The 72,089-nt window shown below is 37.4% G+C and overlaps 4 protein-coding genes across 5 annotated transcripts; 2 read left to right on the forward strand and 2 right to left on the reverse strand.

Annotated features, from left to right (window-relative positions):
• Positions 1 to 13,254: 13,254 nt before the first annotated feature.
• LOC104235338 (uncharacterized) lies at positions 13,255 to 17,433 on the forward strand. Its single transcript, XM_009789074.2, has 6 exons — positions 13,255 to 13,380; positions 13,645 to 13,819; positions 14,517 to 15,167; positions 16,145 to 16,577; positions 16,661 to 16,742; positions 17,028 to 17,433. The coding sequence occupies exons 1-6, from the start codon at positions 13,351 to 13,353 to the stop codon at positions 17,229 to 17,231; spliced, it is 1,575 nt and encodes a 524-aa protein (XP_009787376.1). The 5' UTR covers positions 13,255 to 13,350; the 3' UTR covers positions 17,232 to 17,433.
• A 1,976-nt stretch (positions 17,434 to 19,409) lies between these two features.
• LOC104235337 (uncharacterized) lies at positions 19,410 to 23,909 on the reverse strand. Of its 2 annotated transcripts, none has more exons than XM_009789073.2 (4): positions 23,575 to 23,909; positions 21,168 to 21,280; positions 19,911 to 19,999; positions 19,410 to 19,736 (listed from the first exon to the last, which is right to left on the reverse strand). In XM_009789073.2, the coding sequence occupies exons 1-3, from the start codon at positions 23,741 to 23,743 to the stop codon at positions 19,919 to 19,921; spliced, it is 363 nt and encodes a 120-aa protein (XP_009787375.1). In that variant the 5' UTR covers positions 23,744 to 23,909; the 3' UTR covers positions 19,410 to 19,736; positions 19,911 to 19,918. The 2 variants fall into 2 exon arrangements, with proteins under 2 accessions (XP_009787375.1, XP_009787372.1); XM_009789070.2 differs by having other exon boundaries at positions 23,569 to 23,864.
• A 10,533-nt stretch (positions 23,910 to 34,442) lies between these two features.
• LOC138882815 (uncharacterized) lies at positions 34,443 to 35,300 on the forward strand. The gene has a single exon (XM_070163449.1). The coding sequence runs from the start codon at positions 34,443 to 34,445 to the stop codon at positions 35,298 to 35,300; it is 858 nt and encodes a 285-aa protein (XP_070019550.1).
• A 26,401-nt stretch (positions 35,301 to 61,701) lies between these two features.
• LOC104249744 (endoplasmic reticulum oxidoreductin-1-like) lies at positions 61,702 to 68,250 on the reverse strand. Its single transcript, XM_009806224.2, has 9 exons — positions 67,894 to 68,250; positions 66,991 to 67,122; positions 65,568 to 65,823; positions 65,099 to 65,209; positions 64,107 to 64,225; positions 63,353 to 63,457; positions 63,064 to 63,266; positions 62,580 to 62,703; positions 61,702 to 62,243 (listed from the first exon to the last, which is right to left on the reverse strand). Exons 1-9 carry the CDS (start codon positions 68,056 to 68,058, stop codon positions 62,064 to 62,066), a joined length of 1,395 nt encoding a protein of 464 aa, XP_009804526.1. The 5' UTR covers positions 68,059 to 68,250; the 3' UTR covers positions 61,702 to 62,063.
• Positions 68,251 to 72,089: the final 3,839 nt, after the last annotated feature.

Here is a 72,089-nt window from a genome sequence, read left to right on the forward strand (position 1 = left end):
GTTTGGACATAAAAATTGTAAAATTCCAAAAAAAAGTGAAATTTTTTCAAGTGAAAATGGTATTTGAAAATTAGAGTTGTGTTTGGACATGAATATAATTTTGGATTGTTTTTGAAGTTTTGTGAGTAATCTGAGTGAAAATTTTGAAAAATAGCTTTTTAGATTTTTTTTAAAAATTTCAAAAAATTCCAAAATGCATCTTTAAGTGAAAATTGGAAGTTTTATGAACAAATGTTGATGTCGACAAAAAAGTGAAAATTTTTCGAAAAAAGGGAATTTTTTTTATGTTCAAACGGGCTCTTAGTGGGTGTTTGGACATAAGAATTGTAAAATCCCAAAATAAGGGGAAAAAAGTTTCAAGTGAAAATTGTATTTGAAATTTAGAATTGTGTTTGGACATTAATATAGTTTTGGGTTGTTTTTTGGAGTTTTTCAAATTTTCGTAAATTTTTAAATGCATCTTCAAGTGAAATTGAAAATTTTATAAATAAATGCTGATTTCGGAAAAAAGAAAAAAATTCTTATGTCCAAAGGGGTAAGTTAACATATTAGTCTTTTAGAGATTATGGTAAAAGAGTAGAGTAGTGTAATTAAGACTAATTAAAGTTGGAGTGTCTTATACGGTCCTGAAATCTGAATAAAATGTAAGTACATAAATGCAAGTTTAGATGATCCCAACAACTATATATTTCCAACTGAAGAGAATCCAATTATTTGAACTTTTCTGATACTCAACTACCCTCTCACTATTATCTGCTTCCATTACTTTTCAATTAGACTCTCATGTTTGCAAAACAAAACTCACATGTTTTCAATTCTTCGTTACATAGAATCGGAGATTAGATTTGTACATTCACCATTATCTTAGAATTTAAATTTAATAAATCCAACTTTAATATTTTCAGCGTTAAGCTTATTATACTACTAAAAGTCTAAAACTATGAGTTTGAAATTTTTATAACTTCGTATCGAAAATTATGAGTTTAGTTGAATCCGTAGCGGAAAGAATATATCTGCTCTTGCCGTTATTATTTTTAGTCGGATTTACACATGTTTTAGTCTAAATATTTTTTAAATCATCTAGTGGCTCATCTAAATCAGTGTACTGCAAAAGTCCACTATAAGAGATTTTAGCGTTATTTACCAAATAAGACTTCATTCTCAAAACTCAAAATCGAAATATGTAGTTAATTGAGTAAATTTTGCTCTACGTTACGGTATTTAAAACATGACTTGTCCCATATATCAAGTTTAATCCTCATGGACTAATTAAATCATGGTCAACATTTGCTTACAAACATACATGAAAGAAAAATGAAAAAAAAAGGAAAACAATTATTTTCAAGAACTTCTTTATTTTCTCTATTAAATTAAATACTTTAAAGGAGATGACAAGTGCAAAAACAATTGGAAAAAAAAAACAGATAAACCAGGCTGGCTAAGTAGGGACCTTCATGGTCAAAGATTAAGGTCATTAACTCATATAAAAGGCTAAAAGCTTATAGTTAGTGATCATTGTCAAGAGGATAAATAAAGAAAGGACTTACAAATTGAATTGATTGGACTTATTAATTGCCTGTCATACACTTAACCTAGTGAAAAGTTATCTTCCTTGATTGATTGATCATTGACCAGCTTTTCCCTTCAAGTAATTTTTGGAGTAACTATATATCCACTCGGTAGGAAATGTCATTGTCATTCAATTTGCATCCTTGTTGTACTATTTGATTGAACATCTAGCTTCGCTTGTATCTAGTTAAGTACATCCTGTATTCAATTTTCACAATGTAGGGAGATAAATTTGAACTACCCACTTGTATTTAATTTCACAATATAGGGATATAAATGTAAAGTCTAAATATAAAAAGAGCATCTCGATGCATAAAGTATCTCGTATTCATTCGGGGTCCGAAAAAAGGTCACACCCTAAGAGGTGTAACGTAGACCCTAATATGCAAGCATTAGTGACTGCTTCCAGAGCTCGAACCCGTGATATATAGGTCATACAGAGATAACTTTACCATTGCTTCAAGGTTTCCCATCAAACAATATGTGAAGTCTAAACACTATAAGAAGCATATACAGGACCAAGATTTAATATTTATGAGTTTTGAATGTGCATCGAATTTATAACTTATTAATTATTGGGTTTGCAATTAAGTAAACTATTGAGTTCATTAAGACATTCTAGCTCCGCCCCTCACGAGAGATGCATATTAAAAATCTTTAAAATTTAGAGTAACACATTTGTAGTTTTACACTTAAAAAATAAAAAATGAAATAAGAGATTCCATTAGAGAAGAGGTAACTGGAGAAAAGTTAAGGTAGCAGTAATGATTAATTCTAATTAAAAAGCAATCTATGTCTAGCTTATTTTTTGACTTTCAAGTTTCATGCAATCTATGGTATATGCCTTGTATGGTGATTGTAGCAATAACATGGCTGAAGCAAAAGCAATGTTGCAGTGCATTATTCTATGCAAGGACAAGTTCAGATCAAATTGTTGAAGTGTGTCGGCAAAGAAATTGTACAGTATCTCATATTTTCAGAGAAGGGAATATATAGTGTGGTTGACCTATTAGCGAATAGAATGAAGGACAACCGAGATGTAACCTCATTGCCCAACATTACTAGACCTGCTGTTGTTATGATTCCGAGTTTCAGATTCAAACCAAAAAAGAATCAGTTTGTTGTTGATGATTGATATCCTGTTAGTGACATCAAATACAACAATCTCATCTCTCATACAGAAGGCAAAGGATAGTAACATAGGAAGTAGTTTATGTTATGATGCCCAAATGTACTTAAGAATGAAGTATTCCAGTCTGCATTTTGTATTGGAGGCAATGGTTTACCTCCTCCTCCATGTACTACTGCTTTTTGGTAATACACAGGTTGGGGTATAGCCTAACCCCCCACCATCATGGTGGATGTTTCAATTAAAAAATAAAATAAGAAAAGTTTCAAGTGACGAATTATTCGTCATCATTGGCAATAACAGGACATAATTCAGAAAGAGTCCAAAAAGTTTCCCATATTATACGTTTTGAAATGGCCAGGAGGCATTGCTCTTCTTCCTTTTTTGGATTATAATAAATCTCCCTTTTTATCGATAAGAGGGCACACAAAGAAACTTCTTTCTAGCCAGTTAGTTCGTTCATGATCAAAAGGAAATTTCTATTAAAAAAAAAAGGTATACATGGAAATTTGGTTAATTCATCTTTAGGTCAATATAAAGTAGTATTATATATGGCTATGAATTATGGGTTAACATTCATTTCTTTCCTTTTGTTTTCATGGATCATTGTCGTGAATTTTTACTATGAGTTTTAAAGTATTTTACTCCGATGTTTGAAGTTTTCTTAAATTTTTATCTAACTTAAGCTTGGTTAAATAATAAAATTTTAAATTAAAAAAGAAAGATACATGCAATGCTTAAAACCGGATAAGATAAGTTTTTCAAGAATTTCAGCTCATAATTATCTCACTCATTATTTAGCATCTTAGGCTGCTTTTGATTTGTTTACCTCCTAAAGATATGTGATTTAGTTCAATACTAATTAATAATCAAAAAATCTAACGTATAAATGGAAGAAGTAAGTAAAATCAAACCAGTGTGCAAGTCAGTCTCGACCTCGAGCTAAGGTGGCCTCGAGGTAGGCCAAGAACAATAAAGTAATAATAATAAAGTTAAAGGACAATTCTGATGAGCAATGAACAAGAAAGTAAGAGAGTATATTCTTTTGCCAATGATTGATGATGGTTATAAAGGAGTCCCCTTTATATAGCAGGGGAACCCTAAATAAGGTACATTTCTATTTACAGTAAGAAATCTTATTAGGACAACTCTCTAATCGCCTAGTACGAATCTATTCCGAAATTTATGCCATGATCTTGGGGACGTGGCTGAAATCTTGCTCTTTTTGTTACGAACCTATAACGGTATCATCTCGAGGTTGGTCATACTCGACTTCGGTGCTCATCGCGTACTTCGATCCTCGAGTCTTGTACTCCGTCATCGGGCTCGAGTTTGGTCCATTGGGCTCGAACTCGATTCATCCTGAACTCGATCCATCCTGAACTTCGGGCTTGAAGTGACTCCTTGAGCCCGTGAAATCGGGCATACCTGATTTCGACCGTATACAGATAGTCCCCGCGTTTCTTAGAGTAAGATGATAAGACACGATTTGATCCCCGATTCTCTGATGCCTCGATCATGATGTCAATCTCGTGACGTCAGCGACTGAAGTGATTGAAAAGTTGCTTCTGCATAGTTCCCAAGGCCATTAATTGAAGGCGGTTGATGGTCGGCCGTTGGCCTCCCCAAATCTTTAAAGCGGTCTCTATAAATAGACCAATTTCACAATTTTTACAATCCTTACTTTCCAAATCATTCTCAAAATCTCACTAGCTTCTTCATCTTCTCTGAGTTCACCCTTTTCTCAATTTTCTCTTGCTACATCATCAACTCCTTCTTTTCCTTTGAATTTCACAACAACAATGGCTAAAACATCTAAAACCGTTCCTCAGAAAGAAAAAGCTTCTTCATCATCATGGTCGGTCGGTGGTAGACTGGTGGTGCCACCTCGTATCGAGGAGTGCATTACCTGGCTATGCGAGCTATCTTCTGATTTTAAAATCGATAAGCCTACATCGGTTCTAGGCCGATGTGAGCCCATGTCTCGATACATCTTCTTGATAACTGAAGATGAACTTGAGCAGGTGAAAAAGGATTGTAATTGGGAGGATAAGGATGTTGTGATCCCTTCCCCGAAGAAGACATCACCACCCATGTGGTAGGGTACTTAAGCGTGTATACTTACCCTTTCACATTAGGTCCCGTAGATCCGGCAGTGGGTCCCGTAGACCCATTTATTCTTGATTTCGGTCACCAATATCGGGTGTCGCTTGGCCAGATCTACCCTTCATTTTGGCGTATCGTCAATTTAATTAGGTATTTCTCGGGCAAGGTCAAAGGGATGCTTTTTACCCCCGATCACCTAATTAGACTGTATAGCCCCCACCTTTATCTAGGCGGTCTGATAAAGCTCCAACGTCGATCCTCGAAGTCACTATTTTCTAGCATCGATAAGGACAAAGACTGAGGGTGGATGAGCCGATTTGTCCGAATTAGAACTTTCAATTTGATTCCTGCTGAAAGGATGCCATTCCCCGAGGAGTGGAACATGAAATGTAAGTACAAAGTTATCTATGATGATTAATATTTTTCTCTCCCTATTCTTCCTAGGTTTAATTCTCTTTTGATGATGCATCTGCCCCTTGGTTCCCTGGTGCGGTCCTGGACCTCGCAGGTTGGGGTCAGACAACTGGCCTCCACTTCTTCATACACAGAACACAGTTAGCGTGATTTGGCCAAGGGTCGGTGGGAAGATAAAAACCATGGTGAGTTCCCCTGTTCATACATCGATGTTTCTCAACAAAATACTAACTTTACTCTTACGCAGGCCTCAGAGACGTCGTTGCTATGCGGCCGCCCCTGCCCGATGAAGAGTAAATCCTAAAGCCAACCAAAGAGAAGAAAAGGAAAAGGGCTTCGCCTTCAAGTTCCCCGAAGCCAAAGAAAAGTAGGGCTCCAAATTCTAGGGCCGATCCCACAGCCATATCTGCAGAAGCAGTCCAACACATCAGGGATGATGACGAAGAGGGAGAAGATGCCGACTGCCTGTTGGTAAGTCAGAAGAGAGAGAGCTCTGAAGCTTCGAAGATCGCCTACCTAGAGGTGGCCGATATGGTTCAATCTCGAACCGAAGAGATCTCATAGGAGAGCTCGAGCAGAGTCCCCCAGCCATCAGGTGGCAAAAGCGCTCCTCGTCCAGGAGGACATCCAACCGTTGAACCCAAAGAGCCTAACTCTGAGGCCCTTTGGAGAGAAGAGAATATCCCAAGTGAATCACTTGGGATAATTAACATAAATGAATCCCTACTAGGCCCTGCATTTTCTGAAGGGCAGTTCTGAGATGCTCGGGCGATGAAGACTCCCTACGTGGGAACATCTCACAAAGGGAATGATATTTTTCGGGAATGCTTACGGGGGTCAAAAATGGCCTCGACCCAGATGCTTCATTGCTTCGTTCATTTTTTATGAGGCCCAACAGCTTTTTAAACAAGTAAGTTTCTGCCTTAAAATTACGCCTGTGTTTTTTTCTGCTGTTCTCAGTCTAACTTTTTCTTTTAGTGTGAAGGCCGTGATGATCCATCAAGAAGAATTTTCCAAGTCTCGAGCCAAGCTTGCTCGATGTGAGGACGAACTCAAGAAGCTCGCTGAAGAGATGGACAGCCTTAAGATCCTCTATGTCAAAAAAGAGGGGGAGATCAATGATCTTCGAGCTAAACTGGCGAGGGCTCATCAGGAACAAACCAAGCTCATTGAGAAGGTAATGCGACTTTTTGGGAGTTAGTCACATGTTCATTTGATTTAGTGATTAACGCTAACTTTGCAGGCCCAGCAAAAGGGCGAGCTGGTGGAGCAGCTTCAAGAGGAGGTTAAGCTAAAAGAGGCCGACACCCTAGGGTGGAAGCAGCAAATGGACCATCTTGCCTCGGAGAAAGAGATGCTTTGGGCCCAGTTGGCTTCGGTTGAATGCCATCTTCAAAATGCAAAGGGGGAAAGCTTGGCACGGAGCCGAAAGATTGAGGAGCTCGAAGCTAAATCGACCGCCGAGCTTGCGAAGGCCAAATCTGGGGCAGAGGCATTTGTGGCCTCTTATCGAGCTGACGCCGAAGCTGCCAACATTCGGGCATAGGAGATATCCATTACTGCTAAAGTCAAATTATCATCTGCTCTCGATCACGCTACGCGAAAATCCCGGAGAGAAACTCTCGAGGAGGTGCACGCTCGTGGCTTTGACCTCTCAACTGATATTGAAAATGCAAAAGCTCTAGAGGACGAGGCTGCTGCTTTACTCTCCGATAATAAGGAATCTGCTAGTGGTTCCGAGAGCGAAGGAGATGAGGATGAAGTCCCCGAGGAGGAGGTTCCCGAAGATGCGGCTCTCAAAGATTTGGCTCCCGAAGATGCGGCTCCCGAGGATGTGGCTCCCAAAGTAGATTAAGCTCTTTTTTTGGTGTAAGGCCCCATGTGGGCACTGTAAATGCCCTTTATGAATATAAGAAATTCCTTTTCGCTCCATCTTCGATTTGTTTTGAATTCTGCTTTGTCTTTGTTTTGTGAAAATTTTTGATGTCATAACTTCGATGACCAAGTGATCACTGGCTCGGATTCATAATAGAATAAACCGTTAGTTTTTTTAGCGATCAATGGGCGATCTTTGAACTTATAATAGAATGCCTCTTAAGGTTTTTTGATAACCCTCGAGCTGTGCTTAAGTCGACTTGATGCAAGCTCGGGATGATGAGACTCTTGGGTCCGAGTTGAGTGAGAGAAAGGTCTCGAACTCTATATGTTTCGGCTCTTCGGCTCTTTTATATTGGCCCTTAGGCTCTTTTAGGTCAGCCCATAGGCTCTTTAAGATGGGTCAATCCAGCCTCTAAAACGGCTATAATTTTTCCCTATTTTCGTCTAAAAGACTAAGCGAAAATTTCTTTATGCCTTAGCATGTGTTTTTTGTAACCGTTGGGTTTTTCGAGGGTTCAATCGATCAGAACCCGTTTGTGTTAATATCTCTTGAGGCTTTTTCGAAGGCTGATATTATCCAAGCCTTCAAATTATTCGGGGGCTGATTTTATCGAAACCCTTTTTTTATTTGCTTTGCCGAGGGTAGCCTTATTTAACTAGTTTTTCAAAGTATTTGAAGGCCTTTAAATTATAGAGGAAGTCGGACGTCTCCGAGCCGCATTATTTCGGTCGTATCCTTTTTTATATGACCGTAGTCTTTAATATGGTCGTAGCCTTCAGGTGTGTCTCTTAGACTTGTTTCCCGATAACCTTTCGAACTTGTCCGAAAGGTTAGTCCCCGAGTATGATGGCCTTGGCCTTTGAGTCGAGTATGTGTTGGTTGTCGATGACAGTCCCCGAGTATTAGAGGTGTATTTGCATTTTGTCCCTTGAGTCGTTTCTTACAGAATCACAAGTATAGCAAATTTCTTTGAGACACAAAGTGTTTTGATATAGAATGAATGCTTCTTTGAATAATTGATACATGCGTACATGATTTGCCATCGGGGCTCGACTATTCTATATGGACACAATTCATCTGACTGTTTGGACCAATACAAAGTTTTCCTATCGAGGCTCTCTTTGGCGTGAAGTATTTTCCTCGAAAATATAACCTCCAAGGGTGATCGCCCTAGTATTCGAGTTTGATTGAAAAGAAGCCTTGGATACTGTTGAATTCTCCTTAGGTAGAACATAGTTGTTGCCTCGTTAAAAACCTCATCGAAAAAACTCATTTGGGATAAAACCTGATCTAAGGGGAAAAGAGTACAACACGTGCTTTAAAACCTAAGGTCTTCGTGTAGAAAGGTGCCCTCGATGTCTTTGATCGAACACCTGCAATGAGTAAGTTTTGAATTCAAATGGAAAAAAAAGGAGAAAGACATACCTTAGCAGTAGTATAGTTTGAGTAGCGATACATTCCAATTGTTTGGCAATTGCTCCCCTTCCATCGTGGCAAGTTTTTAAGATCCTTTACCGATAACTCCAACGACTCGGTATGGTCCTTTCCAATTCAGGCCTAGTTTCCCTTCATTCGGGTCTCGAGTATTGAGGGTGACTTTCCGTAGAACTAAGTCCCCGATTCTGAAGTGTCTTAGGTTGGTCATTCTATTGTAATATCTCTCGATTCTTTATTTCTGCGCGGCCATCCGAACAAGTGTAGCTTCTCGTTTTTTATCTAATATCTCGAGGCTAGTATTCATAGCCTCGTGATTTGATTCCTCTAATGCATGTCAAAATCTGGGGCTAGGTTCCCCGACCTCGACTGGAATCAAGGCCTCGGAGCCGTATGCTAAAGAGAACGGGGTTGCCCCAGTGCTGGACTTTGATGTCATTCGATATGCCCAAAGAACCTCAGGTAGAACTTCTCTCCATTTTCATTTTGCGTCGTTCAACCTTTTCTTTAAGTTTTGAATGATAGTTTTGTTTGTTGATTCGGCTTGTCCGTTCCCGCTCGTGTGGTATGGTGTCGATAAGATCCTCTTTATTTTGTGTGCTTCAAGGAACTCTATGACCTTGTTGCCGACGAATTGCTTCCCGTTGTCGCATACAATTTCGACAGGTATCCCGAATCGACACAAGATGTGGTCCAAGATGAAGTCGATACCTTCTTTTTCTCTGACCTTCTCGAAGGCCTATGCTTCCATCCATTTAGAAAAGTAGTCAGTCATAAACAAAATAAATTTAGCTTTACCTGGGGCCGTTGGTAGAGGGACGACGATGTTCATTCCCTATTTCATGAAAAGCCATAAGGACAGGAATGAGTAAAGTTGCTCTCCGAGCTGATGAATCATCTGTGCAAACCTTTGACATTTATCACACTTTTTAACAAACTCCTTAGTGTCTTTTTCCATGTTATCTCAGTAATACCCTGCTCTAATAATTTTGCAAATCAAAGACTCGGCACCAGAGTGATTCTCACAAGTGCCTTCATGGAATTCTCGTAGAACATGGTCGGTATCCCCCAACCCTAAACATACTGCCAGTGGTCCATCGAACGTCCTCCTGTACAATATTCCATCCTCATCCAATGTGAACCTAGCAGCCTTGGTTAGTAGAGCCCTTGACTCTTTATGATCCGATGGGAGCTTTCCATTTTTCAAATATTCGATATACTTATTCCTTCAATCCCAAGTCAAACTTGTAGAATTAATCTCGGCATGACCCTGTTCGACCACAGACCTCGATAAGTGGACGACAGTCCCCGAGATAATATCATCTTCTTTATCCGATGACCCCAAGTTGGCAAGTGCATCGGCCTCACTGTTTGGTTCTCGAGGCACATGATCTAGAGTACACTCCTTGAAGCGGCGCAAGGTTACTTGTAACTTGTCCTAATATCTTTGCATCCTATCCTCTCGAATTTCGAAGCTTTTATTTACTTGGTTTACCACCAACAAAGAATCACACTTTGCTTCAATGACTTCTCCCCTCAAGCTTTTAGATAGTTCGAGGCCTACAATAATGGCCTCATACTCGGCCTCATTATTAGTCAACCTAGAAATTTTAATAGATTGTCTAATAGTGTTACCTGTAGGTGGCTTCAAAACGATGCCAAGCAGGGAACCTTTCACATTCGAGGCACCGTCCGTGAAGAGGATCCATACCCCAGACGATGTACCCGATTTTATCAGAAGTTCTTTTTCCACTTCGGGCACGAGGGTTGGTGTAAAATTGGCCACAAAGTCAGCCAAGATTTGAGACTTGATAGCCGTTCGGGGTTGATATTCGATATCGTACCCGCCAAGTTTGACTGCCCATTTGGCCAATCGGCCTGATAGCTCGGACTTATGTAAAACATTTCGGAGAGTATAAGTGGTTAACACACATATTGGGTGACACTAGAAATATGGCTTTAGCTTTCTAGATACGCTTATTAATGCAAACACTAATTTTTCTAAGTGTGGGTATCTAATTTCGGCATCTCCTAAAGTCCAACTTACATAATAAACAAGGAATTGCGTACCTTGATCTTCTCGAACTAGTACCCCACTTACCGCTATCTCAGACACTGCCAAATATTAGTAAAGTTTTTCATCTACCTTCGTAGTGTGAAGCAGAGGTGGGCTTGATAAATATCGATTCAATTACTCCAATGCTTGCTGGCATTCAGGGGTCCACGCAAAATTCTTTTTCTTTTTGAGCAAGGAAAAGAACCTGTGACTTCGATTCGACGACCTCGAAATAGATCGTCCCAAGGAGGCTATCCGTCATGTTAACCTTTGTAGAACTTTCACACTATTTACGATAGTGATATATTTGATGGCCTTGGTCTTGTCGAGGTTGGTTTCGATCCCTCGATTTGATACCATGAAGCTGAGGAACTTGCCCAAACCAACCCCGAAGGCACATTTTTCTAGGTTAAGCTTCATGTTATACTTCCTCAAGATTTTGAATATTTCCTGCAAATGAGTTAAATGGTCCTCTATGCGCAGGGACTTAACCAACATATCGTCAATGTAAACTTACATTGATTTACCTATCTGTTTTTCGAACATTCTGTTAACCAATTTTTCGGGAATGCTTACGGGGGTCAAAAATGGCCTCGACCCAGATGCTTCATTGCTTTGTTCATTTTTTATGAGGCCCAGCGGCTTTTTAAACAAGTAAGTTTCTGCCTTAAAATTACGCCTGTGTTTTTTTCTGTTGTTCTCAGTCCAATTTTTTCTTTTAGTGTGAAGCCCGTGACGATCCATCGAGAAGAATTTTCCAAGTCTCGAGCCAAGCTTGCTCGATGTGAGGACGACTCAAGAAGCTCGCTGAAGAGATGGACAACCTTAAGATCCTCTATGTCAAAAAGGAGGGGGAGATCAACGATCTTCAAGCTGAACTGGCGAGGGCTCATCAGGAACAAACCAAACTCATTGAGAAGGTAATGCGACCTTTTGGGAGTTAGTCACATGTTCATTTGATTTAGTGATTAACGCTCTCGACTTTGCAGGCCCAGCAAAAGGGCGAGCTGGTGGAGCAGCTTCAAGAGGAGGTTAAGCTGAAAGAGGCCTACGTTATTGTTTTTCCCATGAAATCCAAGACCATCATCTCTGTGCACAGGTGCATTTTGCGAGTTTGACATGTTTTAATCTGAGAACAAAAATTCTTGACAAGAACACGTATGAAAATAACATGTGTTATCAGAATCAGTACTGAAATAACCACTATTATCTTTAGCCCTACGGTGGGCGCCAAACTGTTTACCTCGAAAATATGAGTAACAATTAAATTTGTTTATAGTTTTAAAGATATGTGATTTAGTTCAATACTAATTAATAACCAAGAAATCTAATGTATAAATCGAAGAAGTAAGTAAAATCAAACCAGTGTGCAAGCCAGTCTCAACCTCGAGCTAAGGTGGCCTCGAGGTAGGTCAAGAACAATAAAGTTAAAGGACAATTCTGACGAGCAATGAACAAGAAAGTAAGAGAGGATATTCTTTTGTCAATGATTGATGATGATTACAAATGATTGAAGTCCCTTTTATATAGCAGGAGAACCGTAAATAAGGTATATTTCTATTTACAGTAAGGAATCTTATTGGGACAGCTATCTAACCGCCTAGTACGAATTCGTATTAACTCGTACGAATCTATTCCGGAATTTACGCCATGATCTTGGGGACGTGGCTAGAATCTTGCTCTTTTTGTTACGAACCTATAACGGCATCATCTCGAGGTTGGTCGTACTCGACTTTGATGCTCATTGCGTACTTCGATCCTCGAGTCTTGTACTCTATCATCGGGCTCGAGTTTGGTCAATCGATCGGGCTTGAACTCGAACTCGATCCATCCTGAACTTCAAGTTTGATGTGACTCCTCGAGCCCGCAAAATCGGGCGACCGTATACATGATTTTCTGTTTCTAGTTCGATTTGGAAAATGTTGAAATGTTTCTAAAAAGTAATTGAAAAAATTAAGATATTGGTGAAATGAGTTTAGTTACGTGCCCTTACAGTGTAAAAAATATTTGCAGAATACATAAATGATACCTGCAATTTAATCGAGTTTTAGCACATAGGAAAGGTACAAAGAACTCTAATAAAAAACTGAGCTGAGCTAGGAAAATAAAAAAGGAAGTCACGAACCACTTGGCTTCCTGACGATGATTCAATGTTGAAGTTGTTATTATATGATCAGGGTGTTACGAGTTTGAGCAGGAAAAATAGTCTTTTATAAAAATACAAAGTAAAATATATACAATAAATTTTTATGGCACGACCCTTTTACGAAAATCGCACATAACAAAAACTTAGTGCCACCAAATTTAACTTTTTTTTTAAAGTTCACTATGATAAGCTAGACGAATAGCTAGTAGTTATGACTTATGAGCAACAATTACCACTACACATATTGAATGACCAAAATTGTTTATATTATTACTACTTTTTCTTTAATAAGCAAATCATTTAGTGGTATGTGTCTTTAGCAATTTCTTAAGGCAAGTGTGAAATGCAAACTTATTTTAAATGCATTTCTTTTTAAAAAAAGGTACAGTAAAAGGGGAAAACTAATCGGCCGAGACAAACAACATCACAGCCAGTCAAAGGTCAAAGAATCGGCAAATAATCGCCGACCTCAAGATTTAATTTTACAACTCCCATCACCCTCTACAAAACAAAAACACACACTCTGCAGTCAGCAATTCCACAGCAGAAAAGAAGAGAAACTCTCTCTCTCTCTCACACACACACAGTAGCTTAGACGATACAGAGAGACAATCTAAATGGAGTACGAGAGGATTCACAAAGTGCAGGTACTAACTCCATTTCTTAATGTACTTTGTTTGTCTTTATTTGTGCTTTTAAAAATGATATGTTGATCTGGGGTTTAAAGCGGCTGTCAAGAATTATGTTTCTAACTCAATGTGAAAGTTTTTCAATTAGCTTTTTTTAAAGATTTGGTTATAAAGTTTTAATCTTTTTGAAAAATTCTAAGGTGGGTGTTTTTTAAAATTGCTTTATGTGATGTAAAATTGCTTGGTTTTTAATATTTTTTTTGTTTTGTTTGTTACTTGCAGAATGGTATATTATCTCCAAGTAAGTTAAGGATGAAACTAATTGGAGCTCACAATCAGAAGAAGAAAGAAGGATCAAATAGTAATTCTTCAAGAACTTCTCCTGCTAGGCTTGAGGATTCTGAGTTTGTCAAAAACAGTTTGTTGGCTACCCAAAGTGGAGATTTTGAGGATGAATGTATGTTAATTTCTTCATTCAAATTTACTGATGTTGAAATAAATTTTTTGTTAGCTATAAAATCTAGTGGAAGTTTGACAAACAACAACATACCCAGTGTAACGTAGTGGGATCTGGGGAGTGTAGTGTGTACGCGCAGGCCTTTGCTCTTACCTTGTGGAAATAGCCTCTTGATATAGCAATCCCTCGACTCTGGTGGAAGTTTGAATATTTTAGTGAATTGTTGCATCCCACCTTTTCCCCCAGTTTCTGTCAAATCTAACCACCATAGTTTGTTAAATATTTGATGGAGACTAAAGTGCTGCAAATTTAAAGGACCAAAACTGTTTAGTGTATATTTAAGGGGTTATTTTACACCTACCATAAACATAAGGGACCACTTTTGTCAATTTCTACTTTTTGCAGCATGAGAAACTTGTAGCTTGGATATGTGCCTCTGGGATAGTACTATATGTTATCTTGGAAGGGTCTAATTATTAAGATTTATGTTATATACACTAATAGTTTAAAATCTTATTTTTCAGTTGCCAATCCACATTTGCTATATGCATTACCTGTAATTAGCTTTTAATAACATGATAGTGTAAAATTATTTTCCACTGTAACTCATGTTGAATTTGTGTTGAGTTGCTAGGAGAAGAAATATGTTTTAGAAACACTTTAACTTACCTGGGAAACCGCTTTTTTTATTGTGCAGATTCCAATATAGAAGTTACTGCAAATAAATTGCCAGGAAATTCATTGCTAAATTCTAGTCAAGGTGATGAGACTTCAAATTCATGCCTGCCAAAGGAAACTTCGGAAGCTGCTCGTGCAAAAAGGCAGCAATTTTCTAAAATAGATGGCGGAAATTCTAGTTCGGTTCATCCAGTTAAAGGATGTGAAGATGAGAATATCGATTATGATAGTACATCCAGCTTCGAGTTTCATAAAGGGGAGAGATCAATGCACCACCATTCCATGACAACAAGGTCGTTTTCACGGCCCATGTCTTCCAAGTGGAATGATGCAGAGAAGTGGATAATGAATAGGCAAAATGTGCAAGCTAATTATTCGAAAAAGGTTCATTTACAGAACCAAGCACACCGGGGGCCTGCCGCAAGCATGGTTAGAGTAGCTCCGGAATCTAGTGGTTATGAAAGTAAGTTAGCAGTTAAGAAGGTTGATTTTTGTCAACCTGCAAATCAGATAGTGCCCGAGAAGTTTGCTTTTGATCAACCTGGTTCTCATAGTCAAGGAAATGGTGCGAATGCCGTGTCACTTGATCTTTGCCCTGAAAGTAAGGATTTGACAGAGGTGGTCAATAGGGATTCTTCTTGTACAAAGAGTTTAACAGAAGATAGAACAGGTACATTATGGCTTCTTTTGTTCCTAAATGTTGATTTTAGATTCCTTAACTTAATGTTAATATTCTAAAAAAGTTTTATACCATCACCAGGAGAGGAGGGGAGAGGAAAAGCAGTAGGAGAGAGGGTGAGTTGTTGGGGTTTTCGGATGAACTATTGTCTGTCCTACTAACATTAACGGTTGGAGTGTAATGGGCATTGTGTGCCTCAAGTAGAACTTTGATGCATTCTTAGAGGCATGCAGAATTGTCAGATCATTTTCTGTAGGCATCTAGCGACAAGCTTATGCGATGCAAGGTGTATTTTAGATCGATTCGTAGGATTTTCAGATGGAGCACTGCCAATCCTACGAACTCAGGTGGTTGCAAGGAATGACGGCTATCATAGTGCCTCAAGTAGAATTGATACATTAGGAAAAGATTGTTGCCTGGTATGTGCCAAAGGACACACGTGTATTTGTCGTTCCATTCACGCTAAGACGGTTTGACCAGTTGTCGACCTTTAACCAATACAATGACCAGCTTTTTCTTGGGCAGTCTGTTGGTATGATTACTTAAGTGACTACGCTTCTGTTTAATGATACATAAAAACTTGTTAAAGATCTGCTAAAAATCAACAAAGGTTATGGGTGGGATAGAGCTTAAAATTATGCCATTTGAACTGTGATGAAGTTCCTATAGACCAGGGGTTAGGATTTCAACGTTCTGGGTTCTAGATTTTAGAAAGACGACTTCAAGTGCTAACAACTGGGTTCTGTATTTATTACTTGTTGACATTTAATGAATTTCTTTTAGTACAAATACCATGTTTGAGCAAAAGCTATTGGATTCGGTTGAGCCCGTATTTGGGCTTCTTGCTCTGCCCCTGCTAAAGACTACATTCAGATTGAATAGTTGACTAAGTTGATGATTTCCCTCTTATATAGGTCATTGATTTAATACCGTGCTGATTTAAACTGTTTGATTGAACGTTAATGCAGTTCTCCCCGCAATAAGATCAGTCTCGATGAGAGACATGGGAACAGAAATGACTCCTATTCCAAGTCAGGAGCCTTCAAGAACAGCTACACCTGTTGACGCAACGACCCCAATCCGCAGCCCTACTTCTTCAATCCCATCTACACCTCGTAGAGGAGAGCCAGCGCCAACGCCTACAGAGAATTGCATCGGCAATGCTTCTCAAAATTCAACAGAAAACAATAAAAAAGAATTGTCGGAGGAAGAATTAAAGATGAAGACAAGAAAAGAGATTGTAGCCCTTGGTGTCCAACTCGGTAAAATGAATATAGCTGCTTGGGCGAGCAAGGATGAGAAGGATAAGAGCGAGGCTGAAGCAGCTGAGGTTGCACGGATGGAATATGCTAAAAGGGCAGCTGCTTGGGAGGAAGCTGAAAAGTCAAAGCACTCTGCAAGGTTTGCGCCAATATCAAACACATTTTTAAATCTATGTTCTACTGTTAAATTATAAATTAACAGAAAGATCGTTGATATTCCAGTTATAAGCGTGAAGAGATAAAAATCCAAGCTTGGGAAAGCCAGCAGAAAGCAAAGCTAGAAGCAGAGATGAGGAAAATAGAGGTGCATCTTATTATCCATTTAGTAAATTATGTTATACCATGATTAAGTAGCCTTGTTCTTGAAATTTCTTGAACGTGTTTAAATGATCTGAACTTGATTATGGATGGTTGGTTGTATATTGAACTTTGCTACTGAGACACCTAGGAATTTAACCAACCCGAGTTATGTGCTCATACTGAGGCCATTTAACATCATATTGAACTGTTACCACTTGAGGTAATGATTCAGGAGTCAACTTATTACAAAATTCATATGTTATTTTGCATCATTGTATGTATTATTCAGGCACAAGTCGAACAAATGAGAGCACAAGCTCAAGCAAAGATGGTGAAGAAGATCGCAATGGCAAGACAAAGATCAGAAGAAAAGCGAGCTGCAGCTGAAGCTAGAAGAAATCAGCAAGCTGAAAAAACTACAGAGCAAGTTGAATACATACGTCAAACAGGTCGACTTCCATCTTCTTCCTTCTCGTGTTGTGGCTGGTTATGATAAGATTAAGCAGCAGCAGGTGCAGCGCAGATCATAATCGAGTTCACAAGGCACCTTACAAGTTAGGCTCTCTTATACTGTCAGGTTTTGTAATAACAGAAAGTATAGTATCATGCCGAACGTTGTCCACCCTTGTATCTATTCTTTTTGCAATCTGCAAATGTAAGTTTTTACATGGAATGAAGTTTGGTTTGGTCATTGATTTTTAGCTTCAAACATGTATTAAAAACTGCTGTTAGTTTATAGCAGGAATTTTCAAGAAAAAAGAAAGCAAAGCAATTGTCATAAGCTTGTCTTGCTTTGAAAATATGGACTATAGCAGAATAAGGGCCTTTTCTGAAATAGTATTATGAAACAAGTGAAAGAAGATAGTTGTATCTTTTTTGGAGAGAGTTTCGGCTATTAAAAAATTGCTGTTAGTTTTGTTGCATATATTTTTTTAATGGAAAAAACACAAGTTGTCTAATGCTTTTCCACAACTAGTCTGTGTATAATGCGTCAATCAATAAAAATAGTGATTGACCTTAAAATAACATTTGTCTAAATGATGAAAATAAATATTGTTACATTAATGCAGCAGCTAAATTCAATATCTTTTGAAATTGCTGATGAATTTAGTTAAAATAGGTGTATAGAGATAATGGCATATAATTAATAGATAACTTTAAGCTTTATTCTAATTTATGAAGAAATTGTTTCCATCTTTCCTAGAGAATGAAAATTAAAACCATATCTTGAATTTGTCAAAATTTAAAAATAAATATGTAAACTTATTCGATATATTCCAACAATAAAATGTTATTTTAATTGTTGAATCCCAAATCTAATCTACTTTTTCCTTTTTTATCCAACGATAATATTGTTGCATCAATTGTCGAATTTGATTCTTATACGTTTTTTTTATTCGCGGCAATATTACATTACTACTGAAAGCTAACCTTAAAGTGAAATTTTTAAGTTAAAAGTGGTCGAAAGTTTCACCTAAAAGATTATGAATACTTGATTGGTTAAAATTTAATAACAAACAAAAAAAAGCTCCTAAAACCTAAAGGAAGTTCAAAGTGCTCAATGGTTCCTCACGTGATTTGCTATGTTACTACTTTCAATTTATAAATTTGGTATATTACATACTTCTAACAAGGAAAAATATAATAATTCACATTTTAGTTAATTTTAAAGTCCTAATACTAAAAAATAATGAAATGACTATTGTGTTCAATGTGAACTCTATTTTTAAAGGATAAAAAAAGCGAATGACATTTCACCAAAATTCTTTCTAAAATGAAATAGAATCTTTCATTTTCATTGTATAAGGTTAAAAATTGTAGGTAGCTCAAAGTGACAAATAGATAGTAGACATAAAAAATCCTAAATATTAGTTAATTAAATTGTTAATTAGTTTTATGATTTATATAGTGATTATTATTACTATTTTATATTGAACATGTTTGAAGCTTTGGTTTAAGTAGTCTTCGAAGTTTATATGCCTTTAGTCCTTTATTTAGCACCGTATACAAAATATTCCTTTTTGCAATTCAAACTTCAAGGTGATAAATATTAGGTAACATAACTTAGAATCAATGTTTTAAAAGGCGGGGGCGTGAGGCGAGGCGTTTTACCGCTGACGAGGCGAGATGTAACCCCTGAGACATGGGGCGTAAGTCCCATGGATCTTCAAATTTTACTAATTTCAAGACTTTTAAGATAGTATAAAATAAAAAATAGTTATAAAAATTACATTAAAATCACAAAATTACTTATAAATTATAATTCGATTATGAATAATACGAAAAGTATGACATATACCATAATATGAAAGTTATCTGCAACGTCGTTACAACTTAAACATCAAAAGTAATGTATTCGATACGAAATCTTACATGCATCTCTTAATGAGATTTCGATATTATAATTTTGATTTTTTTTAAATACTCCTTTTATTTAATATACTTTTAATTTGAATGAGAATTTATACAAAAATATAATTCACAATTTAAATATGATTCTCTAGCATCATTTATTTAGAAGATATGGATTATGTAATAGTGCTGAATAACGGAAACATATGCTGAATATATTTTTAGTTTCAGAAAGATAAAATAATTTTCTTTATAGATATATTCCGCGCAAATCCGGATTAGTAATGCTAGTGAAATCTGAAAGCAAAAAGACAAAGAATCATAAGATATTCTCTCCACCTTTTCAATTTTCATGTTGTAGTGTTTGCTGTAGACACTTCACAGCAAAACATTACCAATTAATGCTATTTTTTAAGTTTTCCACTCAATACAATATAACTATATAATACAACCAATCAAACTCTACCGGCTACAGATAGAATAGCTGTGTGACTGAAAATTCTGCATCGTGGTTCCAGCCATATAGAAGGGTTTGTAATATATGCATAGAGTCCATTGCCGAATCAGGAACTAAGCTGTGGCTCCCAACTGAATGACAAAAAATGCATCCTCTGCGTTGATATTAGATAATGTGAATTCTTTTTTCCTGACAGATCAAGAGAGTTCATCCAATTTTAGATAAAAAGAAGAAGAGAAGATACGTTTAACAAACTTTTGGCTTTCTGGAATCAGTAAACAACAGTTTTCCAGATTGCTCATGTAAAAAAGGCAAGAGAAAAGTTTTCAAGAACGAATAGAATAGAGCACAAGCATATCTTACATTACATGCTAACGAGCTTTCTTCATACGTTTTGGGGGCCTCATCGTTTCTCTCCTTGAATCTTCTGCAGGTTTGGCGTTAATCAATGACTGAAAGCATTTGGAAGGAAAAAGAAAGGTTATTATGATAATGAATATATCAAAAGCAAGAAGCAAGGAAATATTCTCTTGAGCTTTTCCCCACGCAAATGACATTTGGTAATTTACAAAACAAGCAAGCATTGTACTAGAAACTGGAACTAAGGAGTTAGAAAAGTATTGCAAAAGAGGATTCCTTTCCAATTTTTACAGGACCTAAGAGTCTAGAGAACAATTGGGATAGAAGAGTAGCTATCAAGGTAAGAACAAATAAGGCCTAAAAAAGACAAGACTTTAATTAGGAGTTGAGGTGTTTTATTATACTGTTTGAGTTGTTAAGAGCATTAGAGCTGGTTTGTATTACCAGAAAAAGAATCTATAACCTCGGTGACCTGCGTGTTCATTTAAATTGGAACATTCTCATTTTCTTTGACAGAATAAAATTCTTGCATCTTCTTCTCATAAGCTTCTTATCTAGCCTCTTCAGTTTTGCTCCTCTTTCAATTATAGTTCACCTATTATCAGATGGTTAAAAACATCATCTGCTCATCAACACATATAAAAGTACAAGATCCTTCTCTTATAATTTCCAACCACGATTCCCTAAGTCCTCTCTTTTCTCTGATGATGGTATATACTTCTCGGCAATGTATGTATACCATTTTTTGTTTTCGACAATGTATTTACAAATAAGAGCTAGAAAATCTTTAAATCAAGATCACAGGAAAAAAGGCGGAGCCAGGAACACCATTATACGTCTACAGGTAGGGAAAAAAGGCGGAGCCAGGAACACCATTCAAGCAAATAAGACCATCTAGCGAAAAGTAGAATTGCAAGTCAAACATCATAATAGACTGATAATCAAAACACAGGAATTATGGACCAGGACAACAACATATACAAGAGTTTGCACATGAAAACAACTCACACCCATCTTGCTAAAATATAAAAATAAAACTGTAAAGATCCTCTAGTTCGAGAAAGACAAGAAAATTTACAAGCATAACGTCACTGTTAAGACCATGTTATACTGATGCTAAATATTAATCTCATGAATATTATACTCAGTCTAAATAATAGGTTTCAATTATTCCATGAAAGTTGGGATTTCACAAGCCACGAGAAAGCAGGGGCCTCCATCAAAGTGAAATGAACAAAGTTGCAGGACTATATTTCTAACCTCTTCCACTTTTTTTTGAAGTTCCAAAAGTTCTTGACAATATGCAAGGCACTCTGCATGGTATATAGCAGCTAAGTCTTTTATCATGGCCTTCCTTCTGATGATACCAATCACTGTAATATCCAAGAAGAAACAGCACATGTAAGATTAAACAAATCTAACTCTCCTTTATGCCAAATCTAACACAATTTTTTCTTTTGGGCACAAACATTTCGATCAACAAATACGCAGTCACTGAATTCCTTGAAGGTGATATTATTTGTTTGTCATATATCATTGGAAGATAAGTGTTCAAGAGACAAACTGATAACTAGTTATCTATTACAGTTAACCACCATCTTATCTCATTGGAAGATAATTGTTCAAGAGACTAAAACTGACAATTAGTTTAATCTATTGCAACAGATCACTACTGCAAGTTGGCCAAAGAGACACAATAAATGGGCAGCGGAAAGAAAGAAAATGAGAAGTCAACCAATATGAAGATGAAAAGTTCTGTTTTCACATAAATTATAATCAGATACCAAGAAGGTAAAAGTTTACAATACAACCTTTTTAAGATTGATTTTTATTTTTAGTTTTAGGATTATAACTAGATAATTCTTTTCTTTGACAGGTAGGATTGTATCTAGAATTCTGTGGCCCTTTAACTGCGACTCTTCCCGCCATGAGCAAGAAGTGACATATTATTGCAATGTTCATTCTTTGATTATTATCTCAACCCACCTCCAACCCTCCCAAGAAAAGGAGAAATAGAAAATAAAACAAACAAATCTTTAGTTTATTATTAATGAACATTGTTTCTGGCCTTTAGGGTTCAAGTAAATCTGTTGAAGAATTCCTTAGGTGAACAAAGTGCAAGTAATAAATATTGAAGTATTGGCTTGAAACCCCTAAAGTGTCTCAGCTACAAAAGAGAAACAAAAGAAACTAATAGGAAAAAAACAGCCAAAAAAGATACAATAACAACTACACATCAATCACAAACAAGTTGAGGTCGGCTATGTGAATCCTCACTGGCCATGTTGCTTCATTTAAGCCCATGCATGTTGGTCCAAATATCATAAAAGATTAGGTTTTCTAACACTAGAGGTTGTCTACATTTCCTACTGGCATATAAAAAGATAAAACAACTAATAACATTATAAAATTACAACATTACTGTAGTTAAAAACAATAATGCAAAATTTGGCAAACACAATGATGTAATACATCCAAGACCATACAATTACATCCCTCTTCTCCGTCGCCGATTCAGAGGAAAACCAAATCCCAGTACACCAATTAGGTAGTTTTCAAACTGAAGCTAAAAATTCTAATCCCAACGTTAACAAACAGGACATTCTAATCACTAGTTCTTAAATAACAGGAAATTATGTAAGGTACTTCCCAAAGATATTACTATGAACAATTAGCAAGACTCAATGCGTAATTTTGACAAACGTGAGGATGTAAACAGATATATGAAATTTCACCAATTACACCCCTTTCCTCACCATCACCATATCAGATTACTTCCAAACTAAATCTGAAAATTTTCATCCATAGTGTCAACAAATATTAAATCCTAAACATTATATCAAAAATAATGGGCAGAAATATAATTCCTTTATATCAGTCATTTTGGGAAACAACCTCTCTACTTCATCGGGGTAGGGGTAAGGTTTGCATACACACTACCCTCCCCAGACCCCTTACCCGTGGAATTTCACTGGGTTGTTGTTGTTATATTAGTCGTTTTACTCGAACCAGGGCGGAGAGTGATGGAGCTAGGAATTTATTCAAGGGAATTCAAAACTATTAAGAACGTCACCTGGGATATCAACCTATGACCTAAAGCAATTTCTGAACCCCTTTTGCCACTTCACTAGAATTTTCTTTAAGTCTAGGGGATTCAACCGTTTAAATATAACAAAAAGATAGGGTTTTGCCCTATTTGCATAGTATAGTTTTCCGACAAAAGGGATTTAATTGAACCCTCTTTCTTCAACTTAGCTCCACTATCCACAACTGTCTGGCAAAAGATTGAGCGCCCATCGCCAGAAAATTATACAGTGTGTATAGGTCAAACATTACTTTTTATACACATATATTAAATCTTGAACATCTTCCTGGATCTTAAAACCCGTTCATTCCAATACGAAGTAATTTGTAGCAAATTTCACATAAGTTTCTATTAAGACTAAAAGATCAAAGAAAAAGGGGGGGGGGGGATATCTCCCCTTTAGAATGATGGCAGAAATATATGAAGGGTTTTTTTCCAGGGAAAAAGAAGAATTAATTGCCCTCATCCCCAAAAAAGCTAATTGGGTTGGCTTAAAAATTCTCTATATCCATTCCTTAAGACCCATAGTACATTAATTAAAATAATATAAGGCAAATTAGATTCTACAAATCTTACACTTACTTCTGCTGGGATTGAACCCAGTTCGAGGAGGTGGGGTTGTTGCTGGATCTGATGGTTGTGATGAAGGAATAGGAATTGGATCAGACGGTGGAGGCTGTGGCTTTGGCTGTGACTCTGGGGGATCAGAAGGAGGAAGAAGAGAAGATGGGTTCTCAAGTTGTTCAACCATATTGTAAGAGATGAGGGTTCTGTCTCTGTCTCTGCAAGTAAGTAGTAACTTTTGTAGGAGACGAGCCTTTTTAGGCTATGGTATTGTGAACCCATCTTGCCCACCAGCTCTCTTTGTTCTACTGTTGATTTGCAGGTAAAATATGTGAAGTAGATGTTGGTGGAATAGCAAAAAAGAAATTCTTACCAGCATCTGGAGTAATATTTATAATAAAACCAAATAATTTAATATTTCAATTTAAAAATTTAATTTATGTTATGAAATAAAGACTATAAAGTAAATAAATCAAAAACAAGTATATAGAAATAATGATATATTATTTAACTTCAAACTGTGTTATACTGAAATTTTCTCTATTTGCAGAAGAAAGGAAGTTGATGCGTAAGATGTTGTATAAGTTGCTTGTAAATTGCTACCGTAAGCTGCTGTGTAAGTTGTTTGTAAGCTCCTACCGTAAGCTGTTGTGTAAGCAGCTTACAAGCAGCTATAGATAATTTTCGAAAGGAAGTAATACTTATCCACAACATAATATCGAAATGATAAGCTTCTTTAGGAGGCTAATTTCCAATAGAGTACTAAATAGATAAACATATTTACGGCTGAGTCCAATATGGATAAGCTTCTTCGTGAAGCTTATTTACAACAAAGTACTAAATAAACATCCACAATATAACAACAACAATATAATACCCAATGTAGTCCACAAATAGGGTCTGGGGAGGATAGAGTGTACGCAGATCTTACCCCCGACTTTAAAAAGACAAAGAGGCTGTTTTCGGTAGACCCTCGGCTTAGGAAGGGGAGAGGGGAGGGGAAATAACAAGCAAACCGATCTGACATCCAAAGCAAAAATACAAAACTAGCAAAAGGTAATGCAATCAAAAAATCGAAACACAAGACAACATCAAGTAGTAACCGAAGACTAGGGGTACGAAAAATAACACGGAAGGCACCAAGTGGTGTGTCAAAGCTACTGCTACAAACAAGGACAACACTCGGCTACCTAACCTTTTACCTTTATTCTCAACCTCAACACCTTCTTATCCATGGTCATGTCCTCAGTGAGATGGAGCAATGTCATATCTTGCCTAATCACATCCCCCCAATACTTCTTCGGCCTGCCTCTACCTCTACGTTAGTCCTCCAATGCCAGCTTCTCACACGTCCTCACTAGAGCATTAGTGTTTTTCCTCTTCACATGCCCAAATCATCTAAGTCTCTCCTCCCGCATCTTGTCATCCGTAGGGGCCACACCCAACTTGTCTTGGATAACTTCATTTCTAGGTTTATCTAACCTGGTATATCAAATATTCACCTCAACATCCTCATCTCCTCCACCTTCATCTTCTGGATATGGGACGTCTTGACCAGCCAACACTCCGCCCCATACAACATAGTCGGCCTGACCACAATATAATATATTGATAACACTCCCCCGTAGATGTTCATTAAAAGATAATGTGCCTCATTAAAATCTAACTAGGAAAAATCCGGTGGAAAAAATCCTAGTGAAGGAAAAAGAGTACACATATTTAGTAGTAGTTGCCTCATTAAAAACCTTATAAGAAAAAACCTATGGAAAAAACCTTAATAAGGGAAAAAGAGTACAACGCGTTTTTACTTCCCCTGACGAAAATCTTATTTCAAATATTTGAGTCTTTGAATTCCATTCTTGTATACCATCTTCTCAAAAGTTGAAGTTCGCAAATATTTGGTGATAAATCTGTCGGATTGTCACTTGAACGGATTTCCTGCACATCGATATTACCATTCTTCTGATAATCATGTGTGAAGAATAATTTTGGTGAAATATATTTCTATTTTCTTTTATGAATCCTCCCTTCAATTGGGCTATGCATGCAATACTGTCTTCATATAAAATTGTGGGTCTTTTATCACATTCCAAACTATATTTTTCTCGAATGAAATGAATCGCTGAACAACCATACGCATTCCATACTTGCTTCATGAATAGCTATTATCTCAGCATGATTTGAAGAAGTAGCAACAATAGATTGCTTTGTGGAGCGCCATGATATGATAATACCTACACATGTGAACACGTAGTCGGTTTGAGATTGAGCTTTATGGGGATCATATAAAAAACCTACATCTACATAACCAACCCGATCTGCACTACCTTTGTTAGCATAAAACAAACCTATATCAAGATTGCCTTTTAAATATTGCAATATATACTTAATCTCATTCTAATGTTTTCTTGTAGGAGAAGAGCTATATCTTTCTAGTAACTTAACAAAAAATACAATGTCAAGCCTTATAGCATTAGCAAAATACATAAGTGCACCAATTGCACTAAGATAGAGTATTTCAGAACTAAGGAAATCCTCATCTTCTTCGGGAGGTTGGAATGGATCCTTATTTACTTCAAGTAATCGAACAACCGTTAGCGCACTTTGTCCATGGAAAAGCATTTTAAGATCTTTTCTGTATAGGTAAATTGATAGATAAAGATTATGTCTTCTAAATGTTCAATTTGCAGACCAAGACAAAGTTGTCTTTCCAAGATCTTTCATCTCAAATTCTTTCTTAAGATATTCAATTGCCTTTTAGAGATCTTTTAGAGTTATTATAAGATTTATATCATCAAAATAAACAATGAGTATAATGTAATTTGATGTTGATTTTTTATAAGAACACGTGGATAAATGACATCATTTATATAACCGACATTAATCAAATATTCATTGAGGCGATTATATCACATGCAACCTAATTGTTTTAAATTGTATAAACATTTTAGTAATCTGATCGAGTACATTTCTCGAGACTTTGGACTATATGCTTCAACCATTTTGAATCCTTCGGAAATTTTCATATAAATTTTGAAAAGCTATATCAATAGTCTCTAACTATATCTATTATCGTCTTAAATGACATGACATCTTCTGGTGGGTGGACTACTGGTCCTGTGATAACCCGGCCAGTCGTCTCATGAGTTACTGCTCCATTTTCCCTATTTTTTATTTCATTATGCTTTGTTCATCCGTATTTTGTGGTATCAGATTGGTCAGATCGAATCCGAAATGATTTTGGTAAGATTTGAGACACTTAGTCTCTTTTAAGGAAGTTTAAGTTGGAAAAGTCAATCGGATGTTGACTTATGTGTTAGAGGGCTCGGATGTGAGTTCCGATGGTTTGGTTAGCTTCGGGAGGTGATTTGTGACTTAATAGCATGATCGAAATGAATTTTGGAGGTACGTAGTCGATTTAGGCTTGAATTGGCGAAGTCGATATTTTGGCGAATTTCGGTTGGTAGACGAGATTTTGATATAGGGGTCGGAATGGAATTCCAAGAGTTGCAGTAGTTCCGTTGAGTGATTTAGGATATGTGTGCAAATTTTCAGGTTGTTCGGATGTGGTTTGGTTGCGTTTTTGATCAAAAGCGAAATTTAGAAGATTTTAGAAAGTTTGGCTTGAATCCGATGTGTTTTGGGTGGTTTGATGTTGTTTGGGGTGTTTTGATGATTGAAACAAGTTTGAATAATGTATTAAGATATGCTTGTGCTTTTGGTTGAGGTCCCGGGGGCCTTGGGGTGACTTGGGTGGTTAACGGAGAAGTTGAGATGTTATTTCAGTTGCTGAAATTGCTGCTTCTGGTGTTTTCACACATGCGGTTTGGGGACCGCAGGTGCAGCGCCGCATGTGCGAGAGAGTGGCCACAAAAGCAAATTATGGGGAATTTTCAGGGATCGCAAAAGCGGCTAAGAGGACCGCATCTGTGGAGTCGCAAATGCGGATGGATGATTGCAGATGCGGATGTGGTCGGTTAAGTGATTTCCGCAGAAGCAGAATAATGACCGCAAATGCGGTACCGCAGATACGGTTGAAGGACCGCAGATGCGAAAAGGCCTGGGCAGAACATATAGGTTATTTCATTTCGCGAATTTGAGTTATTTCGCCATTTTTGACTTCGGCTTGAGAGCTTTTTGGGCGATTTGAGAGAGGGATTTCAAGAGAACTTCATTGAGGTAAGGAATTCGGACCTAAAACTCGTTCCTATGCTATTATTTCATGGATTAGAGCTAGAAATTTTGGAAATAAAAGGTTAAAATTGGGGAAACTAGGGCTTGGAAACTTAGGCCTTTAATTATAGATTTGAAGGACCATTTGGGGTCGGATTTGAGAACTTTTGATATGTATGAACTCGTGGGGAGATAAGGAACCTATTTATGTAAAAATTATTGAATTCCGAGACGTGGGTTCGGGGGTCGGGTTTTGTAATTTGGGGATTTGTGCCCTTTATTGATTGTTTTCGCTTGAGCTTCGTTCCTTTAGCATATTTTGATATCCTCGTTTTGATTTTGGATAGATTCGACGCGCGTGGAGGCCGATTCGAGGAGCAAAGGCGTCGCGAGATAGAGATTTAGCCTGTTCGAGGTGAGTAATGATTGTAAATGATGTTTTGAGGGTTTGAAACCCCGAATTTCACATCGCAGTGCTATATTGAAGTGAGGCACACGCTTGATGATGAGCGTGGGGTCGTGCACTGTTGGGGATTGTGACTTAGTCCGTTCCAAATGATTATTGTGAGCACGTGATTTTTGCCCTATATGAGAATTACTCCCAAAAAGTCAAAATAAAATAATTTTTCTTTGCGTGCAATTTTAGAATTTTAGTCCATAATTTTTCACAGGCCCAAAGAGACCCAATCTTCCCAAACGACCCAGTCAATTTCAAACTGGGTCGACCCAGTCCATAACCCAAAAGACCCAAACCCCCTTTTCATTTTTCTTTCATTTTTCATAAAACAAAACAAAACAAAAAAAAAATAAACCAAAAAAACCCTAAACTACCCGCCCACCCCCTTTCTTCTTCTTCCTCTCTTTCTCTCTTCTTCTCCAAAAACTCAAAAGCCCCCCTCCCATGGCTGCCCCTCTCCCGTCGTCCCCTTCATCCCCCTCGCAACACACACACACACGAGCAGCAACCATGGCTGCTGCCTCCCTCATCCTCACGTCGACACACAGAAACACATACACATACAACACACAGCCATAGTCCACAAAAACACACGCACGCATGCACGAGCTGCCAGCTCCATCGTCAATGGCGCCCTTTCACTGCTTCGTCTTCACGATGGCGCCCTCGTCCAGTCGTTGTTGCTACTGCTGCGTTCTTCATCCGTCGAGTTGTTCCCGCCATGGCTGCTGCCCGTGCTGCTGTTTCTCCTCCATGGTTCACGTTGCTACTGCTTTTCTCCTCCATGTTTCATGTCGCTGCTGGCTTCTCCGTTCGTCGCTGCTACTGTCTTCTTCTTCAGATCGTCACGTTGGTTGCTTTTTCTTCTCCGTTCGTTCACTGCTGTTGCGGCCTTCACATCGTCGAGCTGCTACTGTTGTGTCTCCTTCTTCGCCCTCGTCCAAACGACCAAACTACTTTCCGTTCGAGTTCGTCGTCGCTTCGATCCGGTTAGTGGGTTTGAGTTTCATTTTGTCCGTATTTTTGTTTTGATATTCTCGGATTTAAAAATTGATAAATGTTTGATTCTTGTTTTGTTCGTGTTTATCGCTTAATTAATTAGTTTTTCAGTTTATTTCATGTGTTTTTATTTATTTTTGTAAAAGAAATTGTTAGTTTAATTTTAATGTTGTTAGATTCAAATTGAAATTGTTAGTTTAATTTGTAAAAGAAATTGTTAGTTTAATTTTAACGTTGTTAGATTCGAATTGAAATTTAATTAATTGTTTTTTAGTTCATTTCATGTGTTTTTATTTGTTTTTGTAAAAGAAATTGTTAGTTTAATTTTTAATGTTGTTAGAATCAAATGAAATTTAATTAATTATTTTTCAGTTTGTTTCATGTTAATTTTATTGTTAGCTTAATTTTAATATTGTTAGAGTCAAATTGAAATTGTTAGTTTAATTTTAATGTAAAAGAAATTGTTAGTTTAATTTTAGTTTAAATTGTAAAAGAAATTGTTAGTTTAATTTTAATGTTGTTAGATTCGAATTAAAATTTAATTAATTATTTTTTAGTTTGTTTCATGTGTTTTATTTATTTCTGTAAAAAAAAAAATGTTAGTTTATTTTAATGTTGTTAGATTCAAATTGAAATTGTTAGTTTATTTTTAATGTAAAAGAAATTGTTAGTTTAATTTTAGTTTAATTTTTAAAAAGAAATGGTTAATTTAATTTTAATGTTGTTAGATTTAAGTTGAAATTCAAATAATTATTTCTTCTTCGGTTTGTTTTTATTCGTTTTAAAAGAATTCAGTTGTAATATAGAAATAGGGTAGTTTAATCGCTGGAATCATCCATCTTTGTTGATTAGTTTAGATTAAATTCGTGTTCATCTTTTGGTTGAAGTTCGTTCTTAATCCGGTCATTTAATGTGAGTTTATGTTTTAAATGCTTGATTTAATTTGAATATTCATCTTGGTTGTAATGTTGTTAGATTTAGTTTAAAGATCAAATGATTAGTGAATTTAGAAATTCAAATCTACTTATTTGTTATGTTCAATTTGTTAATATTATTGAATCTGAAGATATATGTGTTGTTAAAAATATCGTTCAATCAAAATAATTCCGATTGTTGATATGTTGTTCATCGTTTAAGTTTGAATTTGTTGATTGAACTGGATTAAAGATTGGTTATAGCTGGTAATTTAATTTTAGGTTCTTAGATAATTTTGAAGTTTGAACAGATTTTGAATCAGGGCGTAACAGTAGTTTTAGAGATAAAATGGGAATTGACTAATTACAGATTATTTAATTATAGTGGGTGACAAGACATAATAATAAAAGCAAAAAGGAAAAGGTTGATAATGATGTCTTCTTTTCAAAAAGAGGGAACATGGGGGGCTCACGTTGACTACTTTTACTAAAGTAAAAGTGTAGGTAATCACGGGTACATTGATTGTGACGTGGTTCGAAATGCGTGTCCATGACGTTGCAAATTCCTTTTAAAAAATAAGAATGAGATAAGCCTCCGCGAATAAAAAATACAAATTTGCGGGACCCTCAGTAAATATTTGCTTTAAAATTGCTTAGACTTCGGGATGGACCGTTTAGCAAAATTTCACGGCCCTACCCAAAGTAAATGATACGCTAGTCGCTTTAGGTGCGCCTTTAATAATTTAATCTTCTTAAACTCGGGTGCACATTTATGTGACCCAAATCCAAATCTCAACGGAGTCAAGGTGTGTCGACGATCACGGGTACATTGATTGTGACGCGGTTCGAAATACATTTTCACAACGTGGCAATTCCCTGTAAAATAATAATAATGAAAGCGGTAAAGAGTTAAAATCTGCACATAAGCTCATAATTGTATAAAAAATCAGATAAACAAGCCGAATATGACAGTTGAGCGACCGTGCTAGAACCACGGAACTCGGGAATGCCTAACACCTTCTCCCGGGTTAACATAATTTCTTATCCGGATTTCTGGTTCGCGGACTGTAATACAGAGTCATTCTTTTCCTCGATTCGGGATTAAATTGGTGACTTGGGACACCCTAAAATCTCCCAAGTGGAGACTCTGAAATAAATAAACAAATCCCGTTTCGATTGTCCTTTAATTGGAAAAACTCCTGTACACTCGCGGGGTGGAAAAAGGAGGTGTGACAGCTCTAGCGACTCTGCTGGGGATTCCTTCGGCCTAGAACCACTGGTTCAGGGTTAGAAATTCGAGCTTAGATAAATTGTTATATTTGGTTTTATCTGATTTTTGTTACATGTTTGGGCTCAATGTGCTAAATGATGCTTTTACTGCTTTGATATTATCTGAACTGTATATAAACTGTGCCGACACCCTTCTCTCTTCACCTCCGGGGATATGCTTACTGGTTGAGACTCCCTATTCTGTTAGTGTCATACCTTGAAATAAGAAAGAGGCCGGACAAGTTACTAAGCCGGATGGCCCTTTGGTTACCGGAAAGTTGCCCCCTCCTCGATTCGAGTTGTCCGCTCGGGTACACAGTCTAGAACACCGACTTAGGTTTTGAACATAGAATAACATGACTTCATGCCGGATCCCTAGTAGGAACGATTATTTGCATCATGTTGCATTTGACTTAGGGGACTCAACACAGGGGTTGGGTCCGTCTAGGACTTTCAACCTGAAATGAAAAGACCATCCTGCTGCATCTTGTTTGCTTTATGCATTCATTTGCTTCAGACTTGCATACTGACCGGCTTCAAAAAATCAGGAATATTGGAAAATTATGAAAAAAAGAGCGAAGTAACAGTGTAGAGAATTAATTGCCTATTTTAGAAAAAGAAAAAAAAACAATACCCAAATACTGTCGAAATTCTGCCGAAAATCTTGAAAAAATGAAGAAAAGAAAAATGTTTTATTTTATTTCACTCAAAAAAAAAAAGGAAAAAAAGAGAGTCTTTTATTTTAAGTTTGGAAGAATAGGTTGGTCATTTTGGTGAAACGAAAAAGAAAAAAAAATCTTCACTTTGTTTTGTTTTCAAAATAAAAAAAAAAGAAAGAAAAGAAAAATAGTTTGTCTTGCCATGAAAAATGAAAATGAAAAAGAGTCTTGTTTTTAAAATGTTTTTTTTATTTTGTTTATGAAAAGGCCAAAAATAAAAATAAAAAGAGTCGTGCGTTGAACGTGATTTTATTATTTGTTGCAAAATATATATATATCCAGAAAGTATTTTTTTTTTTCTGTATTTCCTTTTAAGAAAAGTTTTTTAGACCCCCAATTTTCAAAAAAAAATCCAAAATATTTTCCATTATTTATTTCTTTAGAATGTCTTTTTAATTGTTTTTTTTAAATAATAATAATAATAATAATAATAAAAATAAAATAAAAAATAAAAATATTTTCTTTTAATTGCTTCCAAAAAGTCCGAAAATATTTTCATTCTTCTTTCAAAATTGAAAAGAAAATTCAAAATTCAAAAAATATTTTTAGAAGCATTTCTTTCATTGAAGGTAAAATTCGAAAAATATTTTTTTTCTTCTTTAGAAGTTTTTCTTTCGAAATTCAAAAAAAAAAAAAATTCTTAAATCTTTTCTCTTTAGAAATCATTCTTTGCAAAAATGCTCCCTTTCATCTTTATAAGTCTTTCCTTCAAAAAATAAAAAATAAAAAAAGTGAGTTTATTTACTTTATTCATGATCACCCGAACTGCGCCAGTTTGATTCTCACAGGGTGTGAGATACGTAGGCAACCCTCATCAGGTCCAACTTCCCATTTTGCAAAAACGACCAGAAAAGAAAAAATGACAAAATGTTGCCACTTTTATAAAAGAGTCGGGTGATGCTATTTTTTGCAAAAATAGCCGAATGTTCCTAAGCGGGACGCCGGAAGGCTGACATTGCATAAACGACCATCTTTGGTCATCATTTTTTATTTTTGACCGATTGACTCTCGCAGCCTTAAAATCTTCGTTCCCGAAGTGCTAAAAGGCCGCATTTGAAAATCGAGTCCATCGTTTTGAAAAGAAATCTTGGAAAAGAAAATAGATAGTTTTATTTTGAGTTTAATAAAAGTTTTTCGTTGGCATAATCACCTTAATAAATATGCAGGATGAGCACAATTCAAAACAAACCCTTTTCAATAATGACCAAGATCCCTTTTGAGTTGCGATTATGGTGGAATGACCTAGGCAAGGAAGGGCAAGACAAAGTAAAGAAGTATCTGAAAGATCTCCCGGATTTACTAGACATCCAGCCTCGGGGTGATGTTATCAGATCATTGGTCACTGGCTGGGATTCAGCACACAATGTATTTCATTTCTCGGACTTTGAGCTCACCCCGACATTGGAAGAAATAGCGGGATACATCGGAAGTGATGAAGCTCCATTAAGGTTCAAGTACTTGATTGCACCCAAGGCCGTCACTGTACACCGGTTTTTGGATTTCCTAAAAATACCCCGAACATTTCACCATCCAAATTTTGCAAAAGGTTTATGCAGTCTCCGCCTCATATATGCTAGATACGGCCACGTGGGCGGGTTCAATAAGCCAGACTTCAAACTATGCAGTAGAGATAACCGACAGAAGTGGGATGAACACAGGCTGGTAGCTTTTATGATAGCTTTCTTGGGTCTTATAGTGTTCCCAAGGAAAGACAGAAACATTGATTTGAAAGTAGTTGGGGTCGTTAGTACCTTGCTCACCCAAGATAAAAGCACTCTGGCGCCTATGATTATGGCTGACATCTTCCGGGCTCTCACTGCTTGCCGAGCCGGGGGCGACTTTTTCGAGGGATGTAACCTATTGTTGCAAATGTGGATGACCGATCATTTATGCCACCGCTCCAAGCTCTTGGGTTACGATTCGCCCGAGAAAACTTGTATTGGAGAATTTTACACAAGAATCAAAGGGGTTAGTCTACCCGAGGGAGTCACAGCTTGGACGTCATTCTTCCGAACTCTCACTGCCAGCCAAATCCAGTGGACGCTCGGATGGTTGCCTGTTGAGGAAATCATATACATGCCGACAACCATGCCCCACTTTCTGTTGATGGGACTTAAAAGCATCCAACCCTATGCACCATATCGGGTTTTGAGGCAACTTGGGAGGTATCAAGTAGTGCCGAAAGATGAAGACTTGAGTACCCAAGTGGTTGAAATCAGTCCTGACGGTCGGTTCCCCGAAGAAGAAGTTCTCCAGATTTGGAGTAAGTGTCAACATTTGACGGCAAATACTTGTGTGTTGGATAGGGCTAAAGGAGAAGTTTCACCGGGGTATCACGCTTGGTTCATAGGTGACATGTCCTGCGGGAGACCAACTAAAAGACCTCATCTCAAAGATTTCGCGTCATCCCAGGAGCAATGGAACTGGTTATCAAAGGAAAAAGGTTATCGGGCGGAGATCGGTAAGTTGAAGCAACAAGTTGAAAGTCTGAAATTCGATAACAGTATGCAAGTTGCTGTGGATCGAGGCGAAAAGAATAGATTGGCCCAAGAAAATGAAGCACTTAGGACCCAAATCCAGAAATTGAGAATGGCTCCTGATAAACAACCAAGGAGTCGATCAGATGAGCAGTTGGTAAAAGGGCTGAAAAATGAAGTTAGGGAATGGCGGGATGGTTTAGAAAAGTCTGAGAACGTCATGGCAGAGCTCAAAACACAGTGGGGTACAAGAGCATATAAACGTCGCCGATACTTGAATCAATTGAAACGGGACCACGAGAAAACTCTTGCCAATATGAAGAGAAAGGTGGCTACACTTGAGGTTAAAGCAGTTAAGCAGGCTGAGGATTTCCAAATTAAAAGCGGACACTATTACCACTTGTTGGCCCAAATGGAGGTAGAAGTGCAACAACTAAAGAATCAACATATGCAGGATTCTCAAGCATTAAAAACATGTAGTGATCAGATAAAACGCCTGCTTATAGAAAAGAAGCAAGCAAGGGACAGGATTAGAGCCATTGCCCGCGCCATTTTTAGAAGATGTCGCGCTCGTGAAGACATGACCCATGCTACTTTTGTCTCAGCAGTGCTAATCTATGTGAAACGGACCATGAATGAATTAGAGCAACTCAAAAGCGATTTGGAACCTAGGCCCGCGGCGAGGCCGAACGATGCCTCGCGGGCACCCATATTTGAAGCTTTAGAGTATGCGTAGTTCGTGTCTGTATTTCTCTATTTTTTTAGCCTGTGGTTTGTCTGTCCATTGTCTTTTCGCATCAAAGTATTCCGTAGTATTGGAACTTGTATTTGACCTTAGTTTGCGTTTGTTATTTTCTTTCTGCAAAAAGGATTTTAGTTTGTAATAGTTTGTTTTAAGTAATGAAAAATTGAAAATCTTTCTTCACGAACTACGCCTGGTCTGATTTGTGCGGGGTCACGATACGTAGGCAATCTCCATAGGATTCGACCGTAATTGAAAAAAAAAGAGAAGAAGAAAAAGAGGGGTTTCTGAAACACTCGAAAGAGGTAAATAAAATAAGCCGGGATGATGCATGCGGTTAGATTTAAGCATATTAGAAATGGTTAACTGCCTAGGAGCATTGCATTCCCCAATGTGCAATTACAATATCTGTTAAGACTCTAACACTGACAAGTTTGTTGTTTTTCCAATCCAATACCAGTCAGTTTGTTAGAGCGTACTGGCACCGTACCATTATCAAACAAGATCGAAAGGTCCTATACCAGAAAGCATGACTGGGTTAGACAACATCGTCGAGTTGGAAAAGACGACAAATCAGATGCTGAAAGAAGCCCTGGAAAAAATGGAAAAAATGAGGCTGGAAATGAATGAAATGCAGATAGCCTTAGCAAGAGCCCAGAAGGGGCATGAACTACCCGTTACTCCCACTCTCCAACCAGGACACACGCCTGAGTACCCCTCCACCGGCCCTTCAACGAGTTTCCCAAGCCATCACTACTATCAGGGAAGAGAGGCCTATGATCCCCAAACTCCACTACCCAGTCAAAACCCTCATCCACCAAATGTTCCCGTCTTTGTGGCGCCTCCCCCAGCCCCATTGCACAGATCATCTAGTGAGCCGTTGTTTCAGGCTCACGACACACAATATTACCCCCCTGAACTCACATTCAAAGCACCCGAGCCACACACCTATAATCCCCACTTTGAGGTCCCGGCGAAGATTGAAAAGCCGGCTAAGAGCCCAGAGCAGGACGAGGTGATGCGGAAATTTAAAAGTCTAGAGCAGTCCTTCAGGAACATGCACGGGTTAGGCAACCAGGTCAGCTTGGCCTACAAGGATCTATGTCCTTTCCCTGACGTCCAATTACCGGCAGGGCTCAAGATGCCCAATTTCGATCTATACGAAGGACATGGCGATCCTATGGCACATCTACGGGGCTTTTGTAGCAAGATGAGGGGAGCAGGGGAAAAGATGAGCTACTGATAGCTTACTTTGGCCAAAGCCTGAGTGGGTCGGCACTGGAGTGGTATACCAGACAAGATCAGAGCAGGTGGTACACCTGGGACGATCTAGCACAAGCATTCGCGAGTCACTTCCAGTACAACCTTGAGATAGTCCCTGACCGTCTCATGTTGCTAAATCTTGAGAAGAAGCCCGGGGAGAGCTTCCGCGAATTTGGATTCCGATGGAGAGAACAGGCAGCACGAGTTGATCCTCCAATGAGAGAGAGAGAGAAATGGGCTTCCTGCAAACTCTAGAGCCGACTTAATTTGGTCACTTGGTGATGTCAGTGGGCAAATCTTTCAACGAGGTGGTGAACATGGGCGGTATGATTGAAGAGGGACTTAAGTCCAACAAAATCCTGAGCTATTCGGAAATCAAAGCAACATCTCAGGCCATCCAGAGCGGCACGGGAGGTGCGCTCGGAAAGAAGAAAAGGGAAGATATCGCAACAGTCGAGGTAGGTACTTGGTCCAGATCCATAGGCCCATCACCCCACTACAGCCAACCACGACCCTACCACCGAAATTACCCCCACACTCCATATATCCCTCTACAACATTACTACCCGCTGCCAGATTCCCATTTTTCCGTTCATCATGCACAAACCTATACCCAAGCCCCGGCTCGCCCGCAATGGCGCGCGTCGGCTCCCCAAAATACCTATTCACCTACGCAGAATACATATCCACCACCAAGGGCCTACAGGAACCCTTCAGGGCCTGGTTTCCGTGGGAATCAGGCTTTCAAAAATGAAAGGGTACAGAGAACATTCACTGAATTGGGAGAAACCTATACTGCCTTGTTCCACAAATTAAGGCAGTTAGGCTTGTTGAGTCCTGTTGAGCCCAGATTGCCAAATCCCCTTCCCAAGAATATGGACCACTCGGTAAGCTGTGAATATTGTTTGGGGGCTCCCGAACATGATACCGAGAAGTGTTGGAAGCTGAAACATGCAGTGCAAAATCTTATTGACACCAACAAGATCGAGGTTCAAGCACCGGAGGCACCCAACATCAATCAGAACCCGTTGCCGGCACACAATGAAGCCCACATGATCGAGCTAGTGCACGAAGGATGGGAGCTAAAGAAACCCTCACGAACAGTGATGATGATCCGTGCCAGTTCAAATGAAAAGTCGACCGGTGGAAAAATGGTGGTATAGTTGGAAAAGATAGATGACAAGCCAGTTATGGCGTTGGGGAAAAGGGTCCAGTGGGGCAGATGTACAGTTTGTGGGGCATAGGGCTAATATCAACAATTTGACGGTTACTCCTCTTCCCACCAGGAGGGAGTCTTGGTAGTGGGCTCTAATTTTTCTTTCTTGTTTTTTTTACTTCAAGGTTGTAATCCAATTTTGTTTTGTATTCGGCCAAGTGTGAAACTCTGCTATCCCGTATTTTTATAAAGTGAAAGTTTTTCTCTTCTTATTTTGTTTTGTTTTGATTTTGTTTTCTTCTTTTCTCTTTCTGAACAGTTCTCTTTATACTGGTTCCAATGACATGGCATGCACAACGGATCTTCAACCTAGTCTAAAAAAAACAAAAATCAATCTGATTCCGAACTAATTGTACAAAAGGTCGATTTTGATGATGAATCGGAATACGGTGAGGATGAAGCCTTCGAAGAGATAAACAGAAAGTTAATCCAGTTGGAAGAGAAATCCAAGCCCAACTTAAATGACACAGAACCCCTCAATTTAGGGGATGCAAAAGATATCAGGAAACTTTAAGTGGGACAGCAAGTGTTGAAACGGATCTTCCCACATCAGGCCGAAGCAAAGGGAAAATTCGCCTCAAATTGGCAAGGGCCGTTTATTGTGACCAAGGTATTATCCAATAGCGCTTTATGTTTGACAAATGTCGAGGGAAGATGCGTCAACATGACTATCAATTCTGACGCAGTCAAGAGATATTATATGTAATTCCTTTGATGATAATTGTTGTTTGTTTGAACTTGGCATTGTATCAGAGAATGAAATCACGGGGGCATTTTTTTCTTCTATCCAAACACTTTAACATTTGCTTCCCCCTTTTAAGCCTTATTTATTCTTTCATACCCCTCTCTTGGAATCAGTATTGAAAATGAAAAAAAAGAAGAAAAGAAAAGAAAAGAAAGAAAATAATAACAAAAAAAGGGAAGTCACAAGAAAAAGCAAAGGAATCATGTGAACTACGTCCGACCTGATTCCTCAAAGAGGATACGTAGGCGCCCCGTGGCTCGGTCATAGCGTAATGAAAAATAAAAATCCCCAAGCGAGAAAATGGGGCAGAAGTTGTGTTTATAATTTTAGGAAGGAAGTTTGATTCCAAGAGTTGTAATGTTTTACCCGTCAAAATTATTTTTTGAACCTTTTGATACCCTTTTCTTGTATCCATACACAAATATCCATATTGATGCCCAAAAGACCTCCCGATCAGTATCCAAGAAGTGTCAAGTCAGGCAGATGGAAGTCGAGAATAACACTATGATCCCCAGCAGAGAAGAAGGATCATAAGTTGGAAACGAATTGATAGCCGAAGGAATCCCCAGTAGAGAGAGTCATATCAATCCCCAGCGGAGAAAAATAAAATGAGAGAGTCTTATCGGTGAAAACCTTCACAGGCAACATAAGGCGATGGGAGCTGAGAGAAATGAGAGAGTCTTATTAGTGAAAACCCCTCGAAGGGCACTATGGGGCGACAAGATAAAATTGGCGGAAAGGATCCGCATTTTGCGAAGAGTTGGGCACCTGTTTATCCCCAGCGAATGAGTACATCAGAAAGATTGATTGATACAAATAGACTGGGTTGATTAATCCGGAATGCACGACATGATCGTTGGGATCAGTTCTACCACCCAGATAAGTTCTTTTCTTTTCTTTTCCCCAGCATTTGTTCAGAAAGATTTTCTCTTTTTCTATCTATTCATTTCTTTGTTTAAAGGACTTTTTCCAGAAATTTGTTTTTGAGAAAGATTTTTCAGAGCTTACTACCAGTTGCCAAAATGGTACAAAGCAGAATGTGAATAGGACAGGCCGAAGATAAGGCAATAAAATGAAAAGGAAGTTTGTTGCAAACCCAAATGATGAATTGGTCTAGATTCCAAGAGGAAAAAAAAAATTCAAGGGAAGTATGGGGAAAAACAGGAAAACAACAGTTGAGAAAATTGTGAACCTAATTCCAAGAGGGCCCCCAACAGATCATCGAGATGTAGGAGCATCCCCGACAGATCTTCGACCAAGTTCCAAGAGGGTCGGACAACACAGAGTGAGGAAGGAAGAAAAGGAAAATTCATCCCCAACAAAATAATCCCCAGCAAGTTTTGATAGCATAATGAAACACAGAGCGGGGAAGGGAGAAAGGGAAAAACCATCCCCAACAGGAGTGGCACGATCACTCACCATGTTTTAAAACTAACAAATTTTCTTTGATTTGAAGCAGGAAAAGGAAATCCTATTAATGGCGAAAAACATGCCACAAGGAAGAGCACCAAAACTGGGGCAGAAAATTTTCTGCCAATGTCGAAAATTTTCTCGGAGGAACGAGGAAATCAATTCAAGTTTTAAGGGATAGCAAGACAGCACGATTTTAAGAAAAACAGTCGGAGGTAAGACAATTTCAAGTTTTGAAGTCAGGAGCCCGCCCGTGTAATAGAGGTATATAGTTCATTCTTTAAATTTCAAATTTTGATGATGGGTCTATCCGCCCTCGAATAGGATATTTTGGGTTCATCCGCCCTCGAATAGGATATTTTGGGTCCGCCCTCGAATAGGATATTTTGGGTTCATCCGCCCTCGAATAGGATATTTTTGGGTTCATCCGCCCTCGAATAGGATATTTTTGGGTTCATCCGCCCTCGAATAGGATATTTTGGGTTCATCCGCCCTCGAATAGGATATTTTTGGGTTCATCCGCCCTTGAATAGGATATTTTGGGTTCATCCGCCCTCGAATAGGATATTTTGGGTTCATCCGCCCTCGAATAGGATATTTTGGGTTCATCCGCCCTCGAATAGGATATTTTGGGTTCATCCGCCCTCGAATAGGATATTTTGGGTCCATCCGCCCTCGAATAGTATATTTTGGGTTCATCCGCCCTCGAATAGGATATTTTGGGTTCATCCGTCATCGAATAGGATATTTTGGGTTCATGCGCCCTCGAATAGGATATTTTGGGTTCATCTGCCCTCGAATAGGATATTTTGGGTTCATCCGCCCTCGAATAAGATATTTTGGGTTCATCCGCCCTCGAATAGGATATTTTGGGTTCATCCGCCCTCAAGGGAATACATTTCATGTCTTTACCATTAGGCGCCCACCTGTATAACAAGGGAATACATTTCATGTCTTTACCATTAGGCGCCCACCTGTATAACAAGGGAATACATTTCATGTCTTTACCATTAGGCGCCCACCTGTATAACAAGGGAATACATTTCATGTCTTTACCATTAGGCGCCCACCTGTATAACAAGGGAATACATTTCATGTCTTTACCATTAGGCGCCCACCTGTATAACAAGGGAATACATTTCATGTCTTTACCATTAGGCGCCCACCTGTATAACAAGGGAATACATTTCATGTCTTTACCATTAGGCGCCCACCTGTATAACAAGGGAATACATTTCATGTCTTTACCATTAGGCGCCCACCTGTATAACAAGGGAATACATTTCATGTCTTTACCAATTAGGCGCCCACCTGTATAACAAGGGAATACATTTCATGTCTTTACCAATTAGGCGCCCACCTGTATAACAAGGGAATACATTTCATGTCTTTACCAATTAGGCGCCCACCTGTATAACAAGGGAATATATTTCATGTCTTTACCAATTAGGCGCCCACCTGTATAATAAGGGAATATATTTCATATCTTTACCAATTAGGCGCCCACCTGTATAACAATGGAATATATTTCATGTCTTAGCATTAGGCGTCCACCTGTATAACAAGGGAATACATTTCATGTCTTTACCAATTAGGCGCCCACCTGTATAACAAGGGAATATATTTCATATCTTTACCAATTAGGCGCCCACCTGTATAACAATGGAATATATTTCATGTCTTAGCATTAGGCGCCCACCTGTATAACAAGGGAATACATTTCATGTCTTTACTATTAGGCGCTCACCTGTATAACAAGGGAATACATTTCATGTCTTTACTAATTAGGCGCCCACCTGTATAACAAGGGAATACATTTCATGTCTTTACCAATTAGGCGCCCACCTGTATAACAAGGGAATACATTTCATGTCTTACCATTAGGCGCCCACCTGTATAACAAGGGAATACATTTCATGTCTTTACCATTAGGCGCCCACCTGTATAACAAGGGAATACATTTCATGTCTTAGCATTAGGCGCCCACCTGTATAACAAGGGAATACATTTCGTGTCTTTACCATTAGGCGCCCACCTGTATAACAAGGGAATACATTTCATGTCTTTACCATTAGGCGCCCACCTATATAACAAGGGAATGCATTTCATGTCTTTACCAATTAGGCGCCCACCTGTATAACAAGGGAATACATTTCGTGTCTTTACCATTAGGCGCCCACCTGTATAACAAGGGAATACATTTCATGTCTTTACCATTAGGCGCCCACCTGTATAACAAGGGAATACATTTCATGTCTTACCAATTAGGCGCCCACCTGTATAACAAGGGAATACATTTCATGTCTTTTACCAATTAGGCGCCCACCTGTATAACAAGGGAATACATTTCATGTCTTTACCAATTAGGCGCTCACCTGGATAACGAGGGAATATTTTTTAGTCTTTACATTACAGGTCTTGAAATCCGTAACCCACCAAAAGGCAGAAGGTTACAACAAAAGATCCACAGCATAATGCAGGAAGCCGCATCCTCAAGGGGACAGAACAAAATGAGGCAAACTGGTGTTCAGGAAACGCAAAAGGCCGGTGTCATCCCCGTCAGTTCCCGGAAGAAAGAAGCACCGGAATAGACGCAAGCCGACAAGAAAACAAGGCATCAAGAACAAATGGAAGATAGATAGGATCTTGTAATCCGTAGTCTAGCCTAGATTCTTGATTTTTCTTTTAAGCACGGTGTAATAAGGAGATCGGTAAGTAGTAGTAACAACATGCAACAGCAGTAACCACAAAATTACAGTCCCATGGTAGTCCCAGCTACCGAAAATTCCCGAACTACATTGACCTGATTCCTGTTTAGCCCAGGATATGTAGGAAACCTCTGAAGCAAAGGTTCGGTCAAATCTTTTCAAAAAAAAATGCTTCGCACGGAGTACTCGAACGGGCAAAAATCGCTCGTATCCGCTCACTCTATCTTTGCACGAAAACTCTTTGTGTTTTCGAACAAAGAGGGGCATCTGTGAGCACGTGATTTTTGCCCTATATGAGAATTACTCCCAAAAAAGTCAAAATAAAATAATTTTTCTTTGCGTGCAATTTTAGAATTTTAGTTGCATTTTTTATAATTGTTTGTATTTTTGTCTGTGCCTGTTTATTTGTTAAATTAATAAAAAATATGAAAAATATGTCATATTTGCATTTAAAATGTAATTCTACAATTAGATGTAATTAAGTTTATTTTACAAAATGAGAAAATCATAACAATAATGTACGTTGCATTGTTAGCACTTAATGTCCAAATTGTGTGATTGAATTTCATTAGTCGCTATTTAATTGTGTGTTAATTGTTACTAAGAGTTAATTAGTATTTCCAGATAATTTTTGCGTTTTATAATTTAATCTTAGCATTGTAGCTTTGTTATTATTTAAGAAATTGAATAAATAGAAAGGGATAAAAATAGAAGAGATCGGATTGGGTCTTTTCTTCAATTTTAAGTCATAGGCCCAAAGAGACTCAATCTTCCCAAATGACCCAGTTAATTTTGAACTGGGTCGACCCAGTCCATAACCCAAAAGACCCAAACCCCCTATTCATTTTTCTTTCATTTTTCATAAAACAAATCAAAACAAAAAAAATAAACCAAAAAAACCCTAAACTACCCGCCCACCCCCCTTCTTCTTCTTCCTCTCTTTCTCTCTATTCTTCTCCAAAAACTCAAAAGCCCCCCTCCCATGGCTGTCCCTCTCCCGTCGTCCCCTTCATCCCCCTCGCAACACACACACACAAGAGTAGCAACCATGGCTGCTGCCTCCCTCATCCTCACGTCGACACACAGAAACACATACACACACAACACACAGCCATAGTCCACAAACACACACACGCACGCACGAGCTTCCAGCTCCATCGTCAATGGCGCCCTTTCACTGCTTCGTCTTCACGATGGCGCCCTCGTCCAGTCGTTGTTGCGGCTACTGCGTTCTTCATCCGTCGAGTTGTTCCCGCCATGGCTGCTGCCCGTGCTGCTGTTTCTCCTCCATGGTTCACGTTGCTACTGCTTTTCTCCTCCATGTTTCACGTCGCTGCTGGCTTCTCCGTTCGTCGCTGTTACTGTCTTCTTCTTCTTCAGATCATCACGTTGGTTGCTTTTTCTTCTCCGTTCGTTCACTGCTGCTGCGGCCTTCACGTCGTCGAGCTGCTACTGTTGCGTCTCCTTCTTCGCCCTCGTCCAAATGACCAAACTACTTTCCGTTCGAGTTCGTCGTCGCTTCGATCCGGTTAGTGGGTTTGAGTTTCATTTTGTCCGTATTTTTGTTTAGATATTCTCGGATTTAAAAATCGATAAATGTTTGATTCTTGTTTTGTTCGTGTTTATCGCTTAATTAATTAGTTTTTCAATTTATTTCATATGTTTTTATTTTTTTTGTAAAAGAAATTGTTAGTTTAATTTTAATGTTGTTAGATTCAAATTGAAATTGTTAGTTTAATTTGTAAAAAAAATTGTTAGTTTAATTTTAACGTTGTTAGATTTGAATTGAAATTTAATTAATTGTTTTTTAGTTCATTTCATGTGTTTTTATTTGTTTTTGTAAAAGAAATTGTTAGTTTAATTTTTAATGTTGTTAGAATCAAATTAAAATTTAATTAATTATTTTTCAGTTTGTTTCATGTTAATTTTATTGTTAGCTTAATTTTAATATTGTTAGAGTCAAATTGAAATTGTTAGTTTAATTTTAATGTAAAAGAAATTGTTAGTTTAATTTTAGTTTAATTTGTAAAAGAAATTGTTAGTTTAATTTTAATGTTGTTAGATTCGAATTGAAATTTAATTAATTATTTTTTAGTTTGTTTCATGTGTTTTATTTGTTTCTGTAAAAAAAAGAATTGGTAGTTTATTTTAATGTTGTTAGATTCAAATTGAAATTGTTAGTTTATTTTTAATGTAAAAGAAATTGTTAGTTTAATTTTAGTTTAATTTTTAAAAAGAAATGGTTAATTTAATTTTAATGTTGTTAGATTTAAGTTGAAATTCAAATAATTATTTCTTCTTCGGTTTGTTTTTATTTGTTTTAAAAGAATTCAGTTGTAATATAGAAATAGGGTAGTTTAATCGCTAGAATCATCCATCTTTGTTGATTAGTTTAGATTAAATTCGTGTTCATCTTTTGGTTGAAGTTCGTTCTTAATCCGGTCATTTAATGTGAGTTTATGTTTTAAATGCTTGATTTAATTTGAATATTCATCTTGGTTGTAATGTTGTTAGATTTAGTTTAAAGATCAATGATTAGTGAATTTAGAAATTCAAATCTACTTATTTGTTATGTTCAATTTGTTAATATTATTGAATCTGAAGATATATGTGTTGTTAAAAATATCGTTCAGTCAAAATAATTCCGATTGTTGATTTGTTGTTCATCGTTTAAGTTTGAATTTGTTGATTGAACTGGATTAGAGATTGGTTATAGCTGGTAATTTAATTTTAGGTTCTTAGATAATTTTGAAGTTTGAACAGATTTTGAATCAGGGCGTAACAGTAGTTTTAGGGATAAAACGGGAATTAACCAATTACGGATTATTTAATTATGGTGGGGGACAAGACATAATAATAAAAACAAAAAGAAAAAGGTTGATAATGATGTCTTCTTTTCAAAAAGAGGGAACATGGGGGCCCACGTTGACTACTTTTACTAAAGTAAAAGTGTAGGTAATAATAAAAAGTTAAAGGGTGCACATAGTAAAAGAATATTGGGTTAATAAAGTAAAAGATGTAAAAGGGGTAGTAATAATGGTTTTAAAAAGAAAAAGTAAAAAGGAATGGGGTAAAAGAGAAAAAGAAAGAGTCTTGTTTTTGGTATAAAAGGAGGACTCATTTGACACTTAAAAAAGAGGAGAATTTTGGGGAGAGATAAAAAATTTCAAAACTAAAGAGGAGATAAGAACATACTTTTAATCTTGAAGAAGAGGATTTCTAAAATATCCGAATACTATTTCCGTGTATTTCTGAGTGTGACCTCTGCCTACTGTTTGCTTCCGGGATTTTCAATTGGCTTCTTGAGTTAACTGTTGGTCCTTTGTTATTGCTTTATTGAGTGGTTGCTGGAATTTCTGTTTGGTTTTCAAGTCTACTGCTGAGTTTTCTGACTGCTGGTTGTTTGTTGTTGCTGCGCTGTTTCTACTGCTGCTGATCTTATTCTTCCTTTCCTTGTATTCAAATACCAGGTACACGACTGTAATACTAGCTATTACAAGCTGAAAAATGTGAAAGCATGAATACATGAAGAATGGAACTTTCAAGTTTTAATTTCGCTTTTTCTTCGTTTCTTTTACTGATTGCATTTAGGCTATTTTATGTATTACTGTTTAATAATTGGAATAAGAGAAAAATAACATAAGTTGGTCTTTAGTGAATCAGCTTGGCAAAATTGGTTAATTCACTAGCTATGAAAGTTTTAATATGGTCAACAGTAGTTCAATCATGAATGGATAGTTAAATTTAGTTAAAGCCAAACAAGACTAGATAATGTTTAAGTTTAATAAACTTTCTAATAAGCTTTAGTAATTGTGGTTAAATCTAGTTTCAAATGGTTATGAATAATTAATTCCAATAGTTGTTTTTTTTATATAACAATGCGAGCTTCAATCTAGCTATATTTGATTTCTTTTGAATATTAATTGTCGAATTTCTTATTTTATTTATAATTTCGAATTTTTTTTCTTTAAAATTCTTTCATTTAAAATTGGTCCTAATCTAGCAATTAGTATGTTACATGTTCTTAATTTTTTCTAACTCCTAATTAATTAGGATTTTCTTTCTTTATTTTAGAGACTAAACTTAATAGAAAAAATGTAGTCATTCTAAGATTATCTTTTTTTTTAAAAATAAAATAAAAAAATAATGAGACGAGCCTCGCCAAATAAAAATGCAAATTGCGGGGCCCTCACAAAATGTATGTGTTAATTACTTAGAACTCGGGATAGGCCGCTTAGCGAACTCCACGGCCTTACCCAAAATAACAACACGCTAGTTTCTTTAGGACGCGTCTTAATTAATCTTACTTTCTTAAACTCGGGTGCGCATTTATGTGACCCAAATCCAAATCTCAGCAGAGTCGAAATGTGTCTCTAATCACGGGTACATTGATTGTGACGTGGTTCGAAATGCGTGTCCATGACGTTGCAAATTCCTTTTAAAAAATAAGAATGAGATGAGCCTCGCCGAATAAAAAATACAAATTTGCGGGACCCTCAGTAAATATTTGCTTTAAAATTGCTTAGACTTCGGGATGAACCGTTTAGCAAAATTTCACGGCCCTACCCAAAGTAAATGATACGCTAGTCGCTTTAGGCGCGCCTTTAATAATTTAATCTTCTTAAACTCGAGTGCACATTTATGTGACCCAAATCCAAATCTCAACGGAGTCAAAATGTGTCGACGATCACGAGTACATTGATTGTGACGCGGTTCGAAATACATTTTCACAACGTTACAATTCCCTGTAAAATAATAACAATAATAATGAAAGCGGTAAAGAGTTAAAATCTGCACATAAGCTCATAATTGTATAAAAAATCAGATAAACAAGCCGAATATGACAGTTGAGCGACTGTGCTAGAACCACGGAACTCGAGAATGCCTAACACCTTCTCCCGGGTTAATAGAATTCCTTATCCGGATTTCTGGTTCGCGGACTGTAATACAGAGTCATTCTTTTCCTCGATTCGGGATTAAATTGGTGACTTGGGACACCCTAATATCTCCCAAGTGGCGACTCTGAAATAAATAAACAAATCCCGTTTCGATTGTTCTTTAATTGGAAAAACTCCTGTACACTCGCGGGGCGGAAAAAGGAGGTGTGACAATTATTTTACCGCGTATTTGACCGAAATCTATTTGCTATAATCATTATTTGGGTTGAATGCCATACTTGGGCTTCGTGCTAACTATGTGGACCCTTCGGGGATTTTTACTGATATTTCTTCACTGTCTTGACTCTATACTTGAACTCAGTCATGTTATTTTCCACTGTTTTCATACTCAGCCTTGTTTACTCAGTTTTAATACTTAAATGATATTTTACATGATATTTGGGCTGAGAAACACTGTTTTACTATTTCCCGAGGGGCTTGTGAGATTTTTGACTGAGTAAGGCCGAGGGCCTATGTTGTGAGGAAACATTTGATACTTATTATGAGGCCGAGGGCCTGAGATATGTACGCCACGCGGTGGCTTGATTGATATGAGACCGAGGGCCTAGTTTTGATACCACGCGATGGCTTTTTATTGTACTTGGGTCGTAAGGGGCCCCTCCAGGAGTCTGTACACCCCCAGTGAGCGCGGGTACCCATTGTGATGTGAGATTGAGCCCGAGGGGCTAGTATTGTTCTATGTGTTTTGCCCGAGGGACTGCTACTGTTCTGAGATGTTGTCTGAGGGGCGGATTTATTGATACTCTGTTCGAGGGGCGAGCCTTTATGTGTTTACTTTCCATAATGGACTGTCAATTACCTGCTTAATTATTGAAAAAGGCTTTTCATGAAACTACATGTGAGTTAAAGGGTTTTACCTATCTTTCACTGATTTACTGATTTTAAATGGTTTTACTGTTTCATTATAGAATGAATTGTGACTTGCGTGTTTTCTTACTTTCAGTCGTTATTTACATTTGTTACTCACTGAGTTAGAGTACTCACTTTACTCCCTGCACCCTGTGTGCAGATTCAGGCGTAGCTGGTTCCGCTCCCGAGTGCTGATCCCTCCAGCTTCAGGCGGACATTCGGAGTTCACGAGGTAGTTGTTGGCGTCCGCAGCCCCGTGTCTCTATTCCTTTATCACTTCTATCTCTTTTCATACAGTTGTACTAGTTTATTGACTCAGCGGATTTGTATTATGACTTATAGATGCTCATGACTAGTGACACCCCGGTTAGGGCTGTGTTGGGTTGTACTTCCGCATTTTATTGATATTATCTACTACTTCGTATTATTAATCATGATTTAGGCTATTCTATTGTTGTTTAATTGTTTAACGTCGAATTGGGAATAGTTGGCTGGCCTTGTCTTCACGAGAGGCGCCATCACGACCGAGTCCGGGTTAGGGTCGTGACAGGTCCGATAAGCGTTACGCTTACTAATGTTGCATCATTTTACAATCATTTCTATGTCAGGATGCTTTAATGGATAACTTTCAGATCCTCACTCTTTTATATTATTGTGCACTATATTGTATCAACGATATCGTCGACGATTATTTTGTATCAGCTCACGAAGCGACATAACTTTTTGAGATCTCCTCAACAACAACAACAACAAAAATACCATACCGAGTATTATCCCATACTGTAGGGTCTGGGGAGGGTAGTGTGTATGTAGACCATACCCCTACCTTATAAAGATAGAGATGTTGTTTCCAATAGACCCTCGGCTCAGGAAAGCATAAGCACTATATTAATGAAAATATAGACAAGAAGGAACATTACCAAAAAGTCATATAAAAACAGAATAAAAATAACAAGATAGTAAGGTGATCAACAATGAAAGAAAATAACGGTTAGTCATAAAAACCTACTACCAACAGAAAGTGAGACTGCATGCCAATACTACTGTTATGAACACTCTAGACTACCTACTCTACTACCCTAATCCTTGATCTCCATACCTTCCTATTAAGGGTCATGTCCTCGGTCAGCTGAAGTTGCACCATGTCTTGCCTAATTTCCTCTCCCCACATCTTCATTGGCCTACCTCTACCTCTCCGTAGGCCTTCCAGTGCCAGCCTCTCACACCTCCTCACCGGAGCATCTGTGCTCCTCCTCCTCACATAACAAACCACCTAAGTCGCACTTCCCGCATCTTATCCTCAATAGGGGCCACACCCACCTTATCGCGAATAACCTCATTTATCATCTTATCTAACCTGATGTGACCACCTTGACTGGTCAACACTCAACCCCATACAATATTGTTAGTTTGACCACCACTCTATAGAACTTACCCTTAAGTTTCAGTGGCACCTTCTTGTCACACAAAACACCGGAAGTGAGTCTCCATTTCATCCATCCTGCCCTAATACGATGGGTGACATCTTCATCAATCTCCCTACCCCCTGAATAATATACCCAAGGTACTTAAAACTCCCTCTCCTAGGGATGACCTGTGAGTCCAGCCTCACCTCTCCTTCCCCTCTTTGAGTCTCTCCACTGAACTTATACTCCAAGTATTTTGTCTTGGTCCTGCTCAACTTGAAACCTTTAGATTCTAGGGTCTGTCTTCGTACCTCTAGTTACGCGTTCACACCGTCTCATATCTCGTCAATCAATACAATATCATCTGCAAATAGCATGTACCACGATATCTCCCCTTAGATATGGCGCGTCAATACGTCCAACACTAGAGCAAACAAAAAAGGTCTGAGTGGCGACCCTTGATACAACCCCATCATAACCGAAAAATGGTCCGAGTCCCCATCCACCGTCCTTACTCGGGTCTTTATTCCATCATACATGTCCTTAATCAACCTAACGTAGGCAACCGGTATACCTCTATCCTCCAAACATCTCCACCAAACCTCCCTCAAAACTTTATTATATGCCTTTTCTAAGTCGATGAACACCATATGCAAGTCCTTCTTTCTCTTCATATACTGCTCCATCAATCTCCTAACAAGGTGGATGGCTTCTTTAGTCGAACGCCCCGGCATAAACCCGAACGGTTTCTCAAAAATAGACACACTCCTCCTCACCCTTAGCTCTACCACTCTCTCCCAGACTTTCATAGTATGGCTAAGCAGTTTGAGATCTCACCACTTTCTTTATTTTCAGCTGAACCACTTCTGAGATTTCATAAAATGTTATGTCGTGGGCTCTTCTAGAGCTCATTTCTTCCACATTATGATAATTAGTTGCTATCCTTTTTCGAGAATTATTACTTTTGGAACCAATTGGTTTACATAGTCCATGCATGTAGTAAACTCTGTCCTTCGGGAACTTTAGTTTTAGTAGGAGCATTTGTAGCTAAAATATAATATTTAATTTTGGATCATCAAATGCTTCAGGCATTTGACTTGAATTATTTTCTAAATGAGGATCATATTAATGATAATTTGATTCATATAACATATTTCTCAACTGCTTATCCCCCCACTGTTATAAAAACTAACATATATCTCTAATTTTCTTCGGGGAACATATCTTTGTGCGTTGTAGTAAAAAAATTAATTATAAACCACACATCAAAAGTTATTGGATAGTAAACATTTGGTTCATGATCCTGCCTAATTGTGAGGGGAGGATTTATCATATCTTGTAGGTCTGATACATACAAGTGTTGTTATATGTAATTTAGAAAATCTTAGACTAATACATGAAGCTTTGTTCTCATAAGCAACGATTTAGTCATTAATAAGAGGCATTCAATGCTAAAACAACTTTTATATAAACCAGTATTATCAAGATGAATTGTCTTGATTGCATAATCTAAAAATTGTTCTCTTAATTGAGAAAAAATAATTTAAATGTGAAACTACAGGTTGGCGATAATCACATACGTAACAATCTCATATATGCATTATGAGTAGTTCACATGGTAGGTGAATTGGCCCATATTCACCCTTTTATATATTTCAGAATTCAGAGGTCTTAGTCCCAACTCTAGCTGATACTGATTGATAACTTATTTGCACTTGAAAACTTCAAACTTATCATGACATGTGCTATCTTTCAGTAAACTTTTAGTGTACTACGGCTTAAACTTTTGTATCAGTAAACTTCTAATTTACTGTGACTACTTTTGTATCAGTAAATTTATGGTTTACTATAACTACTTTTGCCTCAGTAAAATTTCTGGTTTACTGTGACTGTTTTTACATTAGTAAACTTCTATTTATCGTTACACGTAATATAGTATAAATTAAAAAATAAGGCGGATAACTTCTCATATACATATTATTTTATCCCCTATGATTGTGGAAACATGAAATTATTTAATCTTTCAATCATTTGTAGTCTCAATATGATATCTATTTGTATTACTAACTTCGGGTTTACTACAACATATGTTTTGACCACAGTCATATAATACGAATGACATATTTGCATATATAAGCTCTTTGAACTATTATTTATTATCCACAATCTAATATCATTCGGACACTACTGGTGTCATGTGTCTTTATGATTGAACTTTGATCCAAATATAATTTGAGGAATATTCATATTCTTCAAAATGAAATGGTATAAAACATTATAGTAAATATTATTATCAAAGCATGACTTTTATTTACGTACAAGAATTACATTGACATGACCATACTATCTAATACAAACAACAACAGTTAAAATATTTAAATTTTTACAGATTCATCACCGATAATATGACTTGTTTCTCCTTCTGGGAATTATACAAAGAAATCAGTTTCATCCAAATGCAAGAAGTCAACATTATCTTTAGAAATAAAATTTGCTTCAACATTTTTCTCTGTATTCTTTACGAAGGCTTGATCAAGCTCAACTAGATGCTTTAGCGTACGACATGCACGTGACCGGTGACCTTTTCCTCCATATCTGCGATTGGATTACACCCCTCCTTGCTCAATTTCTTTAGTGCCATTTAAATTTTTAATTGCCGCCAGCTCGTCGCAATCCATCACTTCCGGCCATATTTCCGTTAACTTCAAGGGCTGCAATCCAGGTTCTATTATTTCTCTCTTGTTTTGATATTTTAGCGTAAGTGTATCTCCTTGCCTACCTATTTTGTTCTTGAATATTTAGTTAGTATTTGCCCTAGCATTGTCAAATTAATTGCATTAGTGATAGCTTTGCCTACTTGTTTATATTGTTATCTACCTGTTTTCATCTTTATTTTGAATCTTTATTTCATATATCCCGTAATAGTTCTGCTCTAATTTTGTTTACTTTCTTTTTGACTTTTAGTTGTAGATTATAGTCCCATTTAGCTCCTTTATTGTATTTCTTCACCTATTTTTATGTCCTTTAGCTGAAGATTATTAGTTTCCTTTAGTTCCTTTATTTTATTTGTTCACCTACTTTTCTGACCTTTAGTTGTAGATTATAGTTCCCGTTAGTTCCTTTATTTTATTTCTTCACCTGTTTTGCGACTTTTAGTGGTAGATTATATTTCGGTAATTCATTTTATTTTGTCGCTTGTGTTCGAGATAATGCTTGCGTAGTGACTCCTAGATTATAGTGGCTTTGGTGAACAATGGTGGGGTAATATATTGTCCTCGAGAGTGTCAGCGCGGGGGAGGGGGTGCAGGGGGTAAGAGGGCTAAGGGAGCTACTAGGTTGAGAGTGGGGTCTTGGAACATAGGAACTTTGACTGGAAAATTTGTAGAGTTAGCGAAGACTCTCGAGGATATGAGGATTAATATATCTTGTGTACAGGAGACTATGTGGGTAGGAGATAAGGCAGGGGATATAGAAAGGTTCAAACTATGGTATTCTGGAAGGGTAGGGGAAGGAACGGGGTAGGTATCTGTTGATACTCAATTTTTTCCTATATATATATATTTTTTATACTCAAAATACTTTCAAAATATCATGTGTATGCATATATAAGCATGCCCAAGTATTTTGGTATTTTTCCCAAATTTTTAAAGATTTTCAAAACCAATTTATTGTCTACTTTAACAGTACAAAATCCCATAATTATTCCCGAAATTATTATTTTGGTGAATAATTTATTTTCGTCCTCATAGTTACACCAAAATATAATTAACGTGATTTTTTGCATATTTTTACAAATTCATTTGATATTTTTTAAGCTAAATTGCATAAAATTGCAATTATGGCATATACTACGATTAATAGCGATTTGCAATCATAAAATCATTTTCAGAATTTTTAGATTAAAGTTTATATATTATTAATTATCTCAGTGCTTTTAATTTATTTTTAAAATCATTTTGCTATTTTTATAAATAAAAAGGGTAAACCTGGCTATTTAACATGTAGCCTCAGTTCATTTCAATTATAGCCCCATTACATTTCAATTCTAGCCTAAAAGTGACCCAATTTCAAACCCAAATTCGGACGATCCAATTCTTATTTTTACCCGACCCCTTAACCCGTTTTCAAACCCGTCCGGATTTTCTTTAAATCCTGGCCATTGATCATTTTGATCAACGGCCCTGATTCGCCCTTTCCTTTTTTAATCCCCTAACCCCTCTAACCCTAACCCCATTTGCACAACGCCGCCGCCTCTGAATCCCAAAACTCTCTCAAGTTCCTTCGGAACCCTAGCCTCCTCCTACCTTGTTCCACCGTGTTTTCATCGGAGTCCATGGCTTCTCAGGCCATGGACAACCTATACTCACCTTCTTCGGCTCTTGTATGCCTGATGCTCGAAGGTTCGAGGCCAGACCTCGAAGTTCTTCACTCATATCTTCACCAATTCGAAGATTCCGGCCATCTCTGGCCTTGCTCCGACATACCATGGTGTTTTGAGCATGATTCTGACCTCTCCGACTCAGATCAGTGACCTTTTCAAAGCTTTTTCTAGGGTTCTTCTGAAACCCTAACCCGTCGAGGTTTTCCGCGATTTTTCTTTTAGATCTATTGTGTATCTATGCTGTACTTGAGTGTTCAAACGATTTCCCTAACTTTTCTTTCAAAAAAGTTACTTTCTGAAGCCTCTTTTACCATATAGGGTTTTCTGAAAATACGTAAGTGTTTATCTGACTTTCTTCTCCTTTTCTTTTGTATGTATTTGCCTCTACTGTGTTATTATATTTTCCTTCTACCACGTATGTTCCTATACCGTGCTTTCTATATTCCGTTTTTGTATGATCTGCTATTGTGTTTTCTACACTATGTCCTTGTATGCTTTTCTACTATGTTCTACTATTTTCTTCTACCATGTTCTGGTATGTTTCACCTACTGTATTCTCCTATCGTGTTCTTAAGTGCTCTTACTATTTTTTCCTTCTACTGAACTTTGTTTAAGCCTCTTCTAAAAGGATCTTCTTAAGCATGCTTCCTTCTACTGTTCTTATCAGTTTTTCTCATCATGCTTCGAATTAGTTTCTTTACTCTGTTGCTTTGAACTCTTCTATTGTATTTACATGCTATTCATGAGTTATGTTGCTGCGAGAAGCATGTTAGAAGTTTTAGTTCTTTTCAGAAACCTCTGAACATGTTTCGATTCAACTGCTGGCCCCCTCATCTTTGCTTTATGGTTTGCCCAAACTGGGGTTCTTATTTCAAAACCCCCAACTCTTTTAGATCAATTTCGAACTTTCATATGATTCTGACCTTTTGATGAACTCTTCTAAACTCTGTTACTGGATTTTTCACTGATTTTACGATGGCATGACAATTTTTCTTTCATACTTAACGTGTCTGTATGCTCTTTATATGTGATGAACCTTTCTGTAAAAGGGCTTTCCAACTCGTGATTGATTCAGAATCCCTTTTAATAGGTCTAATTGATTGCTACTGATTTTCCTTAAGTTAAAATCTTTCCTCTCTTTCTGACTTGGTTCATTGGTAATGTCGAATCCCTGATTCCTTGATTTACTAGGTACTAATTGATTTACTGTGTTCTTGCCTTATTTGGGCTAATCGTATATTTTAAAATTTTCTTTCCTTAGTTAAACCCCTATGTATTTACCCCTAATTTCCTACTTTACACAAGATGTTTACTTGATTCTCTTTCCTTAATTGATTGTTGTCCATTACCGATTGAGGAAGTTCTTATGATGATTGATTATAATTGATACATAGTTCCATAATTACTATGATTCTTCCCTTACTCTCTACCTGTTTTCCAAGCTATAAATACTCGACTCTTTTTCTTTTCACCTTAACGGAATACACTTCCGAGCTTCACTTAATTCTCACAGCCCCTTCTAAAACTTTCTGAACTTTGGCTTTTCTCAAGACTTCTGCTTTCATTTGTTTTCCTGAAACAGGTATGTCCTAGTTTTGATTCCAGCATCAACTCCAATGTGTTTAAGCTTTTATGTCCATGCCTACTTTACTGCTTTGTAGAGTTCAACTTCTATGATAGTATGCTTATGTCTTGCTATCTGTTACTGTAATGAATACCATTCACCATACCCCTTTATGTGCTTGAGCTGTGGTTTAAGACATGACAATACACAAAATTATTGTCCATGGATTAAAACTGGATCCTTTGGATCCTAGGCTCTTTCAATTTCCCATACCCCATTCCCTTAGGTGTGTTGAGTTGAGGTATTTGCTGTCCAGGGCTAAACCTGACCTTCAATAGGTCCTAACTCTCTAATTTTTAGCTGACAGGCTGGTCAGGGGTGTTCCAGCACTCCTAATTGCTGGGCATGACCACCAGCCTGCCTTGGCATTCCCTAATTCCCCTCTATTGTACCTACACCTATTCCTAGAACCTTAAGTTTTGCCCTTCTCTTTTGAGCCTTGCTTTAGGACTTCAAGTTCCCTCTGAACTTGTACATTTGAGAGCTGGCATTTCCACACTGCACTATAATCTGAATCTGCAATATTTTTGGGGTGTAAGCACTGCATGGAGTTCCTGAAATTCCTTGGATATCTGAAACACCCCAGATAAGAGAAGGCTTTGGAATCTGATCTTTGGAAGTTGGTTTATTTCATATTTCAGACCTGGGGTCTGAATTAGGCTCTCCTTGGTTGGAATCTTTAATTTCTGATACATTTTTTCTTATTCATTCTGGTATGTAATAATCTTGTAATAAATATTTGGGGTCGGCTAGTGGAAAAGGGTAGGGGACTATGCATGCAAGGGGTAGACACCATGTTCATAGGGATTACTATTTTCTAAAGTTCTGCATTTTATAAATCACTGAAATTCTGCACTCATATAGATACCATGTTCTTAGGGATTACTATTTTTCTAAAGTTCTGCATTTTATAAATCACTGAAACTCTGCACTCTCATATAGATACCATGTTTATAGGATTTTCTGCATTCTCACATAGATGCTATGTCTATAGGGGTTTTCTGCGATTTCATAACAGATGCCATGCCTGTAAGCTGATTCTAAAATTCTGCATCTTCATATAGACACCATGCATATAGGATTTTCTGCATTCTGCATCTGTCATTAGGCAAACCTATTATAGGATTTAAATACTTAATCAATTGCATGTAGACAACCTGCCTATAGGATTCCTGCATAAGCAATAATAGTGCTCAAATTAGTAACACCTAGAAAGCATGTCTATAAGAGCTGTTAACTAAACCTGAATTGTCAACTCGCTTATAAGCCTAAAATCAGTAGCAATAATGTTTAACGTCTGCAGATCTTATGTCCCTGTAATTGACAATTCTTTTTCTGCAATCAGTTTACTTCTTTATTTCTGAAACTAATAGATATCATGCCTATAGGTTCTGTTTAACACATAGGCAAGCCTTAGGGTAAAAGTTTATAATTGCATCAGTTTTGATAATTACAACCAGAAGGCATGCCTAATTCAGACTTCTTATCTGAAAATATGTGATAAATTAGCCACCCTTCCTACGTTAAGTTTAATACAGACCAAACCAGTATTTGTAAGTCATGCTAAATAATCTGCTGCTTTGAATGAGGAGGCCGACTTGAGCCTTAACTGCTATTTTTATCCCTTTTAACTGCTATCTGTTATTGCTTGTCGCCTAGATTTTTATCCTTTTGAAAACTCCGCAAAACCCCCAACTCCCTCCCATTTAGGATTAGTAGTCCCATATGCCTCCGGGACTGATAGGATTAGGACGGGTAATAGCATGCAATAAGTAACGATACCATTTTGCGCTTTAACACCTTAACAAGGTGGGAAGGGTAGATATGGATATGATGACCGATGCGCTAATATCACGTGCAACCCCTCTTTTGAGGAGTGATTGCTAGGTATTGCATTGAAGTGATCCATATTAATCATAAACTTAGGACCCCCTCCCTTTATTTGCTTTCATCTCTTCTTGTAAAACTGTTCAAATCTTTTTTTTAAATTTCTGCCCTCTCTACTTACCTTCGAAAGTTTTCAACCTAATTGCAATGTTGTATGCAAGTCCTTATTTGAGCTTTGATTGTTTACTTGTAAAGTCACAATTGTAACATGGCCGGGAACTACACTAGTGGATCTTGAGGGGTGCCTAACACCTTCCCCTTGGGATAATTTCTAGCCCTTACCCTAGTCTCCGATCTCTTCATCTCAAACCCTTCTTAAAGTGTCCTAATGCACTATAATCATTAGGTGGCGACTCTTCAATTTCTAAACCCAATTCTCGAAAGGGAATATAGTTGTCCTTCCCAATGTCGTATACCCAATTTCTGACCCCACGGTTAGAGAAAAAAGAGGGCGTCGACAGTATCTTGGTTGATAAGGACCCCCGTGAATTAGTGGTGGAGGTTAGGAGGGTAAATGACAGGCTGCTGACTATTAAGCTAGTTGTTGGAGGGTTTTACTTTGAAAATAATCAGTGCGTAGCAGGCTTGGATGAGGAAGTCAAGAGGCGTTTCTAGAAGGGTTTGGATGAGATGGTGTGTGATATACCGCATACCGAGAAACTTTTCATATGAGGGGATTTCGATGGCCACATTGGAGCAACGTCTGGGGGATATGATGATGTGCATGGTGGCTTTGGTTTCGGAGATAGAAACGGAGGAGGAACGTCTTTGCTAGTCTTTACTAGAGCATTTGATTTGGTAATAGCAAACTCGAGTTTCCCGAAGAAAAGGGAGCACTTGGTCACCTTCCGGAGTTTAGTGGCCGAGACTCAGATTGATTGTTTACTCTACAGTAAGTTCAATAGAGGTCTTTGCACGGATTGCAAGGTCATCCCGAGTGAGAACCTCTCGACCCTTCATAGGCTCCTGGTCATGGACCTTGAGATCACGTGGAAGAAGAGGAAATAGGCGATGTATAACCAATATAGGATCAAGTGGGGAACATTGACGGAAGCTAAAGCGTAGGAATTGGGGGTCAATCTGTTGACTATGGGGGCTTGGAGGAGTAGTGGGGACATAAGTGCTATGTGGACCATGACTGCACAATGCATTAGGAAAGCCGCGAGAGTGGTATTAGGGGTCTCAAAGAGTTACTCTGGTAGTCACAAAGGAGACTGGTGGTGGAAACCAAGAAAGCAGCGTATCTGAAGCTAGTGGAAAGTGTAGAGAAGAAGGAGAAGAGAGTGAATAGGGAACATTATAAGCTAGCTAAGAAAGAGGCAAAGTTAGCAGTTATGGCGGCCAAAACTGCAGCTTTTAGTCATTTGTATGAGGAACTTGAGGGCCGAAGTGGGGATAAGAGGTTGTTCAGGTTAGCCAAGACGTGAGAAACGAAGGCGCGAGACTTGGACCAAGTGAAGTGCATCAAGGATGAAGAAGGTAGAGTTTTGTTGGATGAGAGGCTTATCCGTCGGAGATGGTAGAACTACTTCCATAGTCTCTTAAACGAGGAGGGGGAATGAGCATTGTCCTGAGTGTTTTGGGACTCTCCGGGAGTTGTTGTGACTTTGGGTATTGTAAGCGGATTAGAGTTGATGAAGTTGAGGGGGCTATGCATAAGATGAGTAGGGGCAAAACGATGGGGCCGTATGAAATCTCAATGGAGTTTTGGAAGAGTACGGGCAAGGCAGGCTTGGAGTGGCTCGCTAGGTTATTTAATGTCATTTTTAGAACAAAGAATATGCCTGAAGAGTAGAGGTAGAGCACGATGGTTCCTGTATACAACAACAAGGGTGATATCCAAAATTGCAATAACTATCGGGGTATCAAGCTGCTTAGCCATACTATGAGTCTGGGAGAGAGTGGTAGAGCTACGGGTGGGGAGGAGTGTGTCTGTTTTCGAGAACCAGTTTGGGTTTATGCTTGGGCGTTCGACTACAGAAGCCATCCACCTTGTTAGGAGATTGATGGAGCAGTATAGGGAGAGAAAGAATGACTTGCATATGGTGTTCATTGACTTAGAAAAGGCGTACGATAAAGTTAGGAGGGAGGTTTCGTGGAGATGTTTGGAGGCTAGAGATGTACATGTTGCCTACGTTAGGTTGATTAAGAAAATGTATAATGGAGCAAAGACCCGAATGAGGATGGTGGGTGGGGACTCGGACCATTTTTAGGTTATGATGGGGTTGCATTAGGGGTCGGCACTCAGCCCTTTTTTGTTTGCTCTGGTGATGGAAGTACTGACGCGCCACATCCAAGGGGAGGTGCCGTGGTGTATACTATTTGCAGATGATATTGTATTGATTGGCGAGATGCAACATGGTGTGAACGCGCAATTAGAGGTATGGAGGCAGACCCTGGAGTCTAAAGGTTTCATATTGAGCAGGATCAAGACAGAATACTTGAATTGTAAGTTCCGTGGCGAGACTCTAGGAAGGGAAGGGGAGGTAAGGCTGGACTCACATGTCATTTCTAGGAGAGAAAGTTTCAAGTACCTTTAGTCTATTATTCAGGGGGATGGGGAGATTGATGAAGATGTTACACATCATAATTGGGGGGGGGAAGTGGATGAAATCGAGACTCGCTTCCGATGTTTCGTATGATAAGAAGGTGCCACCAAAACTTAAAGGTAAGTTCTACATAGTGGTAATCAGACCAACGATGTTGTATGAGGTTGAGTGTTGGTCAATCAAGATCGTTCATATCCAGAAGATGAAGGTAGCAGAGATGAGGATGTTGAGATGGATGTGTGGGCACACCAGATTAGATAGGATAAAAAATAAGGTTATTCGCGACAAGGTGGGTGTGGCCCCTACTGAGGACAAGATGCGAGAAACGCGACTTAGGTGGTTTGGTCATGTGAGGAGGAGGAGCACCGATGTCCCGGTGAAGAGGTGTGAGAGGTTGACATTTGGAGGGCCTACAGAGAGGTAGAGGTAGGCCAAAGAAGAGGCGGAGAGAGGTGATTAGGCAAGATATGACGCAACTTCGGCTAACCGAGGACATGACCCTTGATAGGAAGGTATGGAGGTCGAGGATTAGGGTAGTAGAGTAGGTAGTCTAGAGTATTCATAACAGTAGTATTGAAACGCAGTCTTGCTTTCTGTTGGTAGTATGTTTTTATGACTAACCGTTGTTTTCTTTCATTGTTGATCACCTTACTATCTTGCTATTTTTATTCTGCTTTTATATGGCTTTTTGGTACTGTCCTTTTTTGTCTATATTTTCATTAATGTGGTGTTTATACTTCCCTGAGTCGAGAGCCTAAAGGAAACAACCTCTCTATCCTCACAAGGTAGGGGTAAGGTCTGCGTACACATTACCTTCCCCAGACCCCGCAGTGTGGGATAATATTGGGTATGTTGTTGTTATTGTTGCTTGTACCGCTTCATGCTTTTGTTCCTTTCTTTTTCACTGCTGGTTGTGAGGAGAGTTCTTTGGTGCATTATAATTTCCATGATTAGAGTTTCTTTCCCGACCACGACCCTGACCACAACTGGGGCCATGACCTCTTTCATGTTTAGCTCGATGGAAGTTCGTCTCATTCGCCTCAGGGAATAGACAAGAACCAGTAGGTCGGCTTTTATGGTTTTTCATTAATATCCCGTTATGTTTCTCGGCCACGAGAAGACACCAGTTCTCCAATTCTTCTGGTCTTGTATTACATTCTCTCCACTTGCAGGGTAGCTAGTGTTTCAAATTTCCCTACATGGTATTTTTTATTTCATCATTGAAACTAGAATCGTCAACACGTATAAGGCATGGGTTTTACATACAAATTTCTCCTGTATCATATAAAGATGCACTTTCTTTAAGCAGCTCCAACAATACACTGAACAGACAACTGCCTTCGAAACTCTTGCAGAAAACGTCTATCACATAACATATAGATTGCAGTAGCATGACCTGTCGCACTATAACCGCAATACGTTGAACTAAAAATTGAAAAGATTACATTTTACATATGTTTCTATGAACTTGTCGTGTACAAGATCAATCATTCTCACAGAAAGAAAAAAAAGGGAAAAGAGAGAAAGCAGCTTGTAAGTCCTGGTTACAAAACACCCCCAACCAGAAAAAGAAAAAGAAGCTCCACCTTCAATAGGGTTGTTTGAAAGTCGAACTTCTTGTTCTTGTCGATACAGGAGGCAACTCCCATCTCTAACTTGGATATAGGGAAGACAGCAGTTTCTATTGTTGAACTTATTTATATCTTTTCCTCATATTCGGTAGTAGCAAAACAGCATAGTGTGCAACCGGAGTTGCCTCCACTATGATAACTGTACATTAGTATGTTCCCCTGTCATCGACGGTTGATCACTAGGTGTAGAAATTTGTGTTCTCATAACATTTTCGAGCGAAGGCCCCATATCATGTACAAGCATAACAGATTCTGAAAGCCGATTCAGTAAGTTAATCAATGCTATAACCTCATTCCGTTGCAAATGCAGCTGAAACAATATACAAACAGGAAAAATGGCCTCCATTAATCATTTGCTTAAGCAATAAGTAACAAACTACTAAGAAAGTCAAATGGAAGATGCAGAAACACATGCCATAAGTTTTGATCTCTTTCCTTTTCTTTTGAACTTCTAAGAAAATCTAAGGAAAGTACATGTATAAACACAATACGCAACCTTAATGAACGGAAACTAAAAGTACCCATACTATTGCACATATCTACAAGGATGGTACAAACTGTTGATCATTAATTCATATAAAACAGAATAAACTAGAAATTGTTTTAGATAAGGCTAATGAGAGTCATTCTTCTGCAAAAAACTTACAGTTTCACCTAAAGGTTCTGGACCATTGACGGAGAATAGGATCTTTAATGCAGTACCAAGACCAAGAACCTGAAGCTTTCCCCAAAGACGACATTTTTCACATCCAATGCAGTCCATCGATGCACTACAATTTTGGTCAGATACCATAAAAAACACATTAATAGATAGTATACCACCAAGATGTCCAAGCAGAAGATCTAGTATAGTGTCTCAACAAGGTAAATGATGTATCTAGAAGGAAAACTGCAGACCGAATTTATTCTGCTCCCAATGAAGTTAAATCAAGTAACATGTATGATCATGTTCACAAACAGATAATACTAATCCAACAATAACAGATGAGAAGAAGCAAGACAATTAAGAACAAGATTTTCTTCATTGTAGGGAGGGACAAAAGGTAAAGGATTTTTCGAGGTGCATAAACACAAGTTAGAAGCATTCTATTCTAGAGAAGTATCAATCAGCTGGGATATCGATTGAGGACCTGATGTTTCTGAACTGCGTCTGAATTTGCTGCAACAGATCAGGCTCGCTTTGACCTTTCCATAACCCCACTTCATCAAAAGGTAAAGGACATGCAGCTTGCAGTTTGGGATTGTAAACCAATTGCTTCATCCAAGATTGTGTTTTTAGGTCGTCCTCCAGATTTCCAGTATCATATGAAGCCTGGTCCAAGTAGTCTGCTGCCTACAAAATATTAAATTAGTTATCAGTCATCATCATTGCTGTTGCTGCTCCTCTCCCATAGCAAGCATATAGATTAAAATACTCACTTTGGTAACAGCACGGAGCACAAACAGGAAAGTGAAGTATAGGTTGTTGACGCGGTCTGGGAATTGTAAGACGCGGTCATACATCAATGTAAGATTCTGTCCCCGCTGAATCATAGCAAAACCAGAAGAAAACAGGATTAGTGTCAGACTGACCATTATCATTGCAAAAGGAAGCTGCTATTGTCCAATCTCAGGAAGAACTTTATTGGCTATAAACATGTGAAGAGACTTGTGATCATTTCTTCAAGACATGTGACGGGATGTTTTGATGTGTTCAACAGTGCTGAAGACAATGAAAATCCATCTTGACTCCAGGTAAACAAAAGTTTCTCCTAAGTATGACAGGAAAACTCCAATACTTGAAATTAGTCATATTTTCCCAACACTCCTTCCTTTTTTGGGGGGGTGGGTGGGTTGTCAAGAAACTGTCACAATCATATTATTAAGACAAAGAGAAGGATGAACACTGAAAAATAGGAACGTAGAGGAAATTTCAGCATGACTTTTCTCATGATAATAAATTCACAAACAAGAAAGAAAAGGTTGTTACAGCTTATGAATTTTCAATCCCTCACAACCATAATTCATCTAATCAAATACCACCTAAGAATTATTGCTTTGACAGATTGAACATTTTCCATATCCACATAAGAAATAAACTCTTGGGAAAGATTGTCCTCACAATTGTTGCACAATAGGTACACTTCCTAGATAAAAAAGCCATGACGGAAAACAAGTGGAAGGGTCCTAATACCGTGTTTGATGCTTCGTCAAGCAAGTAATCAGCAGCTATGTGAATAGAAATTGAAGAGTGGAGGCCAGATATTAATTTATACAATATCTTTTTCTCTGGGCAAATCTCTCCAGATGGATCTGCAAAACATATCACAGGTTAATAGTGGAACTTCAGAAGCTGATGCAAAGTAAATCAGAAATTTTCCCACGGGTCATGTAGGAGAAGCAAAACTATTCAGCCTTAGAAATTTGTTATTGAAATACTGTAGATTCCAAGATTAATCTGTCAGCAAGTTCTGAACCCAAAATTCCAATACTTCTCAGTCATGAATCTCCATATAAACGAAGTTTAGCCGATCTCTCCAAACTGGATGTACACCATGTTCACCCAATAAACATGCATATTCACTCAGAAAGGTGCAACAAGAAATGTCAAAAATCATTGACCTTTGATAGACTGACATATCACTTGATCTTTTCAAACCAGGAAAGAGTGCGTAAAGTTGGTCCTTTCCTTACTTAGTTGAAGTCACCTTATAATAACCCTCCTCATAATTAAGTTAACAAATACGGCAATTTCAATCTCAGACATTACATTCTTCCAGTTATTGCTAGTAACATTGCAAGTCTACTTAAAAAGCATAATGCTTTAGACCCCTCCTCATAATATTGATAACTAAATTATGTCAACTACAATACGAGGTGACTAAACTTCATCATAGGTAGTACATCAAAAGTATTCTGAAAATTCTAACACAGTAGGAGAAAAGAAAGTGTAACAACCATGTGTCTAAGCATAGAAAACTGTGCAGGCATTATATAAATCAAAGGAACTATCACTATCTTAAAGGTGCTAGCTCACCAATGCATGTTCTTCACATCCATTATAAGATGTCTATACCCAAAGACATAGAGCCAGGCAAAGAATAGAAGAGGAGATAGAGAAGTGGAACAGTTCCATACTGATACAAAGAAGAAGCTAAGAGGTAAAAAGTAAATGAACCAGCTTACATTTAGGGCAGTTTTCTATATAGATAGCATCCCATATTCTTCTAGCAGATGGACCACTGTACCCAGTGTAGCGTTCAGGGTTCAACTGGAGATTAACATATGTCATTTCAGCTGAAAGTGAAAAAAAATAATATTAATCCTTCCCAATTTCAGAAAATATTACTATGATGCAGGCGAAATTACAAAAAGGGATTTAAGGAGGCGAAAAATGCATAGCAGAAAAAATGGGTTAACTCTGCCGCAAAGCAGTGACCCGTGCCTGAAATTGAATTGCAAGGAGGCCTGTAAATTTTCCACACTGTGCAGATGAGTGGTCTTAAGTAGTGGAACTAACGAGTCAAGTATTATACAACCAGTACTTCAGTTAATTTATCTATTTTCTTTTCTGGTGGTCTCTTTTTTCTCCGTTTTTCTTTCATTTTGGGTGGGCAAGGATTGGAGCTATATACAACCATAGAAAGTGAACAACCATTATCTGTCTCATCATCATTCGTCCATGGGTTGTCCACTTCCACCCAGCCTTTGAATGCTTTGGAGTCTATTGTACGATCAACAGCTGCCTCAGGGTTTTCTTCTAGACAGACTAGATTACTTGAAGAAAGTCGATGACTTTGCGCCTTAAATGGCTCAGGAAATTCGGTGTCTGGGCATTCACATACACTGCAGTCTCGTAAACGGCACATTCCATCATCTGGCCAGAATGGACAATCACACCACAACTTAACCTGCAAACTTAAAACACGGGGTGGATAAAAATGGAACTGGATATTGAGCAAGCAATCAGCAATGCATCGTGAGAAGGTTTAAAAATAGAAAAGAAGCAAGTGACGACAGCATAAACAGTAGGCTGCTAATGTTCTTGTTTGAAGCTGAAGCTTATGTCATCGAATTATACATGAAATCAATGACATAAAGTTGAAAGAGAACCACAATCCTTATTTAAGAAAGAACAAGAAAATACAGAGATGGAAATTGAGAAGTATATCATAGGATGCCATTAAAGAGGTATCATGGAGATGAGCACCCTTTTCCTGCCTTATTCAAGAGAAACTTCAAACCTTCCTGTTCCAGCCAAAAAAGAAAGTAGCTTGCAACTTCACAGGCTTTCATGGAATAGATCTTGTCGGAAGCGTCTGTATAATTTAAGCGAAGGATTTCTCCTTGATAAGGCTGAAGGCTTCTTGACGAGCTCGGTCGAGATGCTCCCTTCAGATGGAGCAAACAAATTTTGGGTGTGATACTTATTAGTTGTTGTTATTGATATCAGAATCAAGGGCAGCCCAGTACAAGTGCAATCTAATCATGTCAACTTGAACTTTCTCCTGTCTATGCAAAAAAAAAAAATCTTTGGCATCCAGTTGAGAGAATTGATTAAAGCAAAGAATAAGTTCTGTGATGTTATTGGTTACCATGAATGGCTAGCCAGAAAAATCTTCTAGATGCTCCCCATATTCAGATCGAGCTAATGTTTTAATATTGGAGATCTTATTTTCCACCTTCGAGGCATACATGACTGTCTTTAGATTGCAAATGTTTCAAGTACTTGCAGTTTGGAAGCAGTTTCCAAGTAGATAAAAGTTTTTGGATGCAACAAGCAATAGGTTCAAGTGGGATCAATTTATTGCTGATTAGATGTATGCTTTCCAGCATCCCATTATCTTCTGCTTTACTGCTGTCTCAGAATCTGTCCTAAAGTGGTAAGTAATAAGCTATCCCAGCCACCTCTTCTGGATAGTCTGATTCGTGAACTAACAGACAGTAAAGAATTTCTAAGCGGTAGGAACATATTAGCATGTACAACTGACAGCTCAAATGGTTTTAATTCTAAGCAGATTAAGTACATGAGCACGCTAAATATTTTCCACGAGATTGAGATGTGATTAAATGCATACCTTGAAATATCTGAAAAATGGTGTTTTAACAATTTCTTGGAGCAATGGATGTAATACTTCATTGTTAAGATGATTCACAGTCTCGTAGTCACAACAACAGTCTTCCACAACCCCACTATACTTGCCTGCCCCCTGCAAATATTTTGCCATAGCAAAACCCAACTCAGAGAAAATTCACTTCTATAAATTTCAAAATTAAAAATTTTGAACTTCATGCCATCACTCTAAGACTGAATTTCATGTAGTATTGATCCATCAGTCCAAATAATCCATCAAATCAAATAATAATAATAATAATCTCAGCTTAAAAACTAGAGCTAGACCAGGAAACAAATAGTAAAATATTACTACCATTTACTATCTTTTTCCAGAAAAATCAAACAATTAGGCAAGTCATACATTCTTTTTCTTAATCTCCAAACGGAGAAAAAAAATGAATTACATCCCAACATAGGGAAACACAATCCATCAATTAATCAACTAAACCTCAATGCCAAACTATACAATATAAATCACGTATATATTCCGCTCTAATAGGGCACAATCTTTCTTGTAATAGAGTTGAAATTTTCTATGAGTATAAAAAATATTCACACAATCAGGTTACACTTAAAAGGTAATTATAGGTAGCTTTATTTAATTTAATATCCTAAATAAAGGAAAGTAACCTGTTATAACTTATACTGATGGTGAAAGTGCATATAACTTAAATCCTTTGTGATATAACATTATTTATATTCCAATAATTTGAACTTCATGTCATCATCAATTTAATCTACAAAGCTCAATAACTCTGAACAATCCCAAACAGTGTCATTTCTTCGGATAATAAACCAAAAAAAAGTCATCAATAACAATAACGTCAGCTGAATAGTAATTATAAATAAACCAAAAAAAAAAAACCTGAGAACAGTTGCATCTTTTGCCAGTGCTACTGAAGGGATGGAATGTACGGAATTTGGTGGTACTGACGAAAACAGCGAAGAGTACAACAATTAAAGCACCAATAAACCATGCGTATTGAATTCTATAAGTATTCTTCTTCTTATCAATTTCGGGCTTCGCCATGCGGATTTGAAGCAGCGTTTGGTCGCTAAGCGAAATCGGCGAATGTGAAGGAAGAAACGGACATGAAAAAAAAATGAAATTCCAACTATGGAAATGGAAAAATGCCAGGGGCGGTTAGTTAACGGTTTTGATTAGGCGGTCTCATATGGAAATGAAACAAAAAGGGAAGAAAAAAGAATTTCCTTCCCCACCTCCCCCCATTTACTCGTGTTGAGGGATATAAAATAATAGTATAAGTTATTAAGAACCCGTTTAGCCAAAGATTTTGTCAAAATAAATTTAGATTTTATTTGGCAAACACATGTTTGACCATAAATTTTGCCTACAATTTGGCAAAATCCCAAATCCCAAAACCAACTCAATAGCTAGTTTTGGGCCAAAATATCACTTTATTACATATTCTTAAAATGGGGCATTTGTATCTATACCCGCTTTTTGTGTCATGTTTTAACTTGTGCCCGCTTTGCAAAAAAATTTGCAAGCGTACCCATTTTTTCGCATAACTTAAGCATACGAGGTTAAAGTAGCAAAGACAATCATACAAAACTTCAGCATTCTAGTAGTCGGGCCTGAAGTTCAGTTCTAGAGTTGAAGTTTTTGTTTTGTAACTGGCGATCTGAAGTTTTTGTTTGTAACTGTCGAACTTCAACTCTAGAGCTGAAGTTTTTGTTTTGTAAATGTCGAACTTCAGCTCTAGAGCTGAAGTTTTTGTTTGTAACTGGCGAACTTCAGCTCTAGAGCTGAAATTTCTATTTTTGGGGAGGAAGATTGACCTTTCAAATTCCATATTCTAAGTATGGAGATGGCTTCATTGATTTATTGTGGATCGAAACGTCGAGGAACGCACTATGGTTCTGCTTGACCATAACATCTCGACGATGGAGACGGTGTTAAGGGGATTCAGAGAAATGCAAAAATATATTTGAGATTTTGAGAACATCAACCATATCACAAAAAGGTTTTCTTACGTTACAATTATTTTAATTATGTATAGTAAGATGGCTTCTGAGGAATTGAGTGAAGCCACAGAAGGAGAGATATTGTTAGATCAATGTTAAGTGCTGGAGAGATATGGAGATCACTGGGAGAAGGAGAAGGAGAAAGGGAACTGAAATTGTTTAAAAAGTGGGTACAAGTTAAAAGTTTTAAAAAAAATAGGTATAGGTTAAATGGGGGCGACCAAATAGGGCGCCCCGTGCAATTTTTACTTTTAAAATTGCCCCAAACCTTTGTATTTTTTAAAGAGGCCACTATTTATTATTTTGTAACAATGTTGTTTCGTCTTTTCGGTCATCTGATAGTGTATCATGTAGTTCATTATAAAATGATAATTTTGTACCAAATTTATTTATGTTTATAAGTCATGTTTCATGTTTTTCTAAAATAAATTTGGAAAATATGTTTTGAAAACTGATGTCCAAACACATTTTTACCTTCAAACCAAACTTTGCCTAAATCAGATTTTCAAAACAAATTTGGAATCTATGGCCAAACGCTAGCTAAAATATATGTATTAAGCGGTATAAAATATGAGACAATAATACGTAATATTAATATAGAGTTAAATTATTTAAAGATAAAATTTTCTTAAAATAAGTTATTCATGTATAATAATCTCGTTATAATTAATTATCACATAACAATTCATTCACTATTAATTATTATATGAACAACTTCTGCATTATAATCTTCACATAACTTGTAAGTGAACCAAACTATTTCTTAAGTTTGACAAATTTAACTTTAAAAAGAGTTTCAAGTCACAAATTAAGGTTAATTCATTGATCCTAATTCTTATTGTAAATTTTTATTTAACGTATTTATTTTAATATTTGAAATTTGTTATGTTTACATATTTATTTTTAGAAAAAGTATGCAAGTCGTGATATTTACAGGAAGAATAAAAATAATGAATTTTGAAATATTAAAGTTCTATGAGGTGGTGCTTGCCCCGTCTGTTAGGGATATAGTAGATATGCCCTAGATCTAATATCATATTTGATGATTTGAGCATATTTTTGTGAACATTATTTGATATGAAATATATATGACACCTGATATTCTTTTATCATAGTTATTAATTAATTGTTTGATTAATTTGATAAGGTCCTTGATTAAATTTTGAGATTTGTCATCGTGATAGAGATCATGATAATGAGAGCAAAGTCTCTTATAATTTAATTTAAATTTGTTCTTGATCGTAGGATTATTAACTTGGACATTAGTAATCCGGTTAGATCAATATTTATGTGATCATCTTTATGGGATAAAGATTAGTTGATCTCATTAACTAAATCACATAGATAGATAATGCATATAGAGATATGATCATTGAACCGACTCATTGGATAAATCCTAATGGTTAGAATTACCAGAAACTGTCAATAAGATATTCTCTTGAAGAATGTGATGTAAGAGTTTCCGTTGACCTGAGATCGTCATAGTAATTGACAAGTTATTTATTGTGCTTTGATACCAGACACCTATGGCCCTAGGGCGATAGTTGAAAGGATATTGGGTACGATTAAATACTTGTAGAATTAGTGATGGATCAAGATGAAATCTATCAACTCTTGGTAATGAGTTTAAGCTCCATGTTGTCATGAATTATAAATGACCAAATTAAGACCTTGGCCAGGACAATTGAATGAAAGAAGAAGTGAGTTTCTTAGGTCATTCAATGGCCGATTATATTTGACATGAACACATAGTTGGTCGCCTATTAGGATTTGACAGTTGAACCATATCCTAGGGTGATCCAGAGTTATAAGGACAGAAGGAATTACTACATTATTCTTCTACTGGTTCTTGAGAGTAAATTGTATACTTCATACTATCCGGTCGTTAAGGAGTGTTGCTAGACTCCACCCTTGATTAGTATATTGATGTGATCAATTTACTACCGGTTTAGTATTGAACCTATGGAGTCACACACTTACGAGTGTTCTGATCTTTGCTAAAGGATTAATTAACTTATTATTTGATAATTAAATTAAGAAATTTAATTAGTCAAATTGATTTAGTTATTAGTCCAAATGAAATATTATTATATTCTTTGCTAGCACAGAGGATATAATTAATATTGTGAACAAATTGAAGTTTCTATTTGGAATAAAAATTAAATTATATCTCTTGGTTGAAATATATATGTGATATATATAATAAATATTTAGTTATATAAAATATTAATTGAAATCTTTGATTGAATCCAATTTCGAATTGGATTAGCAAAGTAAACGTCCATAAAAGGACTCGCCGGCAACGTGATATCCTTTTAAGAATGAGATGTCATTTTCTATAGTAAAATACCAACAAGGATTTTAGAATCCAAATTGGAATTGAATATGCAAAGTCTAATTTTTCGGTGGTTTTTTTTGGAAAGAAAAGTCCAATTTAGAATTGGACAACATCTTCACGTCGGCTATCAAATTCAAAGAATGAGATTAGTAGTATATGTATAAGGTCAAAATGATTTGTTGGATACTTTGTCCTATTATGAATAAGATTTGTATTTTACAATATAAAATTATAAGAATCCAATTTTGATTTTTGATCCTCAACGGTCTTCATGTGTTTCTTAACATAAATTAATAATTTGGTGCTTGAGTATATATATATATAGATATCGTACTTCACCCAAAAAAAGGTGAACAAGTGATATAATTTTTAAGAAGCCACAAAAAACCAAGAAATATTCTTGACAAGAAAACTTAGTTTCTTGTTCTTTCTATTTTAGTTGAAGTTTTTGAGAAAACTTTCAACAAAATATTTCGTTTAATTTGTTCGCGGGTTTCATTGATTAAAGAATTGATAGCAAGGATCGGTCTCGGTGTGGATACGCATAGAGTTTTCGTACTGTCGAAGAAATTTTGAAACGAGACACTCTTTACCAGGTACGTCTTAGATCCGATCTTTGGCATGTAAATAAATTTTAAACACGAAAAGATCTTCCTAGGATTGTTATTGTCTTCCGCTGCGTGTTACGAACACCTATACGCAATCCTACAGTGGTATCAGAGCCGTGGTTTATT

Source organism: Nicotiana sylvestris, chromosome 12 (genome assembly GCF_000393655.2).
Source record: "Nicotiana sylvestris chromosome 12, ASM39365v2, whole genome shotgun sequence".
Taxonomy (NCBI): domain Eukaryota; kingdom Viridiplantae; phylum Streptophyta; class Magnoliopsida; order Solanales; family Solanaceae; genus Nicotiana; species Nicotiana sylvestris.

What these genes read in the sequence shown, in the direction of transcription:
- LOC104235338 (XM_009789074.2), top strand. Translation starts at nt 13,351, where the DNA reads ATGGAGTACGAGAGGATTCACAAAGTGCAG. An exon ending in AGAGGATTCACAAAGTGCAG is followed by an intron (nt 13,381 to 13,644) that starts GTACTAACTCCA and finishes TGTTACTTGCAG; the next exon opens with AATGGTATATTATCTCCAAG. An exon ending in TGGAGATTTTGAGGATGAAT is followed by an intron (nt 13,820 to 14,516) that starts GTATGTTAATTT and finishes TTTATTGTGCAG; the next exon opens with ATTCCAATATAGAAGTTACT.
- LOC104235337 (XM_009789070.2), bottom strand. Translation starts at nt 23,743, where the DNA reads ATGGTTGAACAACTTGAGAACCCATCTTCTCTTCTTCCTCCTTCTGAT. An exon ending in CAATCCCAGCAGAAGTAAGT is followed by an intron (nt 21,281 to 23,568) that starts GTAAGATTTGTA and finishes TGGATATTACAG; the next exon opens with TGATTGGTATCATCAGAAGG. An exon ending in TTCAAAAAAAAGTGGAAGAG is followed by an intron (nt 20,000 to 21,167) that starts GTTAGAAATATA and finishes AAATGCTTTCAG; the next exon opens with TCATTGATTAACGCCAAACC.
- LOC138882815 (XM_070163449.1), top strand. Translation starts at nt 34,443, where the DNA reads ATGTCCTGCGGGAGACCAACTAAAAGACCTCATCTCAAAGATTTCGCG.
- LOC104249744 (XM_009806224.2), bottom strand. Translation starts at nt 68,058, where the DNA reads ATGGCGAAGCCCGAAATTGATAAGAAGAAGAATACTTATAGAATTCAA. An exon ending in AAAGATGCAACTGTTCTCAG is followed by an intron (nt 67,123 to 67,893) that starts GTTTTTTTTTTT and finishes AAATATTTGCAG; the next exon opens with GGGGCAGGCAAGTATAGTGG. An exon ending in TGATGATGAGACAGATAATG is followed by an intron (nt 65,210 to 65,567) that starts GTTGTTCACTTT and finishes TTTCACTTTCAG; the next exon opens with CTGAAATGACATATGTTAAT.